At 34.7% G+C, this 72089-nt stretch overlaps 7 protein-coding genes across 10 annotated transcripts in view; 2 read left to right on the plus strand and 5 right to left on the minus strand.

Annotated features, from left to right (window-relative positions):
- Positions 1–99, minus strand: part of NAC025 (NAC domain containing protein 25) — a 1866-nt gene extending 1767 nt beyond the window's left edge. Inside the window, exon 1 of the mRNA XM_022046385.2 lies at positions 1–99. This exon is cut by the window's left edge and continues 235 nt beyond it. The gene's annotated coding sequence lies outside the window, so the exon portion shown is untranslated.
- Positions 100–3320: 3221 nt separating this feature from the next.
- On the minus strand, positions 3321–7326 carry LOC110817942 (alpha-galactosidase-like). Of its 3 annotated transcripts, none has more exons than XM_022046666.2 (13): positions 6898–7326; positions 6755–6813; positions 5756–5812; positions 5499–5637; positions 5318–5393; positions 5174–5232; positions 4973–5038; positions 4722–4805; positions 4556–4620; positions 4343–4425; positions 4120–4260; positions 3866–4006; positions 3321–3703 (listed from the first exon to the last, which is right to left on the minus strand). In XM_022046666.2, the coding sequence occupies exons 1-13, from the start codon at positions 7080–7082 to the stop codon at positions 3614–3616; spliced, it is 1245 nt and encodes a 414-aa protein (XP_021902358.1). In that variant the 5' UTR covers positions 7083–7326; the 3' UTR covers positions 3321–3613. The 3 variants fall into 3 exon arrangements, with proteins under 3 accessions (XP_021902358.1, XP_021902360.1, XP_088063678.1); XM_022046668.2 differs by having other exon boundaries at positions 5756–5817; positions 6898–7038; XM_088207552.1 differs by having other exon boundaries at positions 5756–6283; positions 6898–6980.
- Positions 7327–10323: 2997 nt separating this feature from the next.
- Positions 10324–11741, minus strand: LOC110817860 (putative 2' cyclic ADP-D-ribose synthase BdTIR). Its single transcript, XM_022046577.2, has 2 exons — positions 11002–11741; positions 10324–10732 (listed from the first exon to the last, which is right to left on the minus strand). Exons 1-2 carry the CDS (start codon positions 11454–11456, stop codon positions 10594–10596), a joined length of 594 nt encoding a protein of 197 aa, XP_021902269.2. The 5' UTR covers positions 11457–11741; the 3' UTR covers positions 10324–10593.
- A 29763-nt stretch (positions 11742–41504) lies between these two features.
- LOC110820941 (disease resistance protein (TIR class)) lies at positions 41505–47180 on the plus strand. Of its 2 annotated transcripts, none has more exons than XM_088207756.1 (9): positions 41505–41768; positions 41896–42072; positions 42427–42560; positions 42653–42705; positions 42821–42861; positions 42958–43110; positions 43763–44034; positions 44856–46627; positions 46723–47180. In XM_088207756.1, the coding sequence occupies exons 1-9, from the start codon at positions 41710–41712 to the stop codon at positions 46921–46923; spliced, it is 2862 nt and encodes a 953-aa protein (XP_088063882.1). In that variant the 5' UTR covers positions 41505–41709; the 3' UTR covers positions 46924–47180. The 2 variants fall into 2 exon arrangements, with proteins under 2 accessions (XP_088063882.1, XP_088063883.1); XM_088207757.1 differs by having other exon boundaries at positions 42830–42861.
- Positions 47181–48110: 930 nt separating this feature from the next.
- On the plus strand, positions 48111–53614 carry LOC110820933 (Hydroxyproline-rich glycoprotein family protein). Its single transcript, XM_088208082.1, has 9 exons — positions 48111–48626; positions 49045–49320; positions 49422–49520; positions 49630–49753; positions 49834–51310; positions 51409–51574; positions 51810–51974; positions 52205–52357; positions 53054–53614. Exons 1-9 carry the CDS (start codon positions 48561–48563, stop codon positions 53261–53263), a joined length of 2736 nt encoding a protein of 911 aa, XP_088064208.1. The 5' UTR covers positions 48111–48560; the 3' UTR covers positions 53264–53614.
- A 4670-nt stretch (positions 53615–58284) lies between these two features.
- Positions 58285–60156, minus strand: LOC110820923 (polyphenol oxidase, chloroplastic-like). Its single transcript, XM_022050561.2, has one exon. It carries the CDS (start codon positions 60131–60133, stop codon positions 58340–58342), a length of 1794 nt encoding a protein of 597 aa, XP_021906253.2. The 5' UTR covers positions 60134–60156; the 3' UTR covers positions 58285–58339.
- A 10742-nt stretch (positions 60157–70898) lies between these two features.
- The window catches only part of LOC110817859 (polyphenol oxidase, chloroplastic-like), a 1624-nt gene continuing 433 nt past the window's right edge, over positions 70899–72089 (minus strand). The window contains exon 1 of the mRNA XM_022046576.2: positions 70899–72089. This exon is cut by the window's right edge and continues 433 nt beyond it. Within this exon, the coding sequence (XP_021902268.2) occupies positions 70899–72089 (1191 nt within the window).

Consider the following 72089-nt stretch of genomic DNA (forward strand, 5'->3'; position numbering starts at 1 on the left):
CCAGAAAAGGAGGATGAAAAATAATGGGTGTGTGTAAAGGTGTATGGGAACGGAGACTATTGAGGTTGTAATGTTAATTGGTGAGTAATTCGGGGCGGGTTATGGGTTTGCGGGTAGTGGGTTTTGTGTTAGGTGCGGGGCATAAAATGCCAAACGGGTCCTCCTTTGATAAAGCGACACGTGGAGATTTCTGGGGTGGAGATGGTGACACGTGGTGGAATCGAGTTGGTGGGAACCCACATGCGGGCAAAATGCAATAAATTGGGGGAAGGCAGGTTTTGGGGGTCGGAGGATGAGTGGAAATTCCCGGACGCTTTCCTTGTCATGCTTTTCTTATGCCTTCATAGAACTAATTTTAGATACATATACACACACATATATATATATATATACACACATGTATGTCCACCGCACGCATACATGTATTCCCCAAACCATACGTTACATATATATGTTACATATTTTCATTAATTATCATGAACTTCATGGTTCCCAAAGCAACTCTCCATGAAAGAAAGTCAAGGGAACATGGGATCGTGATTTTATTCGAAAGATATGTGATAAAAATAAAACAATTTCATAATAACAACACATAATTCGTTTGGAATTTACATATATATATATGTATTTTTTTTGAAGGGATGAAGAAATCCTTCTAGTTGATTTTGTGGATGTCAAATTAATTGAGGTAGCAAATTATAATATATTAATTATGGATGAAGTAATTATTATTTTTTTTTTATGGGTTATGAGTAATTAAATTAATATTTATCCAAAGTCAAACAAATTTTATTCTTAAATTAGAGTTTTGAGGGTCATCAAGGCAAATAAAACCATAATGTAGAGAGATCTTAAATTTGAAGTTTAATTAGGAACCCTTTGGTTAATTTCAAGTTCAAATTTGTTTGACTTAATTAGTATTTTAAAATATTTAATGTTTTTTCTTCATGTTTAATGCATAAGAACACAAATTTATGATTGTATAAAAATTTTATATATGCTTTTATCTTTTTTTTTTTTTTTTTTTTGTTTTGAGAATGGTAGCTTGTGAGATGTCATAGTAATCTTCTCCAATAAATAAAACATTGATTAGAGTTAAAAAAAATTATTTACTTTGATCACTTGAAATTACCCACAAAAAATAAATTATAATATTTTAAAATAGAATTTTAATTATAATTAGAACATAATATGATTTTTTTTTTTTTGACTTTTTGACTTTTTATTTTTCTGAGTAGATATAAACATTAATAAATTAAATAAATATTAAATAAAATATGTGGTGCATGTGAGTTAATGAATGATGTATTGCCCTGTCAAAAGATTTTAATAATTTGTCTTGGCTTATATGAGAGAAATGGTTCTTGGGTTTGTTTACTTTCCATGATAGCTCTTCTTCTTTTGGAGTTTATCACTACTCTTTCATATATATATATATATACATATACATATATACATATATACATATATATATATGTATGTGTGTGTGGGTGCATAAACCCACATACATATATGAAAAATTATGATTTTATTATATATATATATATGTATATTAATTGCGAGTCTATCAGTTGGATGTAGTTTTCTGCAGGTGACATGTAATATAATCACAGATTGGGCAAATTGAACTCAAAATTGCATGTGTTTAAACTAATAAGTTGATTAATTAAAGTTTAATCACATGTGTTTTCTATCATTAGTCCCTTCAAGTCCACTGATGAACTGTACGTGATATGTAGGTGTGGGTCCCAGTGGTGTGTCAATTATTTTAAATCTAATTTGCATGCTATAGGGGTTTCTACCTCAATTACAGTGCAAGAGTGCATGTGTCACACATCTATAGATACACATATATATAATTAAATACATTGTGCTTAAATAAATAATAATAATAAAGTCAAAGAAAGGAGGTGTTTAACCACGTTAAAGGAGTGAAACATGGTTTCAATAACGGAGTAGATATGGAAATGATGTATAAGTAACTTTAATTATACAATAAATTTTTACTAAATAACTTGAAGTTGATTTCGATATTAGTATTAATAGGTACTTAGTACTATGTATTAAAATTAAAACAAGATTAATTTATATTTTTCGAATTGAACGTGTTGATTTCGATGACTCGAGAATTAAAAGAGAGAATAAAACGTTCATTTAAGATCTTATGTATATATTCTTGAAGTTAGGTCTTGAGTTATTATCTCGTTTTTTTCTATTATTGAACGACAATATATAAACATGACCATAATTAGGGTTTAAGAATTGCATCAATATATCTATTACCAAGTATCTTTATTTATAGAATATGAATCCTTTTGAATATATAATTTATATAATATCATTTGATATTGACATTTTTTTAGTTCTTTCTTCCTTCTAATTGTTTATAGTTTGTCTTTTTTGTTCTATAAAAAAAATGTACTAATATTTTAAATCTAAAAATAATTGTAAAATGTAATTTTATAATAATTTTGAAGTCTAAGTTTCAAGTTATGTACATTATGCAATTTAGTTTTTCATAATTTTAAAATTTAATATTTATATACAAATAAATCCAAAAGAAAATTTTAAAATTGGTAAATTATATATAACTGGGCAGAAGCTTGAAGGTACAGAGGGAAGATATTTAATTAATTGTTCTGGTTCAAATTGTTTTCAGGACCAAATATTAGGCAATTCATTAATTCCATAATTAATTTTGAAGCTAAAATATTTTAAACAAATGATTTCTATATATGCATGTATATATACACATATATATATATATATATTGAGGGGTTAGAAGTAAATGTCCATTATTATATACGGATATGAGCATGTGTTTGTGTGTGTGTGTGTGTGTATATGTATATGTATGTGTATGCAGAATATGTATGTGCAATTGGTGATGGGAGTGTAAAGGATGATACTATTAGGAATTTTATATGCATATATATATATATATGTGTGTGCAGGATTGACATAGGCTGTCCCCTGAAAATCTTTGACCTTTAAGATTTGTCCAGATTGTGGCATGCACACACGTCTCCTTGCTCTGTCCGTTGTTTTCAATTAGTTCAGCATTTGCCAACTCGCTTGTTTTTCCTCACAACAACTGGGTTGGGATGCCCGTCAACCTTGCATTACATTCACTTGTTCTACATAATATAATTATGTATATGTATATGTATATGTCTATGTATATACAAATGTATGTGTAATTACATCTGCGCGTGCGTGTAGGGGGGGAGGGGTGTATATATATATATATATATATATATATATCATTTCAGTTGTACTAGCACAATATGCATTGCTCCTTGGATTATGGAGACAATTCATTAAACAATTCCCATTTGTTATATCAAAAGAAACAAAATATATATCATACAATCACACTTATAAAGCAGTTTTCATCATCTGCAGAAACATGCAGGTTTCTTTCTACTTCACTAATGAAGATAAAGGTGCAATATCAATTATATCTCCTCTTTTTTCTTAAGCAAACAGGGCATTCAAGAGCCAAAATTATACTGTTGATATTCGAAATATTACAAATAATCTTCCATCTTTCATTTACCTTAACTCGAAAAGCAGCTTCAGAAACAAGAAAGCTGTTTCTATAACATATCGTCTAGGCCGGGATTAAGATATACATCTTGCATCCATGAGGAGCAACATAGGCTGTCATCCGATACTGCTTACTCATATAAACAAATGAATGCTGCAAAATAATCCCAAATTACATGTTTTCATTACAAAATTTTGTACGAAAAAATAAGATGATTCAGTATTTATATTCTATTTATGATTAAATCCGGTGAAAACAGATTTAACAGCTGTTTGCTCAACTTAATACAACTTCGACAAACAATATTTAACGTACCGCCCAAAGGTCTCTGACAATAACTGGTTTTAATGGAGGGATTCCAACTTCTCTCCATGCTACTGATATTGCAGCCCTGGCATTGCTTCTGTTCCACATTACGACTACTAATCTTCCCCTCGACAATGGTCCTGCCCAAACCTGCAGCATTTTCAACCCAATAATAATGCTTTTTAAGTTGCCATTTGTTAGAATATAGATAATAAAGCAATGTGCATTTATATTAGTTTCAACTTTCCAGATGACAATTGTACCTCCAAGTCGCCTTTTGATCTTATTTTTCTTCCTTGAATTCCTTGTGGATCTTGATTAACTTCTATCACCTCCTTGTTTCCAATGATACTAAGCGTTTCTCTGCTCACTGATCGTAGATCACACCCAATCAGTAAAGGAGCCTGCCATATTACCACCTTGTTAGCTTATTAGCCATAGCTGCATGAATGACTCTGAGAAAGGTCAAGAAATAGGGAGACAGACTTTCATTAGAGCCCAGATGCTAAAATGAGAACGATATTCATCCAAGCTCATTCCTCCATTTCCCACTTCCAGCATATCAGGATCTATTACATCAGTTTACAGTTTTAACTTTCACATCAGATCAGCTTCATTTTTTGTATCAAAAGACAAAAGAAAAGAGAAAACTATTTTGATCATGTCTAGTGAGAAAACGACTCAATTTTTAGTTCCCACCATTCCATCTTCCGGGTCCTGCATATCTTCCCCAGTTGTTATTTTGATCTGCAATTGAGGTGATACTGAAACAACAGAAAACGAAATTCAGTGAAACCAACCAATTTATGATCTGGATCTTATCATGAACTAGGATCGGATAGTGAAAATATAAAGAACATATGACCTGGCCCAAGTGTCATTGATGTCTCCTGTAGTTCTCCAGGAATTTCCATACTGACCAGCCCATCTTGCAGGATCTTCTTGTCCCCTACAAGCAAATATCTCTCTATGAATTCGTTAGACAAGTTAAGCCACTCGCATAGGGAAAGATGATATGGAGACATATAAAAAAATGCCAAGCAATTCGTTGTCCACAATGAATAAAAAAAAAAACATGAGCACTAAAAAAGGTATCAGAAAATTCAGGTAACTTACCATTCACAAAGAGAATAAAGGATTGGTCGGCCAACTTTACGCAAAGCATAACTCATCTTAATGTACCTGCCACGAGTGTTGAAAGAGAATCCATCAGGTCTGGTAAATAATGACCCACATGCTCATTTTCTAAAGAGTGTACTGATAGTAGTCATTTGGAGATCAGCAAGTCGAAACTGAACTTTGGAGCTGGAACTATACCTTTCTTGAGGTTTAGAGCCACCATTATAGCAGTTGTCATATTTCAAGTAATCAACCCCCTGCAATAAATACCCTTAAAAGCCTGAATTGAAGTTTTTTAGCATCACAAAGCAATCTGTTTTGCAGCAGAAAAGAAACACCGACCCATTCAGCAAAGGTGGCTGCATCTTGATCTTCATGCCCAAGAGAGCCAGGCATTGTGTTGCTGCAGGTTCTATAACTGTAAATCAATCATAACTACAGAAATTAAAGAGCTGTTTATAGTCTGCAATGGATTTCAACTCGTGATGATCGCAGTTAATCCTAACTATCTCCAAGTGTTTACCCGGCATCGGAGTAAATCCCAAGTTTTAGGCCTCTGGCATGAACATAATCTGCGAGGCCCTTAATTCCAGAAGGAAATGTGGAAGCTTTTGGCCTTAGGTTACCCCTCCAGTCTCTGCTGTCTTCTCCCCAGCAATCATCTGCTCTTTCACAATAATTTAGGAAATGCTATAAATTGGTCATCAAATGGAGACTTTTAACGATTCTTTCCGGAGATGAAGGTGAAGGAAAAGGGGAAAGCTTATTCTTGGTGCATACCAATATTTACATATTTGTATCCAAGTGCTGCCAAACCAGTTGAAACCAGTGCATCTGCTGTTCTTTGAAATTAAAGAGAAGTGAAGAGGTTTAATGGCGGAACATAATATATTTAAGACCAAAGATTCTGAATCATGTGATTCCGATACTACCCATATAACATAATTCTTTTTAGGCTTATTGGATCATGTGATTCTGACAATACCAATGTAAAGAGAAAGATATAACTAAAAAACTGTTATGTAATAATCTCAAATTAAGAACATTTTGGTGATGACCAAGACCCTTCAGTACTTGAATTCCTAGAATACGACTTGTCCGGCTAATTGGAAGCAGAAAATTGGATCTGGGAATTCCTAACTCAGTTTCTGAGTCTTAAAAGCAGGTCTGACTCATTCAAGTTTCAAATTCAATCAGAAAATCAACAAGGCAGTCTTCAAGCTTGAATTCTATAGTTCAAAGACAACCCATGAAATAGGATATATAGGCATCATACATGCATCTAAGTAAACGGTTTCAGATTTGGACCTGTTCAAAACAAAAGAATTTAATTAATTTTCTCTCATCTCCTACATAAGAGTGACAGAGGTATATATGTAGTCTTTTTTTCTTTTTGGTGTTAGAAACTTATTAATTTTACTAATTAAATTAACAAGAATCCATATATCATATTGAGAAAAAACAAGTCAAACAGAGCTAGAAGAAATCAAGATTGATTCTTTTAATTATCAATTCACTACAAGAAAATAAAATATTCCAGTAAGACTTTTAAACTTAACTTATAAGAGTTCCATTGCCAATAATTCAACCACATGAATTAAAAAAGAATAAATAACAGAATTCCTCATCACATTTTAAGTAGCAAGTAAGGTAACACCCAATTCAGATAATAAGAGAAATTCTTTAATAACCCAGCTTGTAGATACATATATATTAACACTTGTATACATATATACAGACAGTATATGCACGTGTAACAAGCCATGGAGAAGGGGATACCTGTACTCTTCACAGTCTCCTCGTTTATATTGCACTGAAAGTGATTCCAGCTGTTCCATCTGCAAGAAAAATCAATCAGACAAATGATCGAACACCTCTTGATCATTGACATATGAACCCTAAGGACAGAAGGAGAACAATACCCCATCGGAGGAGTACGAGCCACGCCATTGGCGAGGAGGAATTGAGTGTAATCTTCATTGGTGTTGCCGTTGCTAATGTTCCCAGCAGTTACCTTTTTAATCCAGAGAACATCATCGAGAGGAAGAAGAAGAGAAAGAAGATCAAGAACAAAGAAAAAGCTTGTAACTTTAATAATAATTGTCATTGTCCTGTAAGTATGATACACAAATTAAGCTATACCCAGAAAGATATATATCAATATATACATATATATCAAATAGTACGAAGGCACAGCCTGCTGGTCATGTGTCCCAGCACCATTAATCAGTGCTTGGTTTCAAATCTTACATGGAAGATTTCACTTTCATCATTAAAAAAATAATAATAATAAAAAAGGAGGAGTACCGCGTATCTAAATATACATACATACATACATATATATATATATATATATAGAGAGATATTAAATTGAAGATGTGGGTGTTGGTAAATAATAAGATGTGATTCTATCTCAACCTTGCAATTTTTATTTACAGGACAGGCAGATCATGGGCATGGCTGTCGGTGACGAGACAAATTAAGCTTGTTAGGTATGAAAAAAGATTCTGCTTTTGCCTCCCGCCCGAATTATCTCGTGGGAAAATCACATTTTTTTTTATACTTCTAACAGTAAGAAGATATATATACATACTGTGGTAAATTTGATTTTGACTGCCAGAGAATGGTTTACCTCTTTTTTTTTTTTAATCTCAATATTGAAGTGTTAGACTTACAACTATATAGAACTTTAGAAGTCCACGTAAAATTCAAATATGTATACTTATGCATGTTATATAACTTTAATTATACCAATTACATATGGGTACTCAGTATAATAACTCCACAAATTAAAAATTGGAGGCTTGAATTTACCTAGAAAGTTTATGTTCTTGCTTGAATCCAAACAACTTCAATTGTAAGTTATGTAAAGATTTGAAAGGGATATCTTACATATTTTATATATATATATATTACTTTTTGTAGGGTGTTTTTAAATAAAATATTAGAGATTATACATTTAAGTAGATGCACCTTTGACTCGTGCTGGTGGTACGTTTTCGGTTTTAATACGCCAATGTTTTATTAAATTTGATTTTGTAATAAAAAGTTCATACTAATTACTTAATTAATTAATTAAGATTATATATTTAATGTAAGTTAAATCCCCATGAAAATTACGGCCACTTTCTTTTTAAGGGTGACCACACGTCGAGGAAATTAAAGTTGCAATTCGTTAATTAATTAAATATAATTACATACATGTATATATACATATATCTATATCTATATCTATATCTAGATGGTGACACGGCGTACTTGTTACCGACAAGTAAATGCGTCTCTCTATGAAAAGTGAACCGTCCGACATTTATCACTGAAATTTCATGGATTCATCCTCAAGCCTTCTGTGAATTCTACATCAACTAAAACATATAATATTTTATTATAATTATATAATTATAGTCGGTGTTAATTATATTTATTATAACTATATATTTATTTATTTTGGTGTTTTTTTTTTTGGTATATTTTTATTCAATATTGTATTATTTTTCGTATTTATATATATAAACACACGTGTGTATGTGTGTGTAATTTAATTAATAAAATATATAAATTTTTACTTAAAAAATAAACTAAAATATGTCTGCCGTATAACATGCATGAATTACTATCAACTTTAGAAATGTATAACTCAATGAATTTTCATATCTCCTTATTCTATAATATATTTGACTTTTAATATATTTTTATATTTAATTTATTGTTTTATGTAAATATATAAATAATTGTTTTAAAAATTTTGTGATGTATGGTGAAGAATTTGAAGAAAACTTCTTGTCATTTTCTTATGTTCTTCACTTAATTGTTTTGTATTTCGTTCTAATGCTTTAAAAAAATTTCATTTTCCTTTGTTAGCATTTCCATAATGAATTAAAAATTGAGTGTCTAATAATAAAATATTCTTTTGAAGCTTGAATAAATTTGAGAGAGCATTATAATCATAAAAGAGTAGTAATTCTTTCAACAACACAAAAAAAATATATATATATATATATATGTATTTGATTGCTATATTTTGAAATATAAGAGAATATAACTCTAAAATATTTCACACAAGCTTTAAATTAAAATTATGAGGAGAAAGTATTACTTTGGTGAACATACGTACACATTATCTACTTTCTGTGTCTCAAATGTGTTTGTAGCATCAACATCAAGAAAAATATTTTCTTTTCACAAAGATTTGAATCTTCTTATAGGTAAATGAAACGCTGAAGTGTTAATAAAAAAATCACGAAGTTTATTCAATTTGATTCTACCTCATTCCCTGAAGTAAATGCGATAATATTCGATAATTTTAGGAGCGAATGAGATTATAATTGCGGATATGATTATAGATATTGACGTGGTGAAAATGGGGTAAATACAATTATGGTGGTTATAATAATAATTTTTTAATACTTGTTTTTATCCGCTTGAGAGCCACCGAGAAAATAAAAAAACACTTAAGTTGTTGGCTTAAGAAAGAGGATATAAGCACAATGGTGTAGACAAATCTTTATAAAAGAGTTTACACTCTCTTATTGTATATCATTATATAATATCACACTATTACTCACACCGTACATGCATATATAGAATTGATCATAAACATTTTTGGTTGTTCTCATTTATGCATATCATCTTTGCTTTTCATAAATACTTAATTAACTTAAACGAACTTCACTAAATCTTAGACATTTTCTATACAATCATACAACGAAGACTAATATATTTTATATAGCTAGTCCAAAAGTTGAGAAAGAATTGGGAAGTGTGCTTAAAATCTTGAAAATTTTATAACCCAATTCATCCCTCTCCCTTTTGAATGGTCCTCGATTCACCTACTAAAACAAATGAATCAATGATACATTAAAAAAGGTAGATTAATAAAATACATTTCACTAAAAGTATTTTCAAGCATGATTTTCAAAACCTTACTACTATATTTGACAAACGATTACATAATATTGGAACCTTGAATAATTAAAGTGATATTTTTTATAAGGAATATCTTATTATATTATGTACTATTTTCTTTTGACTAAAATTTTATTCTACTAAAGTTGTCTTGACAAAATTTAAAATTGTATCTTTTTTGAAAAGTAATTTATTATTTTTGCTAATAAGTGAACATCCAATTGAAAGTATTATAACTTATCTACGATAACATATATTAAGAGCAAATTACAAAATTTAATATACAAATTTGTATTAAGTAATTTAAAATTTTGGTAAATCATTAATAGAAACATAATACCATGTTTACAAAAGATTAAAAATTAATTGACATGTATAGAAATTGATTCACTGAAAATAAATATAACAAATAAAACAAAGTGAATTTATTATTGAAGCTTGAAGTTGTTACATGCAAATTTCATGGCAAAGATACATAGTCTTACAAATTAAAGGCTTCTATATGTGCAATATTCTTATTGAACATATACAATTTGATTTGTATAATCAAAAGTAATCCAAAAATAGAATTATACAGACAACATAAATAAACTCTGGGGATCCCTAATTTTGCTTCCTTTACAAAAGAAATAAAGAATAATTGAATGAATTAACTGGGTTATTAAGTAAAACAAAAAATAATTAAAGAAATTTAAGAATTATAATCTTCAATTTCATTTCCTTGATGAATGCAGGAAATGATCTAATTTCCGAATAAGAAAAATCTTGTTCCTTTCGGCTTTCATTCCGTGAAGCTCCAAGAAATTTCTTGTCACTGCATCCGTAGTTGTAGCCAAGAAATTCGCCCAATCCCTGCATTGAATATATATGATTGAGTTAAAAACTAATTGGTAGGAGCAGAATAATTAGTTCAAACATCAAAGAATCATTGTTCAATGCATGAATATATATACTTATCGTGATCAACATGATACCAAATCTATATATGTATGTTATATATAGAGAGAGAGAGAGATCAGGGATCAGGGATCAGACCCTTTTGCCTGACCAAAAAGGAAATTTAATGAAGGTGCATATATACAAAAACACACACACACAAATATACGTAGATATATACTTACCCTTGAGAAGTATCAAATGTGACTCCGACGGTGTATTTAGCCTGTTCCAGAGCCCAGGTAAACCTCCGGAGGTCATCCGCACTGCAAGTTCCGTCGTCCCGGACGGACAATTCCGACGGCTTGACATCGCAGAAGATCGGAATAACTTTCTTCTTGGATTCCATGAGAAGCGCGAGCTCATGGAGACAGAAGTAAGAATCACAATAGTTAGGCGAAAACACAGAGATTCCAAGCTTGCAGTTGATAATGGCGGAATCAATTTCGTTAAAGAGCTTATCTCCAGGCTTCATGGTCTTGGTATCCAGAAAAGGGTTTAGACCCAGACGATGCAAATGATCATACAGCAATCCTGAAATGGTTCTTCTTGTATCTACGCATCGATGGTTGATGAACACATCACACGACCTTCTCTTCAAGCTGTTTGCAGATAACTGAAGAAAACGCTGCATGGACATGAATTAATTAGGTTTTAATGACGGGATCGGAATTGGTTTGTTGTGGTTTGATTTGGTAATTATAAGATGATAAGATTATGGAACTATGAGAAAAGGGTGTCTACATACATATATATATATATATGTATGTCTTGTAGCGAAATATGATGTGTTCTGGTTTTGATTTATTGGGGTCGGGTTGAATGTTGGACCTTTGAGAAAATACGTGGTATTTTGTTTTGACAGGAGAAAGGTTTATATTGAAAATAACATTAAACGTAATACGAGTAAAAGGCTAAACTACTAAGGCTTACAAATTAATTTTGACTACACATGTGATTATTTAGAATCAGAAATTCGGAAAGTTAGCCGAAAACCTTCAAACACGTACAGTTTTTTTTTTTTAAAATTATTTTACTTCTTTTAATTTATTGCTTGACATGGTCACTAAACATATACATATATATGTATATGTATATGTATATTTCTTAATTCTTATATATATATATATTCTATTATCAAACATCTCCTAATTTTGAAGATCTTTTCTAACAATAGATTAATAAGAATGTGCTCCTTACAAAAAGTAAAAAATAAAAATAAAAATAAAAATTGATGTATATCTTTGATAATAAATCTCATCAATTGGCTAGTTTATGACTTGATCCATTAGCTTAAAAATTTCTTAGTTAAAAGTAGAATAGAATATGTACTTACCCATAAATGATCTTTAGAGTTCTGATTCTTTTTATCTTTTATAAAAGTTATACTCTTTTTCTGACCTAGTTGGTTTTGTCCTTTTATGAAATATTATAAATTTAATTTTTATGGTTCTTTAATTGAAAAGCTCAGTCCATGGCGTTCTCTGTGTTAATTGTTGGCCTCATGTAAAACTTGTTGCTTCTAAATGAATAAAAGATGAGTTAGAAGAAGTGGTAAAATTGACTTGGTGTATTTATTTCTCTATTCAATGAGTTTAGCTTGTGTTAATATTGAAGTCCTTGACTTTATATGCCTTAACATTAATTTATCACTTGGCTTTCTGATACTAAGAGGAATGATAAAGATCTACTCAAATTTAAATAGAAGGAAAAATCCTCTTTAGGTGAGATGAACTCCAAAATAAGAGATCAACATTGGTTAATTATGCCATCACTTCATCTTTGTAAAGGTGATTTTGAGGAGTTCATAGTTTTTGTATGTGTTGTAAAAGGTTATTTATCATGTCAAGTCTTTTTTTTGTTTCCATCATCCACCTTTCTCAAGCCTTGAGCAAGGGAGTTACGTTTATTTAATAAACATCTATGAGCTGAAACTCAACTATATCTTTTAAGAGGTACAATATAACATCCACCCAAAGAAAAAAAAAGAAATATAAAATAAATCAATAAAATTAGAATTAGAATTTAAATGAAAGAATGTGAGAAAAAGAGGAGCAAAAATATAAATAAGGAGAACTGAAAGGGGGCAAAGAAAATAAGAAAAATGGACAGCACAGATCAGACCGCTGGAGGAGATTTAAAAGAAAATTGACGATCTAGATCAAGTTAGAAAGATCCAACGGTTGGGACAAATGAGTATAAAAAGGGAAAAATTAGAGTTTTCTCTTCATTTTGAAAAATAGCCAAAAGAGAGAGAGAGAGAGAGAAAAAAAAAGAGGAGTGATCGGAGAGAGAAGGAAAAAGAGTGTTGTCGTGCGGGAAAGCTGAGAGACAGAAAATAGAGTGGAAAGGAGGAGAGAAGCTAAAAAGGAATAAGGGAAAGGAAAAAAAAAAGAAAGGGAAGAAAAAGGCGTGGTTGAGCGGGAAAGGTAGAGAGAGTCGAGAACAGCCATTGCAGAAGAGAAGAGAGAGAATTGAGGAGGTGGTGATTGGTGGAGTTTAAAGCCGAAAAGAAGAAGAAGGGAAGGAAAATTACTGAGACGTCGTGCGAAGGCGGAGACCGACACGAGCAAAGGTAAGTTTTGTCTTTTTTTTTCGTTCTTCTCTTTCTATTTCATTAGATTCTTTTAATTTGCTTACTAATCGGTTTATAGGTTTGAGAAATCACCATCCGAACCTCAAGCAAGCTAGGGAGCTATGAGGTGGCTGAGAGGAGACGATCGGGAGCCAACCGAGGCCGAATCGCTCGCACCGAAGGTAAAATTATTCTGTTTTCGTGTTTTGGTGGTGGTTTGAGCAGTGGTGGAGCGGGACTGGTGTCGAGCTGGCCGCGCGGGCTCAGTCAGGCCACCCACTCGTGCGGGAACCGAAGAGGTTCCCTCGATAATAGGGAAACCCACTCACTGTAAAAGCCAAAGAGTCTTTCGTGGGAATAGAGCCAGAATTGCCTTTTGGGATTTCAATTTGCTGCTTGAAAAGCTGAAAAGTCTTTTTCGAAAATGAGAATCTGATTCGCTGAATGGAAAGCTGACAAGTTTTCTAGGTACGGATCCTAATAATTTTAGATATTCCATTGGGTGGTTGTTGAAACTCATAATTCAATTAAATAATTTTTAGTATTTCAAAGTATTTTAATTAATTTATGTTATGTGTACAGGAAAATTAGGATGTTCAGGCAAATTCGGAAAGATACGTAGCAGTGTAAGTATTTTTAAATCTCAACCGTGTTTGAATTTCGAAAAGTGTATTCATTTTATTAAATTATGAATATTGAAATTTGAACGGACACTAACTCAATTTTTAATAAAAAATAGAATCTAAATTTATAACTAGTGAACTTAAGCAATTGAAAATTTATGAGGAGACGAAATCAGACAACAAATCCAGAAGACTGAGAATTTATTTGGACTATGATGAGATACGAAATTAAAAATTAATGAAAATTTCTAATTAAGTGAAAAATTAAAAAAGAAAAAGAAATAAAACAAAAATGTAAAAATAGAAAGGAAAAAAAATAATTGAGGTTGTGAAATGATCAATTAAATAAAATTAAGAGAAAAGCACAATAAGAGGTAAGTAGATAAGAATTTTAGAATGAAAGGGTATGAATGAATAAAGTAGGGACCCTGAATACCTTTTCGTTTAGTCTGAATCGAGGAGAGAAATGTGTATGTGTGGCTGAAGTTCAGCGGGCATGGTGAACATCCACATGGATAGAGTCTGAAACCTAATCCAGACGTGGATAGGTATTTATGAGTGTGGGTCACCTAATAAACATACCTACTGTGGCTATTGTAAGATTTGTATGTGTGTGTTATCCATGTGATGGGGGGATCCATTTCACATTTCCTCGATGACGACATAAACGACATCGCTCGATAAAACTATAGAAATGATCTTTCAAGTGTATCTATGATCTTTTGTGTGTGTGTGATTATGTCTTGAAACGATGATTGATATTCAGGTGCATTTATGACTTTCAAGAGTATGAGGATATACATTCGAGGTTTGCATATGATATTCAAGAGAATTCAGAAGATTGATCAAAAACATGTGAAATAGTGAAGATAAGAAAATAAATTTTGCACTAAAACATTTTTATTGTTTTTGTTTCTTATCATATGTTTTATATGAAATTTTATCTGGGTTGAAAGAACAGTAATACTTATTAAAGTTAGTGAAACTCATTAAATTTTACCATAATATTTTTCAAAGGAGAATGAGGAGGCAGTACTGCTGCCAAACGAATAGAACCTATAAAAAGGCCTTATTTTTGTACATTTTGTGCATATTCAAGAATTTTTATTTTGTTCTGTTAGATTTTAAATTTAGATATCATGTTTTGTATATATAATTAATGTACATATTGCTTGGGATGCTAGGCTACATTATAAATTTTTGTATATGTGTATATGTATATTTTGTGGGTCCACTACATGAAAATGGTATAAGTAAAAATTGCGCATCATATTGAGTATCGGAGCGTGACAGGTAGTATCAAAGCCCACATTCATAAAATCATCCCTTGTGCATGAGATTTTAGAGTTTAAATATGATATTTTTTTGGATTATTGGGGTGTTGAGAAGCAGGAAACATTATTTAAAATGTTCTAATTCATTCTTTTTTGAATGAAGGGTTGTAAGATGAGACATGAACAGATTCCACTGGAGTAACCTCCCGATTACATGTCCTTACAAGAGCATATTAACCAATTATACCACATGGTAGAGAAGCTTGTTAACCAACTTGGAGAAGGGATACTTGGCCCTCTTCCAGTACAGGCTCCATACAATCTAGAACCAGTCGTTATGGATCCAGACTGTCATAGAAAGTTCTTAAAACTCCATCCTCTTACATTTACTGATACCAAGAATTGTATTGAAGCTGAAGGATAGTTGAAAGAAATTGAAAAGGCATTCTGAATTTTGGGGGTGACTTTTGAATAGAAAGTGATCTTGGCTACGTACCTGCTTATGGGTGAAGCTGACTGTTAGTAGAAATTCAGACAGACTACTTACCTGTTCCCATCGCCTAGGAGAGATTTCTAGGGGCGTTCAACGCTGAGTACTTTCCAACACGACTCCAACATCAGAAAATATTAGAGTTCGTATAACTCACTTAGGAAAACCTGTTAGTGGTTGAATATGCTTGAAGATTAACTAAATTGACCCGTTTTGCTTTAACTATTCTGACTGATGAAGGGCAGAGGGTGAGAAAATTTCAGTGGGGGCTACGCCTAGAGATTCAGGATGCTCTTGCAGTTCTAGAATTGAATACTTATGATGAAGTTTTGGCGAAAGCAAAAATAGTAAAAAGTAGACTTAGGGGTTCATCCTCCAAAATAGGTAGTTCTAGACTCACGGTACCTCTGAGAAGAAAGATTTTAGGGTTTAGGTCAAAAGATAAGAGACCCAGAATGGTAACAGAGATATCTCTTAGACCACCATCAACTCTTGGTAAGGCACCGGTCTGTTGTACTTGTGGAAAGAATCATGATAATTAACAGTGCCATCGTGTCACTCGATCCTGTTTTAAGTGTGGTAGCCAACAACATCTGATCCGTAACTGCCTATTTATAAAAGAACAGCTAAAAACTCAAAGACGAGGATGAGTATACACCTTTACTGCATTAGATGTTGAAGCAAACCCAGACATCGTTCTAGGTATGTATCATGTCTCAAAGAACCTAGCTAAGGTATTAGTAGATCCTAGTTCTACACACTCATTTGTGTCACACATTTTTGCACAACGATTAGGTGTTACACTTATTTTTTTGGGGTATATCTTGATGATATCCACACCAAGCACGGAGGTATTACTTTCTGATGTTATCTATAAAAATTGTACATTAGAGATAACTAGTATGGAATTAAAGATAGACCTAGTACTTTTAGATGTGGAAAATTTTGATGTAATTATAGGAATAGATTGACTAGCAGCTCATTACGTGACTTTAGATTGCTGTAACAAGAATGTTGTATTTAATATCCCTAATGAAGAAACTTTTACTTCATAATTGAACAGTATTATTTACCATGTAGTATAGTTATTTAAATTATATAATTTATTGACCCTAACATGTAAAAGTTGGCGTGGTATGTGATAAAGATAAGAAGATTGATTTTTATGATGTGTTGATGGTTTATGAGTATCCATATATATTTTCTGACGAATTTGGAGGGTTACCTCTAGACCGTGAAGTAGAATTTTCTATTGATTTACAACTAGATACCCAACCAATCTCCATTGCTCCTTACAGATTGTTAGAGCTTAAATGAATTAATTAAAAAAGTAATTAACAGAACTTCAAGATAAGTGATTCATTCACCATAGTGTTTCTCCTTGGGTGCTCCTATAACATTTGTCAATAAGAAAGATGGAACCAAGCGAATGTGTATTAGTTACAGAGAACTAAACGGGGACACCATCAAGAACAAATACCCTTTACCCAAAATTGATGACCTATTTGGCCAATTGCAAAGGGTCTAAATCTTTTCCAAGATTGATTTACGATCCGGTTACCATCAAGTAAAGATTAAATTCGAAGATATTTCAAAGACCGCCTTTAAAACAAGTATGACCATTACGAATTCTTGGTCTTACCTTTTGGATAGACGAATGCCCCGACAGTATTTGTGGACATGATAAATCGGATATTTGAGCCTTGGTTAGATCAATTTGTTATTGTATTCATTGATAATATATTGATTTACTCCAAGAGTCGAGAAGAACATGTTGAATATTTAAGGCAAGTTCTGGAAACTTTTAGAAAAGAAAAGTTGTATGCAAAATTGAGTAAGTGTGCATTCTGGCTCGAACAGATTACTTTCTTGGGTCATGTGATTTCTAAAGATGGAGTATCTGTGGATCTAGCAAAAGTTGAGTCTATCATGGGATTGGAACGTCCCACTACGGTAAAGGGTGTCCATAAATTTTTGGGTATGGCTGGGTATTATCACCGATTTGTGAAGGAATTTTCTAAAATGACAACCCCTCTTACCTGACTTATTAAGAAGGATATTAAGTTTGAATGGATCTCAGACTGTGAAAATAGTTTAGAGAACTCAAAGACCGACTTGTAACGGCTCTAATACTAATACTACTTAGTGGATCAGGGGGTTATACAGTATATACTGATGCGTCATGTCAGGGTTTAGGATGTGTGTTAATGTAAAATCACAGAGTCATCGCCTACAGGTCAAGACAATTGAAGAATCATGAACGAAATTACCTAACCCATGACTTGAAATTAGTTGCAATTATACATGCCCTTAAGATCTGACGTTATTATATGTATGGAGAGATGTTTGAGATCTATACTGATCACAGGAGTATAAAATATCTCTTCACGCAGAGGAAACTGAACATGCGCCAACGTTGATGAATGGATCTTCTTAACGACTATGATTGCAAGATATCCTACCACTCAAGGAAAGGAAATGTGGTGGCTGATACATTGAGTCGCAGCACCTCCGGCATGATTATGAAATTAGCAGTTTTTGAATGCAACACTCTAGAGACCTTACAAGAATTACAATGGGGTGTTCACAACGGGGAATGTATATAGCCAGCTTGAGAATCGAGCCAGTATTAATTTAAAAAATTAAAGATGCTCAAGAAACTGACACTGTTATAGGGACCTTGAAGAAAGAAACTGAACAGGGTTTAAGACCTAATTTTAGAGTTCACAATGATGGGTTGCTTCAATTTAGAGAAATTTTGTGCATTCCTGATGACCCTAACCTAAAGAAACTCACCCTAGAAGAAGCGCACAATTCCAGGTTTTTCATATACCAAAACATCACCAAAACATATCAGAGTTTACGACCTCGGTATTGGTAGATTGAGATGAAGAAAGATGTCTTTAAATTTGTTAATAAATGTCTCACATATCAAAGGATTAAGGCCAAATACCAAAAGACTAGAGGATTACTCCAACCGCTACCAATTCTAGAGTAGAAGTGGGAACACATCACTATACACTTTGTGATGGGTTTGCTTAGAACCAAACTGAACCATGATACTATTTGGGTGATAATGGACCGATTAACAAAGTCAACCCATTTTCTATCAATGAAAGTTATAAATTCTCTGGATAAACTTGCTAGATTATATATTAAGAAAATTATTAAACTTCATAGAATCTCGGTATTAGTAACCTCGGATCGAGATGCTCGTTTCACCTCTAGGTTTTGGATCAGTCTTCAACAAGCCTTATGCACCACCTTATTATTCAACACAATATTCCACCCACAAATGGATGGTCAAATGGAAAGAACTATCCATATATTAGAAGATATATTTAGGGCTTGTGCACTAGAGATAGAAGGAAGTTGGGACGACCATCTACCCTTGATTAAATTTGCCTATAACACTAGCTATCAGTCCAATATTAGTGCAACTCCATATGATGCACTTTATGACAGACCTTGCAGATCTCTTGTGTGTTGGGAAGAGATTGGGGACAGAAAATTACTTGGACCCAAATTAGTTGAAGAAACTACATCCAAGATTGTCCTAATTAAGAAAAACCTTCAAACTGCCCAAAGTAGGCAGAAAAGTTATGCAGATAACCGTAGAAGGAGTTTGGAATTTGAAACAGGAGATCATGTGTTTTTAAAAGTGTTACCAATGAAGGGCCTTATGAGATTTGAAAATGAAGGAAAATTGAGCTCTCGCTTCATTGGATCGTTTGAAATACTAGAGAGAATTGGATTTACTACTTATTGATTGACACTGCCACAAGAGTTGGCTAGGGTTCATGATGTATTTCATGTGTTCATATTACGTAAATACACCATGATCCATCGCGTATAATTCAATACAAAAAGGTTCTTATTAAAGAAGATATGTCCTATCAGGAAATGCCCATAGATATATTGGGCAAACGGTAGCGGGTATTGAGGAATAAGACTATTCTAATAATTAAGGTACTCTGGCGACATCATTCGCCAGCGAAAGCTACTTGGGAGACTGAAGATTCGATACAAGCTCGATTTCCTCACCTCCTTTAGAGACATATTAAATTTGGAGCACCAAATTTTTATAGTGATGAGAGAACTGTAACATCTACCCAAAGAAAACAAAAGAAATGTAAAATAAATCAATAAATTTAGAATTATGATTTAAATAAAAACATGTGAGAAAAAGGGGGGAAACATAAATAAGTGGAAGGTGGCAAAGGAAATTAGGAAAATGGGCAACGCAGATCGAACCGTTGGAAGAGATCAGATGGAAGAGATTTAAAAGAAAACGAACGATTTATATCAAGTTAGGAAGATCCAATAGTTGGGATGAATGAGTATAAAAAAGAAAAAATTAGGATTTTCTCTTCTTTTTAAAGAATAACCAAAAAAGAGATAGGAGCGATCAGGGAAAGAAGGAAGAACAGGGTTGTCACGCGGGGAAGCCAAGAGAGAGAAAAGAGAGAGGAAAGGAAGAGAGAGGTTGAAAAGGAAAAAGGGAAAGGAAAAAAAAAGAGAAAGCGAAGAAAAAAGCATGAATGAGTGCGAAAGGTAGAGAGAGTCGAGAACGGCCGCTGCAAGGGGAAGAAGAGAAGAGAGAGAGTGGCGAAGGTGGTGAGTGGTGGAGTTTGAAGCCGAAAGGAAGAATAAGAGAAGGAAAATGACTGAGACGTCATGCCAAGGCGGAGACTGACGCGAGGAAAGGTAAATTTCATCCTTTTTTTGTTCTTCTCTTCCTATTTCATTATATTCTTTCATTTTTCTTACTAATCGGTTTATAGGTTTGAGAAATCACCATCTGAACCTCAAGCAAGCTAGGGAGTCGCGGGGTGGGCAAGAGGAGACGACCAGAAGTCAGTCGATGTCGAATCACTCACACCGAAGGTAAAACCATTCTGTTTTCATATTTTAGTGGTGGTTTGAGCGGCAGTGGAGCGGGATCGGGTTGGTTGCGCGGGCTCGGCCGAGCCACCCACCCACATGGGAACTGAGGAGGGTCCCTTATGAATGGGGAAACCCACCCACCCACTGTGGAAGCCGAAGGGTCTTATGAAGGAATAGATGCCAAAATTGACTTTTGGAATTCTGATTCGCCATTCAGGAAGCTGAAAAGTCTTTCTCGAAAATAAAAATCTGATTCGTCGAACGGGGAGCTAAAAAGTTTTATGGGTACGGATCCCGATAATTTTGAATATTCTGTTGGGTGGTCGTTAAAACTCGTAATTCAATTAAATTAATATTCAGTATTTTAAAATATTTTAATTAATTTATGTCTTGTGTACAAGAAATTTAAGACATTCAAGCGAATCTGGGAAGACATATAGTAGTGTAAGTATTTTTAAATCTCAACCGTGTTTAAATTTCGAAAAGTGCACTCATTTAATTAAATTATGAATTTTAAAATTTGAACTGATACTGACCCAATTTTTTATGAAAAATAGAACCCAAATTTATTATTAGTGAACCTAAGCAATTGAAAATTTATGTGGAGACGAAACTAGACAACAAACCCAGAAGACTAAGAATTTATTTGAACTGTGATGAGATACGAAACTAAAAATTAAAAAAATTCTTAATTAAGTGAAAAATTTTAAAAGTAAAATAAAATAAAATTGTAAAAATAAAAACTAGAAATAAGAACTAATAATAAATTATATGACATGCATAAGCACAAAATAATATTATGACACTCTTATTTATTTTTATGTTTAAAAGATTAAGTTGATAATTTTTACACATTATTATAATAGATATGTTTATAACTATTATCTATAAAATTCTCATATTAATTTCACTTTAATAAAAAATACTTTAAAATTATTTTTATATTTAAAATTTTTAAATAAATATATTATATTAAATATAAAATAATTTTAATATGTGCGAATTCCCCATTTTATTAATATATATATATATATAAGAAACTCGATATATCAAATGTCATATGGGTAAACTAACTAGGAACATAATTATATATATATATATATATTTAATTATCTATTATTTTTTTCATACATATGATGAATATACGTGTAATGTGGTGCACTTATATCGATGTACATTACAGTCAATATATACGAATTTTGGTCAAATGTGTGACAAAAAATTAATACAGACCAAGCCAGCCACTAAGTGAAAGAATATCATAATTATACCTGCATTTATTAACATATGCATAAGCATTAAAAAATTAATTAAGAAAATAATTAAACTATGGTATTATTTAATTATTTATGCATATATTGCTTTGTTATATGTATACATATACATATATGTATATATATATATTCTATATAATTATGGGGTTAAAATAGTATATATATATATATATATATATATATATATTTTTATAGAAAACATTGAACTGTTCTTGTTTTGATTTAGTCATAATTCTGTTTTCAGCTGCTAGGAATGCTTTCTTAAGTGCGTAAGTTCCAGACTTGTCTAGTAAGATTAATTTCTCACTGCTATAAAAATCAAATCATTTTCTTCTTCTTGAAGGTTTCCATTGAATTTCTTCATCAATATTATTAGAATTGAAAACCCATGAAGTATGATATATATATATATACACACATATAATTTGATATTATATTGTCATATAATATATTCTATTTTCAACGTTGATTTACCCTACAATTAATTAGTTATATTATATATATATATATATATATATCATTTGACGCATTCCTTAATTTATACAGAATAGAAGTTTTATTGTTCAATAATTTTTTAAAGTAGGTTGAAATTTTCATATAACATATATTTTACTTTAAAATTAGAAAAAAAAAAAAATGTTTGAATTTCGAGCCATGCATTATATTCTTATTTTATGTAATCATGATTAATTGAATTGTTATTAATGCTTATATGTTTATATAATTGATGAAATTTATCAAAGTTTTTACGATAGATATTAAAATTATAATGTAATTGTGTGTGTGTGTGTGTGTGTGTGTGTGTGTGTGTGTACATATATATATATGTGTATATATATATATATATATATTAATTTGGAAATTGATGGGTTTGACATATGTACGTTTGAGTAGTCTTGAATAACATTTGAAGTCACTTGTGGTTTTGTTTGGGTATGATTTTAGAAGCACGTGTTGTGGGTTTGATTGGGGCAAAAGAAAACTTCATTGACAAGTTTTAGAAATTCAAAAGCGACTTCTCTCTAATTTCTCTGATTCTTGACGGCCAGAAAAAGAAAACTACATCATTCCCATTCATGCTCTGGAATAATTTTCAGAAAGTATTTTTGTAAAATTTGTCAAAGGAAGCACACCAAGCTCAAGTGTGACAAATGAAGGAGAAGAAATTACGGGAGATAATATAATTCGATATTTCTTGCTCTTAAGTTGGCGTGCAAAGATTCACAAGTCTAGTTTTAACACTGTTTAACGATTTAAGATAAGAGTGGTTTTACACTAGGTTTACACTGGCTTCAATCCAAATCGAAAAAGTAAAGATTGGTTTCAAATTGTATGAAATGTGTTATTCTTATTTTTTTTTTTAATTTTTTAATATTTATATTAAATTTTTCTATATTTAGATAGCTCATAGTGTTTTTCTTATCTCTGTATGTCGAGTGAAAAAGAAGAGGAAAAATGACTATTCTCCCTCCATCACTCCTCACTTTTATCTTCCCCATTATATATCTTTTTATGTTATTGATCTATATTCTTTAAATCTAGCTGAACTCTCTATTTCTTCATTTAATAATGCGAATAATCTTTATTAAATCAAATATTTTGCTCATGTTTTAAACCTAAAAAAGATCTTGGTCTAATTATATACTCTTAGAAAGGAAAAAAGAGATTTGAAGAGACGAGATGAAGTAACTAGTTGTGTTAGAAGTAGAAGACCACGAGAAGAAGCAAAAGACAGTGGCTAAAGGGAAATGAAGGGAAGGGAAGATTGATTTTAGATTTTAGGATTTAGATTTACTCATCTAGATATTTGATTTTAGAACTAAAAATAGAAGATAATTGATAATAAAAGGTCGATTTTGGAATTGAAAAATGGATTAGTGGCAACATTTTACCTTATTGTCACAAAGAAATTAGGAGTATGTAATGAGCTATTGAAATAACATAACACTATTAGAGCAACATTGTTTCATGACTAGTTAAGGTTATTATTCTGTACCTAACTTTACCAGATGATGAAGATAGTTTTAGTTATTTTGTACTTCGTCGTGATATAAAACTATTTAAAAAGATGATAAAATAAAATGCTGTAATCGTTAGTTAATTAGGTTATCTCTAGATCATTTTATACTGCTAAGATGGGAGTGCTAGAAGAAGATAATAAGAGACATTAACTAAGTGTTCTTTTTAAATAACATATATGTTCTTTAGTTGCGTAAATATGAGGTTGGTGTTAGCAACTCATGAATCGGCTTTATAAATTAATATTAAGTTTCATCACCATCAAGTAAAATAACCTCCCAACAAAACAACAATGAAGGAATAAGAAGTACAATTTTTATTATTGAATTTGAGGTAGCGACATGTTGGCTAATTATTATAATTTCATTAACAAATATAAGCAGTGTTCAAATTAAAGTTAACCAATTCAACGTTAAGATAGTGAGATGGTGTTGAACTCCACCACTGTTATTTAGTTAGGATTTACAGATGTTGTACTGGTAAAATTGATCGAATCAGTAAAAAATCACATATAATAGAATAGTAATGCAACATTATTTGACAATGTGCCTCAGGGTATCACATAGAAATTTAAAAATTTTCCCTCATCGTATTCTTTAAACGAATTCTAGTAACATTATTGCTACAATATTTGGTCATATTTTTATTCTGTTAACCATTACTATATGGTCGGGATTTGTAAATGTTGTAATGACAAAATTGATTGAATAAGTAGAAGATCACATATAATAAATCATATATGCAATATTATTTGACCACGTGCCCCAGAATATCATATAGAAATTTAAAATTTTCTCTCATTATATTCTTCAAACGAATTTTAGTAACATTATTACTTTAATATTTGGTCCCATTTTTGTTCTGTTAACTATATCAAGTTAGTGCAACTATAAAAATATTCACGTGATGAAGTTGATGATACCAACCCTCATTACATATTTTAAAGTTATATTACTTACAAAGCATAATTTTCAATTAGTATACTATAAAGTTAAATTATTATTATTTTTTTTCAAATAATTTTAGTGAAAATCTTAGAACAAACTTATACCATTATTCATTAGGGCATGCATGCATATCCATTAATGAGATATATAAGTACATTAAATTAAGATATGGATGTATCCAATCATATCCAAACCACAAAAACACACATTCCAAATTGGTAAAATCACTTGTATATATACATTATATATATATATATATATGTATGTACACACACTAGTTGTTTCAGGAAAATTAATGTGTGAATACATTAAATTGAAGTCTCATGTGAGATTATTACAAGTGTATAAAATATATTAATTAATATTTCAGGAAAATTAATATGAGGAGTGCATTAAATAACGTAAAATTAAATGTATCTTGTGCCTAAGGCTTCTTATTGGACACGTGCTCTAAGGAAGTCAACGCAGGATGTCAGTTCATTTCCAACTGTACGCTATGAATTTCCGGGTATATGATCATGGCTTCACGTGCCCCCTTACACATTGACTTTTAATTTTCATATTCAAATTATATTGAAAATTAATCCCTCCAAAATAAAAATAAAAATTCTCATTTAATTATAAAATTAGTTCTCAAATTTTGATATTTAATATAATTTAATTTCTAATTTTTGGGTTACAATTTTGTTTATTTTTTTATATTTCCTAAACGCCATAAAAATAATTTTGATTAATAAATTAATTAATAACAATATCGAGTTAATTTTTAGTTACTAAAATTATTTATTTGGGTTCATTAGATATGAATTAAGAAAAGGACTTGTAATTAAAAAATAAATTACCAAAATTTATTTTGTGATTATTAAATGTACTTCCTATTCCACTCCTCCAAGAAATTGTGTGTAATTTGTTTTAAAGTTTACTGGAAATTAATTTATTAATTATTCATGTGAAATTACAATTAAAATTGAAAATAGTTAGCAATTAATGGCATTTTGGAAGGTAAATTCGGTTTAATATCTTAATTAATTATGTTATGTTCGGTAACCTCGTGAGATAATCACAAATATCATGGTAATTATAGAATTTTGTGAATAACATAAACTATTCATGATAAAATTGTAGAATTTTCTTATCTTGGATTGAGAATTGTTCCTAAACTTTTCATTTAGTGGCATATTCGAATAGAGTTATTCGGTGTCCGATTTGGAGATGTTTTAAACGAAGTATGTCAAATAAAAATACAACATTGTAGATAGATAATCGGGATAAAGTGGATTTTTCTTCAAAAAATTGGTTAATTTTTATACATTTAATTCATAAAAAAGTTTCTTTTAGTATATTATCCGTTTTATCTAAATAAAAATTGATACATATATAATTATTAAAGTTGTGATTTTAAGATTCATATATATTTAGTCTAACACATCTCATTTTTATAATCAGAGAATGCGACATGTTATTATGAATATATGGAATGAGTTTTTATGGGTAATATTTGTGCGACCCTTAGAGAGAATTAGTGAATTAACATAAAATGGTATATTCATGAAAATTTTATATAATTTTCTCGAGAATTTCGGATAAAGATTATCTATAGATCTTACATTATATTACTTGTCTAAGGAGAGTTAGAATGTTTGGTTTAGTGATACGTAAGATAAGCTTAAATATTGAGTAAGTTCCAATTGAAGAGAATATAATAGTTTCAATAGATTTTCTTAAGTAAAATTTTTTTTAATAATTATATTTAATAGTCTACTCAAAGAGAGTTATGGAATGTTTTAATATTTAGATGAAGCATGTGATATACTAATCTAGCATCTTAAAATTCACTTTTCAATAATTTCCATGTATATGCTTTATAAAAGCAGTTATGCAAATTTTATGTGATTTATGCTAACAAATCCGATGTGGATATAAACATATAAGATTTATAACTACGTTTTTCTTATTGTCATGCTTCGAACATATCGCACTTGTAATTATTTCGTTTTATGTTCATCATTGTACTCATAATAATTTTACATTGTGCTTATAGATATTTCTCAATCCTCATCAAAATTTTGCAATCTTAGTGTCTATGAAAGTTTATGCAATATGGAATGTAAATAAAATATTTAGCGGCTGGAAGTTAGTAGAAGAAGATTGAAAAAGGGTTGGGAATTCATTGCCCAACATGAACTCTTTTGTACTCTATTTTTGTTTTTCTTTAACTGTTATATCTGTATGTGATAATATATTATAAATAGTTTGAGAGTTTTAGTTTCATCGTTACAAATTATTTCTTTCTTTATTTTTTTCGTTTCTTCTCTTTTTTTTTTCCTCTTCTCTTCTTTCTCTTCATTAGGGTTCTTTATACTCTTTTAGTTAAACATTAATAATTAATACATCTGTAAGTTGATTATTTTTATAAATATAAAAAATTTTAATAACTTCTACAAAATTTTAAAATGATTTTGTAATTTATAAGATATAATACGACTTCTTTTGTGTTCATAATTATTAATAATTAATTTATTTTACCGGCTTATGTATTATACATAGGATTTTAGAACACTACACAACATTTAATGATATCTTAAATCACTAGTAACTAGTATTTTATAACGAGAAATTATGTTATGAACTAACAATTATAATGACTTATTAAGGCAACATTTAAGTATTTCTTATTACACTACCATATATGAAATCCATGTGTATTGTTGTCAACAACACGCGAGCATGGTTGTTTCCATATCATTAGAGAATATGTTCACCATTATTTGTTGCTGATCGACTTTATTAGACTTGATTGATTCGATATATGTATCTAAAATTATTTATTATATATGAAGTGATTATATAAAAGTTTTAATTTTTTAGCTTGTAAAATAATCTTAATTGGTATGTTTATATATATATTTTATTTTTACTGAAAACTCATCTAAATATTGTATAAGTAGGAGATCGTAAGAACTTATATACTATCATTTAATTGTGAATTTGTAATTTATTAAAAATAGGCTAAATTTTGATTTTGGATGCAATAAGTTGAGACGATTATGTGATCTAGATTTCTCAAAACTCACATACATATAATGACATTAATATATGAATTGATGACTTAGTATAAATCTATGTGAATATTAATAAAAAGCCCATATGTAGAAAATAATGTAACAGTCCCAGAAATTCAAAAGGAAATGCATATAATAATTTGAGTGCGGAAGCGAAATAAAAGTTAAGGTTAACATTCCTTATACGATAACTCAAAAGTACTAATAAATATTACAGAACAAATTCTCTAAAAAAATACGAAAAATGAAAAAAATAAAGGAAACTATAAAGTATCCAGCATCTACTTGTAGCCTTCTTGTGGATCGAGCTCGGGAACCGGATCCTCCTGATATGAAATTGTTAAATAAGGGGTGAACTACACTAGTTCAATAAGGACATCACACTATATCGTTGTCACAGAAACAAAGGTTGGTAGAAAATCAAAACAACCAATAGAGCAGTAGATTTAAACCAATACATTTATTTAAAATAAAACTATTTACTTTTTTTCTTACAATTGTGGAATTTATAGAAATAAATTATAGAAATAATAATATCATACAGATAATAATTTCATGCATAATCAGCAACATAGAACATATCATAAATTCGTATTCATTAACAATAACTAATCATCACTGTTTCTCGTTTCACCAGCCTACTAGTATCCATGGGGATCCATAGGGGTGTTCCCGCTACACGTGAACCATTTTCCTTAAAAATCTTAATTATAGGATCGTCCCCATACCCTGTTCGGTATGAGTGCCAAGACATTAAACATCAATAACCCGTCCGATATGAGGGTGAAGCGGGTCATCCTCATACCTCATCCGATATGAGCGCCAAATGACCAAGTCTCTATATCTCATCCGATATGAGACAACGTTCACGGTAGGGTTCCCTATGAAGCCGGTCCGTCTACCATCTCCCATGATATCTAGTGAGGCTGTCATCTTATGCATTTATCAGATCATATCCCATTTTTGTTTGTCCTTAATCTCCATCGCCAAATCAAACAGTAGTCATCATGTTTTTAGACTGTACAATAAATAAACAGTAATCGACATAAAACAATGTCCAATTTGGGCTCCATTAGCAATCTGTAATTAATCAAGCATATCTATTCAATTTGTACAAAGGACCGTATTATTATTTATCTGAACTTTAATTCCATGATAGGAAATAGGGTGAAGGGTCCTTACTTGATTCGACGTGGAAAACTAGATGGTTACTGCGCCTACGGGCGGCCCCTAGATTTCTTGAATTTTCCTTCGGTAATTGAAACACGTTTACGATACCTACACATATCCTAAATAACCTAAAAATAAGACATAGGGCCTACTTGGCGAATTTCAGGATTCCGGCACGGCGGTTCTGCCATGCTCTGGCGACGGGACTGCCGCTCGCAGTGGTGATTTGCATCGGGTTGGCTGTTTTCGACCGAATTTAGCCAAACTTGCACCAGTTCTTGCGAGAAAAGCTAATAGGCAATTTGGTCATGGGTGGGTTTAAAATTGAATTTCGTGCAAGAGGAGAAAGTTTTACCTCGTTTGACGGTCGAAAATTGCTCCGATGCGACTGCGGGTGGCGGTGGTCAGCTCCCCGACGGCTGGGTTGTCTTCTCTGGCGAGGGGCTCTGGCGGCTATGGTTAGGGTTGGGTGTGGATGGGGTTATTTATACTCGTCCACTTTTAATCTGGACCGTCCATCGCTTTTGATCTGGACCGTCCATCATTTTTGATCTGAACCTTCCGATCGCGATTAAATAGTAAGTGAATTCGGACCGTTCATCGCGATTCAATCTGGGCCGTCCGTGCGTTATTTAATATGGACCGTCCATACGCAATACAATCTAGACCATCCGTGTGCAATGCAATCTGGACCGTCTGTGCATGATTTCGATCTGAACCGTCTGTGCGTGCGAGAACGGATCTCAACCGTTCGATTGCGCGCACGCAAATCGTGTAACACCCAAGAGTTTTTTTTTGTGATTATTAGAATTTCCTTTGAATTTTAATTAACTTAATTTGGTGCAATTTAATTTAATTTTAAGAAAATAAAAATAATAAAAATGATAAAATTGAGTAAGAATATTATTGGGATTTGATCGAAATTGATTTTGGAAAAAAGGGGTGAAAATTTTGATTATGGGGGTGTTTTTGAAAAGAAAATTGGAAACCGGGGGTCAAAACGCAATTTAAAAAAGTTGTGCCCCGTCAGCACCACGTCAGCAGCCACGTCAGTAGCCCAGTCAGCGGCCCCGGCCAACTAGGATCCGCCGCGTGGTAAGGCAACGCTGACCAGGGAACGGGCCACGTGGACGATCCGCGTGCATGCGATCGGACGGCCCAAATCCGTTCCTGCGCGCACGGACGGTCCAGATTCAATCAGGCACGGACGACCCAGATTTAATTGCGATGGACAGTCCAGATTTAATCCCAATTAAATCGCAATCGAACGGCCTAGATTAAATCTTGATGGACGACTGTGATTAAAAGGCAAAGGGTATAAATAAACCACCCACACCTGACCACAAAAACCCTAGCCGCCAGTGCCTCGCTGGAGAAGAAGAACCAGACGCCGGAGGAGCCGGCCGCCGCCACCCGCCGCTGCACCGGGGAAGTTTCCGACCCGATCGAGGTAAATTTTCTCCTCCTTGCTCGTTTTTCGATGCTGAGTCCCCCCATGGCCAAATCGGAGCCAAACTCCTGGCCAAACGGCCGGAAAACCCAGCCGAAGCCTAGCAGCGCCGCCACGCCCCTCCTCGGTTTTTGCCTCCGATGAGGCCCTTCCCAGCCTCCGTTCGATGCAAATTTTATACCACTGTGATCACCGTTCTTTTCTCTACAGGTTGATCGGAGCCAAATCACCAAAACACGATTCACGCCAGAGAGCCACCGCACCCAAGAGCACCGCTACTGGTAAGCTTCGGTTTTTCATGATTTTTTGGCCCACCAAGGGCCCTAAGGTTGTTTTATCGCAGGGACCGATGCAAGTGTGGCCGAATTCGGTCGAAAACGACCAAAAACGGCTAACCCGAGGCGAATCGCCGCCGCTTGTGGCGGTGCCGTCGCCAGAGCACGGCAGAGCCGCCGTGCTGGAATTGCGATATTGGCCGAAATGGGCCCTAGGTCTGATTTGAGATTTTTTTGGGACACGTGCAGGTACCGGTAGCGTGTTTCAGTTTCCCGAAAAATATTCAGGGAATTTACGGATAGCCCGCAGGCGCACGGTAGAGCCTATTTTAGGTTCCGAAATAGGTAAGGATTCCTCACCCTGTTTCCTATCACGGTATTAAAGTTTAATAAATGATAAAATGGTATTTCATGAATCAATAGATGTGTGAAATTGTTTAAGGTAGCTAATGGAGCCCGAGTCTGGTGTATTTGTCGGTCAGTTATTGTTGTTCTATTTTATAGTTTTAAATGCAGTATGATGTCTGATGTTTTCATTTCATAGTTTCGTGTGCATGTATCACTATTTCATTGATTATGGACTGAATAATTGAGAACCCGATGTTGTGTGTTGTCTTGTTGGCATGAACTACTGGTTTGCATGTTTATGTGTGATTTGATGATGGTGACTAAAGAAAAAGGGATAAAAGGTTATGTGAATTGGCAAACGGATAATGTGGACAGCCTGACTAGGTATCCTGGGAGATGGTGGATGGACCGAGTCCGTAGGGAACTCTACCGGGAACGTGGTCTCTCATACCGGACATGGTATGGAGACCTTATGTGTTTTGGCGCCCATACCGGACGGGGTATGGGGACGGCCCTGGAATCAGGTTATAAATGTTAAGGGTTCACGGGTAGCAGGACCTCTATGGATCCCTATGGATACTAGTAGGCTGGTAAAAGAGGGAATTATGTTGTTAATGATTGAAATACAAGGACATGATAAGTATTATGTTATAAAGTCTATGTGATTACATGATGTTGGTAATGTGTGCTTTCATATGTTGTTTTATGGATCTCACCGAGGTAAGTAGATAATAAAAGTTTTTATGATAATAAATGAGTTTATTATAAATTATGCTCCATTAGTCGTTTTTGTTTTCTACCCACCTTTATTCCTGTGGCAGTGAGGTAGTGTGATGTCTTTACTGGGCTAGTGTACCTCATCCCTTACTTAACCATTTTAGATCAGGAAAACGTTGTTCCCGAGCCTGTTCCGCAGGAAGATGGCGAAGGGGACGCCTAAAGACTCCATAACTATACTTATAGTTCTTATTTAGAGTACTTGTTTTAATTAGTTTATTACTTCATATGTTGAACACATTTTTGGTATTGTGTAAGGGATGTTAATTGCAATATTTATTACGCTTCTGCAATTCAGATTAATTATCTATATGCTTTTCCTATTAAAATTTTTGGGGTCGTTACAGTTGGTATCAGAGCCGCGTTCCTCGGACCAATCCCTTACACAATAATGCTTAGAGAAATACTCACCGATAGATCGTTACTCAATCTTTCCTTGTGAATACAGGTACAAGGAAATGAGGAGAGAAAGACCCCAACTAAACCGAGCGGCCCGAGATAATTTACTTTGGGAGGATGTAGACAGACTATTTGAGATGATGGAAGCTTTCATCGTTGCCCAGCAAGGGCGAGAGGAGAGAAGGGAGTTACCTGAACCGCCCCCGCTCTCGCAGGTTGAGCCCCCGCTACAGCAGGCTAACCCCGAGCCACCCCGACAGGAGCCTGGTCCTCCACAGTGCCACCCGGCACCACATCCGTGGTACGACCCGGTACCACAGTCACAGTATTACCAGGCACCGCCACAGCACACTCCAGTACCCCCATCACATCAGCAGGTGCCACCACAGGGCCCCCCAGTTCATTCCCAGCCGGCCCCAGTCCCTCTACCCCAGGACCCCGCTCATTCCTTGATCGACCCCGGCTTCATAGAGAGGTACAGAAGACTGAACCCTTCCACTTTTGCATGGGGATCCTCTTTTGAAGAGGCCCAATACTGGCTGGCAGAGACTGAGAGAGCTTTCGAGACCTTGGGAGTAGTTCCTGAGCAGAGGGCTGCCATTGCCTCCTACATGCTGGTAGGGTAAGCAGTACGTTAGTGGGAGCTCAAGCGGACCACCCTGCCTACACCAGCTACTTGGGAGCAGTTTCTAGTGGTCTTCCATGCGGAGTATCTCCCTAACCACATCCGACACCTAAAGGAGATAGAGTTTGCTCAATTGGTCTAGGGAAACATGACAGTATCGGAGTATGCTCGTAAGTTCCTAGAGCTGGGCCGATATGCCCCGGAGACATTGATGGATGAGGGCCGAAAAGCCAGTAGATTCCAGTGGGGTCTCCGCCCAGAGATCAGACAACGCTTACTGGTAATAGAGCTCGAGACATATTCAGCAGTCCTAGCAAGGCGCATATCATAGAAAGGAGCTTCGACACCCACCCTCAGCTGGCGGGGAGTTCCCGACCCTCAGCCCCGCTCCGTAGGCCAGCACTTACCGCGCCTGTCCAACCCAATAAGAGGCCCAGACCCGCCATCCAGGCCCCTCCTCAGGCTACGGGGGCAGCACGTGGGAAGATCTGCCAACACTGCGGCAGAGATCACGGGGACCGACCCTGCTACCGCTTCAACAACATCTGTCGCATATGTGGCAGTGCCCAGCACTATGCAAGGGAATGCCCGAGGAACCAGAATCAAAGAAGGCCTCCGATCTAGGGTAGAGTTTACAACCTTACCCAGCAGGATGCCGATGCAGACCCGGACGTGGTACATGGTATGTATACTATCTGTGACCATATTGCTCATGTTTTATTTGACACTGGTGCATCACATTTTTTTGTTTCACATGTTTTTACTTCCAAAATTTGTGTATCGCCTGATAGACTTGATTCATTATTGTTTGTATCTACTGCTGGGGGTGAGACATTACTAGGAGAAGTTATCTATAGGGTATGTGCCGTGGAGATAGCAGATAGAAAACTGAGGGTAGACCTGATAGGGTTAGACACGGGGGATTTTGATGTAATCCTAGGAATGGATTGGCTAGCGGCGTATCACGCCACCATAGACTGCTTTAACAAAAAGGTTGTATTTAATCCTCCCAACGAGGAGCCATTTACAAATTAATAAAATCATTTAGTACTTATTCCTTGATGGCAAGTTTTCTTAACTTCTAGTGCCTTAATCTTGTATTTTCTCTAACTAGGCAAGCCCAAGAAAGAAGTTGTATCCGAGAGATTCCGGTAGTCCGAGACTTTCCAGATGTATTCCTAAACGAACTGCCCGGTCTACCAGTGGACAGGGAGGTCGAGTTCACCATAGACTTATAGCCAGGTACCCAGCCCATCTCGGTTGCTCCTTACCGAATGAGCCGCATTGAGATGGAAGAACTAAGGAAATAGATCATTGAGTTACAAGACAGTGGTTTCATTAGACATAGTGTGTCCCCTTGGGGTGCCGGAGTCACTTTTGCAAGGAAGGGAGATGGAACATTGAGACTGTGTATTGATTACAGAGGATTAAACAAGGTAACAATTAAGAACAAATATCCCCTTCCCCGAATTGATGACCTTTTCGATCAGCTGCAGGGTGCACAGGTCTTCTCTAAAATAGACCTACGATCAGGTTACCATCAGGTAAAGATAAGAACAGAAGACATCTCCAAGACTGCCTTCCGAACCAGATACGGACACTATGAGTTCCTGGTCATGCCGTTTGGGCTAACCAATGCCCCAGTCATCTTTATAGATCTAATGAACAGGGTCTTCAGAGAGTTCTTGGATCAATTTGTCATCGTGTTCATCGATGATATCTTAGTCTACTCAAAAAGTAGAGAAGAACATGCTCACCATCTTGCCCAAGTTCTACAGGTCCTCAGAGAAAAGAAGTTATATGCAAAGTTGAGCAAGTGTGGATTCTGGCTTGAGCAAACCGCATTCTTGAGACATGTTATATCGAAGGAAGGGGTATCAGTGAACCCTAAAAAGGTTAAAGCGGTACTTGGTTGGGAAAAGCTGACATCAGTTAAAGAAATTCACAGCTTTCTGGGGATGACAGGTTATTACCGCCGGTTCGTCGAAGGGTTCTCCAGCCTAGCAGCTCCTCTAACCCGACTCACGAAGAAGAATGCAAAGTTTGAATGGAATGAGGACTGCGAAAGAAGTTTTTCAGAAGTGAAGAAGCGGCTGACCACTGCACCCGTGCTGGCTTTACCGAGTGGATCGGGAGGATATACAGTTTATAGTGATGCCTCCTATCTGGGCCTGGGTTGTGTCCTGATGCAGCATGGAAATGTTATAGCATATGGGTCCAGACAGCTAAAGAATCATGAGAAGAACTATCCCACCCATGACTTGGAGCTTGCCGCAATCATACACGCCTTGAAAACCTGACGCCATTATTTGTATGGAGAGACCTTTCAGATCTATACTGATCATAAGAGTTTGAAACACATATTCACTCAGAAGGATCTCAACATGCGTCAGAGAAGTTGGATGGAACTCCTCAAAAACTATGATTGTGATATCTAATACCATCCGGGTAAGGGCAACGTGGTGGCCGATGCTCTCAGCAGGAAAAGTGCAGGCATCCTAGCCCATTTGATGGTTTCAGAATGCAGGTCAATTGGGGCCACGCAACAGGTTTGACTGCAAGATCTGAAGAGGACCACATGTTTGGACCATCTAGTAGTCCAACCCGAGTTAATCCAGAGGATAAAGGAAGCCCAGTCAGTCGACCCCGCCCTAGTAGCCCGCAAGAAGGATGCAGAACATGGAGTGAGTTCAGAATTCCAGATCTCTGCCGATGGATTGATTCGTTTCAAGGACAGAGTGTGTGTCTCAGACGACAGTGAGTTAAAAAGAGACATCATGACGGAGTCCTATAGTTCAAAGTTTGTCATACATCCAGGAAGCACCAAAATGTACCAAACTATGCGACCTCGATTCTGGTGGAATGGGATGAAGAGAGACATAGCCGACTTTGTATCTAGGTTCTTGGTATGTCAACAGGTCAAGACAGAGCATCAGCGCCCAAGTGGGTTACTCCAGCATTTACCGATCCCAGAGTGGAAGTGGGAACATATCACCATGGACTTCGTATCGGGACTACCCAAGGCACGATCAGGACATGATGCCATATGGGTAATTGTTGACCGACTCACTAAGTCTTCCCACTTCCTAGCCATCAGAATAACCGATTCTTTGGACAAGTTGACAAGAATGTATATCCGGGAGATAGTCAGATTGCATGGAGTCCCAGTGACAGTGGTATCTGACAGGGACCCCAGATTCACTTCTCGGTTTTGGAGTAGCTTCCAGTAAGCCATGGGAACAATGTTGTCCCTTAGTATTGCTTTCCATCCTCAGACCGATGGACAATCAGAAAGAACAATTTGTACACTGGAAGATATGCTCCGAGCATGTGTCCTTGACTCCGGGGGCCATTGGGACGACCATCTACCCCTGATAGAGTTTGCCTACAACAACAGCTACCAAGCGAGCATTGGCATGGCTCCGTACGAGGCGTTATATGGACGCCCATGCAGATCACCGATTTGTTGGGAAGAAGTGGGCGACAGAAGATTGTTCGGTCCAGAGTTGGTGGAGGAGACCACGTCGAAAATAGATAAAATCAGAAAGAACATTCAGACAGCTCAAAGTAGACAGAAGAGTTATGCAGACACCTAGAGGAGAGATCTAGCGTTTGAAAAAGACAACCGAGTATTTCTTAAGGTCACTCCTTTCAAGGAAATCAGTAGGTTCAGCAGGAGGGGAAAACTGAACCCTCGATTTATTGGGCCATTTGAAATCTTAGACAGGATTGGTATTGCTGCCTACAGACTAGCACTGCCCCCAGAGTTCTCCAGAGTCCACAACGTGTTCCACGTATCCATGCTACGTAAGTACAACCCGGACCCTTCTCATGTCTTGGCTCATGAACCGCTTCCACTCCAAGAGGACTTGTCTTATGAAGAAGTACCCGTCGGTATCACGGACCGACAGAGCATGATACTCCGCAACAGGAAAATATCATTTGTAAAGGTCGTGTGGCAGAATCACACGCCCAGAGAGGCTACCTGGGAGCTAGAATCAGATTTTAGAGCCCAATATCCCCATTTGTTCGACATAGAGTAAGATGCAAATTTGGGGGACCAAATTTCTTAAGGGGGGGAGAGTTGTAACACCAAAGAGTTTTTTTTTTGTGATTATTGGAATTTCCTTTGAATTTTAATTAATTTAATTTGGTGTAATTTAATTTAATTTTATGAAAATAAAAATAATAAAAATTATAAAATTGGGTAAGAATATTATTGGGATTTAATTGAAATTGATTTTGGGAAAAAGGGGTGAAAAATTTGATTCTGGGGGTATTTTTGAAAAGAAAATCAGAAATTGGGGGTCAAAACGTAATTTAAAAAAGTTGTGCCTCATCAGCACCACGTCAGCAGCCACGTTAGCGGCCCAGTCAGCAGCCCCGGCCAACCAGGATCCGCCGCGTGGCAAGGCAACGCTGACCAGGGAACGAGCCACGTGGGCGATCCGCGTGCGCGCGATCGGACGACCCAGATCCGTTTTCGCGCGCACGGACGGCCTAGATCAAACGTGCGCACGGTCGGCCCAGATGCACGCGCACGGACGGCCCAGATTCAATCAGGCACGGACGGCCCAGATTTAATCACGATGGACGGCCCAGATTTAATCCCAATTAAATCGCGATCAAACGGCCCAGATTAAATCTTGATGGACGACTGTGATTAAAAGGAAAAGGGTATAAATAAACCACCCACACCTGACCACAAAAGCCCTAGCCGTCAGTGCCTTGCCGGAGAAGAAGAACCAGGCGTCGGAGGAGTCGGCCGCCGCCACCTGCCGCCGCACCGGGGAGGTTTCCGACCTCTGATCGAGGTAAATTTTCTCATCCTTGTTCGTTTTTCGATGCTGAGTCCCCCCATGGCCAAATCAGAGCCAAACTCCCGGCCAAATGGCCAGAAAACTCAGTCGAAGCCCAGCGGCACCGCCGCGTCCCTCCTCGATTTTTGCCTCCGATGAGGCCCTTCCCAGCCTCCGTTCGATGCAAAATTTATACCACTGTGATCACCGTTCTTTTCTCTATAGGTTGATCGGAGCGAAATCACCAAAACACGATTCACGCCGGAGAGCCACAACACCCGAGAGCACCGCCTCCGGTAAGCTTCGATTTTGTATGATTTTTTGGCCCACCGAGGGCCCTAAGGTTGTTTTATCGCAGGGACCGATGCAAGTGTGGCCGAATTCGGCCAAAAACGGCAAAAAACGGCCAACCTGAGGCGAATCGCCGGAGCACGGCGGAGTCGCCGTGCCGGAATTGCGATATTGGCCAAAAGGGGCCCTAGGTCTGATTTGAGATTTTTTGGGACACGTACAGGTTCCGGTAACGTGTTTCAGTTTCCCGGAAAAAATTCAGAGAATTTAGGGATAGCCAGCAGGCGCACGGTAGAGCCCATTTCAGGTTCCGAAACAGGTAAGGATTCCTCACCCTGTTTCCTATCACGGTATTAAAGTTCAATAAATGATAAAATGGTATTTCATGAATCAATAGATGTGTGAAATTGTTTAAGGTAGCTAATGGAGCCCGAGTCTGGTGTATTTATCGGTCAGTTATTGTTGTTCTATTTTACAGTTTTAAATGCAGTATGATGTCTGATGTTTTCATTTCATAGTTTCGTGTGCATGTATCACTGTTTCATTGATTATGGACTGAATAATTGAGAACCCGATGTTGTGTGTTGTCTTGTTGGCATGAACTACTGGTTTGCATGTTTGTGTGTGATTTGATGATGGTGACTAAAGAAAAAGGGATAAAATGTTATGTGAATTGGCAAACGGATAATGTGGACAGCCTGACTAGGTATCCTGGGAGATGGTGGATGGACCGGGATCGTAAGGAACCCTACCGAGAACGTGGTCTCTCATACCGGACGGGGTATCGAAACCTTATGTGTTTTGGCGCCCATACCGGACGGGGTATGGGGACGGCCCTGGAATCAGGTTATAAATGTTAAGGGTTCACGGATAGCGGGACCCCTATGGATCCCTATGGATAATAGTAGGCTGGTAAAAGAGGGAATTATGTTGTTAATGATTGAAATACAAGGACATGATAAGTATTATGTTATAAAGTCTATGTGATTACATGATGTTGATAATGTGTGCTTTCATATGTTGTTTTATGGATCTCACCGAGATAAGTAGATAATAAAGATTTTTATGATAATAAATGAGTTTATTATAAATTATGCTCCATTGGTCGTTTTTGTTTTCTACTCACCTTTATTCCTGTGGCAGTGAGGTAGTGTGATGTCTTTATTGGGCTAGTGTAGCTTATCCCTTACTTAACCATTTCAGATTAGGAAGACATTGTTCCCGAGCCCGTTCCGCAGGAAGACGGCGAAGGGGACGCCTAAAGACTCTATAGCTATACTTATAGTTCTTATTTAGAGTACTTGTTTTAATTAGTTTATTACTTCATATGTTGAACACATTTTTGGCATTGTGTAAGGGATGTTAATTGCAATATTTATTACGCTTCCGCAATTCAGATTAATTATCTATATGCTTTTCTTATTAAAATTTCCGGGGTCGTTACAAATCGTCCACGTCAACGCCTCTGCCACCTGGCGCATTCTGATTGGTCGGGACTGCTGATCGGGTACCTGACGCGGTGTAACTTTTCTAAATTGCGTTTTAACCATCGGTTTCTGATTTTTCTTTTAAAAATACTTAAGAATTCAAATTTTCACTAATTTTTCTCCAAAATTATTTTCAATTAAATCCTTAATTATTTTTTTATCATTTTTATTATTATTTTCATTAATTTAAATTAAAATAAATTTAATTTAATTAAATAATAATTATAATTATATAAAAAAATAAAAATAAAAATAAATAAAATATTGGGTGTTACAAATAATCTCGAATTAAATCCTCTCCTCCACCCCTGTAAATATCATTATAAATATTACTTCTATTATTAATCGTTATAATTTCTAAAAATAAAAAAAAGTGAAAAAAAATCTAAAACTAGTCGTGATTTTATAAGTTTTATAAAAAGTATATATTTTTAAATATGTTACATATCATAAGACCTCAATCAGATATATAAATTATAGATATTTATTTGTATTCTAAATTTATATAATCAATTTGGCTAAAATATAGCACTAGATTTCGTATAATTAATAAATATTCAAAGAGGGCCATCTTAAATTTTTTTTTTTTTTTGCCCGTTCAACTGCACTTTTATATTTTCAAAAATATTTTAAATTAGTCCTTAACGGTTGGAAAAATTTAACGTTGTTAATCTCTGGAGTACACATGGTGTCTAATGTGCCTTTTTTTGGGTCCACGCGGGAACCATGTGGATGCCATGTAAACATCCACGTGGAACCCGTTGAAAACAAATGTGCTTCCTCATCGTCATCTTCTTCGGCCTTTTCCATCTCTAAATCTTAAACCAGATTCTTCATAATCTTTCAAGTCTCCACTACATCTCGTCTGCTCATCCTCACTATATAACCCATCAATATATAGACATATGTATGTATTATATAATCCATCAATATATGCGCGAGATGTATCTATGTAACATATATATATATAGAGAGAGAGAGAGATTGAATGACGTATGTAATATATATATATAGAATAGTAGAAAACTATTCTTTTAAGCTACTCTATTTTACAGTAGAAAACATAAAAGGAAAAAAATAATTAAATTAAGAAAAGAAGAAGAATATGGATAGCAGAAGAGAGAGGCAAAAGTAGCAAAGTGTCAGGAATAAGGAAAAAGAAGCTGCAAAAGACCCAAGAAATTTTAAAAAATAAGGCAATCAGAAAACCTATTTTAGCCGAGATCAAGAAATTTGAGAAATTAGAAGCCTGTTCAAACCAAAGAAAATGCAAGCAATAGCTTAATGAAGTGATAAAAGCTAATAGGCTTTTGCTAATAGAATCAGCCTATGAAAAAAAAATATATGTATATGTATGTATGCATGTACCTATATATATATATATCTGAAGAGCGACCGACTGAGTGCTGAAAGAAAGTGGGTAATAATGAGTGAGGAAGGAAGAAAAGAAAGGAAAGAATCAAGTTAGAACATAAAGAGTGATACAGCTAACAAATTAAAGAAATACTTAATATTAATTATGATTTATAGATTATGCATCTGCTCTGTGTATATATATATATATATATGTATAAAAACTAGTATGGGGCATGAAGACGAAGGTGAAGCCATGGCCGGGGAAACAGTTCCTGAAAGGGGCAATTGAGAGGATGAAGAGAAGGGGAGGAGGGAAGATGAGTTGGGCTGTCTTTGGTGGGATCCACGTAGATGCCACGTGGATGTTCACATGGTTCCAGCGTGGACAAAAAAGACACATCGGATAAATACTAACGGCGTTAACTTTGTTAACGGTTAAGGACTTATTTGAAACATTTATTAATAACATAGGCGATTATTATAATTTAGGTTAATCAATTTAACGGGCTAGATAACAAAAAGAGTGGCGCTCGAATTATTAGTGGGCTCCATTGAAATCTTGAGCATTGCTCAATCAAACTCTGCATGTGCAGTGCTTCATCATCTCTAGCTGGCTTCTCTCTCTCTCTCTCTCTCTCTAGTTCCTCTACAGTTCAGCTTCTGCTAATTGGACCTGGATAAAGTATTCATGATATAGATGATACAGACACGTTAAAGAATTGCTTCAGTTTAGCTCCGGCAATTCTCTGTCTATTGTCTCTTTCAATGGATTCAACAAAGCCCCTTGATTATGCTCTGTTTCAGCTCACGCCAACTCGAACCAGGTGGGTCTCTCTTTTCTTTTCTTCACTTCTTATTAATGTGCATTACTTTGCTCTTTTACTTTCTGGGTGTCATTAATTAATTTTTGTTTATTTGTTTTTTGTGTTCAATTTTCATTTGGATGTGAAGATTTGATCTGGTTCTCTTCTACAAGGGGAAAACTGAGAAAATAGCATCTGGGCTTTTCGATTCTTTCATTGCTCACCTCCAATTCGCAAAAGATGAGATTTCAAGAGGTGGGTACTCGGTTTCCCTTCGACCACCAAATCAAGATGCTCCCTGGTTCACCAAGGCCACATTTGAGAGGTAAACCGACTTTTCTTTTCATAAAGATTTGTTATTAGTTTATGGATTGCACCAATTAATCTTAACTCACAATTGGGTATGATTCCTTGGATTTGTAAAATTCGGATGTAATTGAATAATATAGATGGTTTTTGGATCATAAAATTCTTGTGAATTTTGAAGTTGATATGTTCTTGGAGCTAGTTAATATTTGGTTTGATCTCAAGTGCTAGTTTTATCAGAACTTGCTTAAATAAACTTGTGTTGTCAAAATTTGTTCATTCTTGTAGCTTCTTAAATGCCAAATGTTAATCAATGTTTACCATTGACGCTGGAGTGACTTCTATTCAGGCCTAATATATATTTTTTTCTCAGATTTGTTCGATTTGTTAGCACACCAGCAGTTCTTGAAAGGTTTGTCAGTCTTGAGAGTGAAATCTTGCAGATCGAGCATTCAGTTCAAGCTAATGAATTGTCTAATTCGCATGTCTCCATGTCACTGGAGGAAGGTATATCTTTGAGCAAGCATTAGGATGCTTAAATTGCCCTTTGTGTTCAAAGTAGACACTTATATCATTCATGATTCACATTACATTCTCAGGAAGCAAGTTGGCTGCCAATGGTAATACAAGGAAATCAAATGATTCGTTTAAGGTATTCTATTTTTGCTGCAAAATTTGTATATCTCGATAAAGATTATTACCTTTCTATATTAATGTTCTTTATTCCAATCTGGACTTTTTTTCTGTTTCCTCTGCTACAATTTGAGCTGGAGAAGAATAATGATGCTGTAGTAGAAGAGAACTCAAAGTAACTCTTCTTATCTTTGAAATGGATATATTTGCTAAATGTATACTACTTTTGCTTGCGATTACCTTCTATTCATTTGGTTGTTTTAATGATAAGGATTCAACTCCATCGTCTTTTGGAAACTCGGAAAGCCTTGCTAAGGAGAGAGCAAGCAATGGCTTATGCTCGTGGATTTGTTGCTGGGTTTGAACTGGACAATATGGATAATCTGATTTCATTTGCGGATGCTTTTGGTGCTTCACGATTAAGGTACAAATTGCTAAGACCTCAAATGATTCTAATGCACGAGTAAGCCATAAAATGGTCTTGTAGTAAACGAAATTACTAATCATAAAGTCAATATTATTTAAAAAAAAATCAACAGTTACATTGTCTTAAATGCTTAATTTCATTTTCCTAATTTTCTATTTTTTCCTTGTTTGTTTTATTTTTTTTAATGGTAAAGCTTTGACAGTATGTTGACTAGCTATACATTTGGTAGTATCAAAAGAAATCGTTTTCGCTTCTGAAGTTGTTTTCTTCCATGAACTTGATGCTGTTTTAAATCATTAACTTCGCGAGAAAAATGAAAATTGTCATAATCTGTACATATAAATTTCTATTCGATTGCATGCCCTCACATTCCCTGATAAATTTGAGACCCTCTGGGTCACATTAATCATTGATGAGCTAGTGTCTCTGCTGAGTGCTGACTTCCCTTTGAATTACCTTTCATTTTCTTCCTTTTCTCTTCTTGCGAAGTTCTTGTGATTGTTTGAGCCTTATTCTCTCACATAGAGGGGCCAGGATATGATCAATGGCTCAAGCCTGTTCAACTCATTTTGAGTGATCAATTGCAATGTTTTTTCTGATGATATAAGCTGCTTAGTCTCAGAATCTGGTGGTATTGGTCAATATTCAGGAAAGCTTGCAGTGATTTCAAGGATCTATGCAAGAGAAAACATGGAGATGGTCTTTGGATGAAGGAATTAGCGGCAGTAGAAGCATGTAATGCATCAGAACTAGCATTATCAGAAACATCTGGCATTCTCCTTTCTAATGAGATTACTGGTCCTAGTCAGAACATAACGTTAAATTTTGCCAAATCTGCTGCTAATCTTCCATCGGATGACTCTCTGGATGCATCGAAGTCTGACACAACTACAAGTAATGCAAGTTCAGATCACAAAAAAGGTACTAATCCCATCCTTCGTGGTTTTCCTTCACAGATGCATATTATCTCTGTTTGAGTAGCAAAATTGCCCAGAGAAAATAAATTTCTACCAACATCTGAGATATGTACAAGGGTTGGATTCAGGCTCGTAGAGATGAAAATATGTCATCAACGAAGACTAAGATTCCACTAAATGGACTGTTTTCATATAAACATGTATTTATTTATTAGAAAGAAATAAGATAAGAACATAACTATAGATAGAGCAAAAATTATGCTACGACAGTAGGTAATATGCAGAATACAAAATAAACGTAGTTCTTCAGGCCCCCATTTTGAGCAAAAGACTAAAGATAGTTTTCAATCCTCTGAGTTTTGCAACAATATAATACCTCCAAAAATGACTGTAATGGTCTGTATTTATGAAAGGAAAGAAAGAAAAGGAAAGTGGTTATTTAGTTGCATAGTAGTTTGTGCTAAATTAGACAAGTGGATCCATGATATCTTTTCAAAACCATCGTTACTATTTAATCTGTTTTTGTCGTTCACTTTGTTTAAATTTGAAGGATTTCTTATATTATAACTTATTGAGCAGTTCTATTTTGATTCTTTCTTGTCTTTCCAACTTTTTCTCTTCTAAAAACCTTTTCCTTGAGTAGAATTTCTTTATTTGTTAAAAATTTCCCAGAGTAGACTCCAGGAAGCTAACCCTGATAAAAATAGAAGGAAAAATGTTTTCATGTTTGAGCATGCACCTGTTCCTATTTAATGATAATAGCAGTACCCGTTTGCTGGCGATGGAAACCGGCTGTTGTCTGATCTCAGCAAAATTTTATTGCAGATGATAATTCTGCTCTGTCAGACCAGGCACCGTTAACTAATGCAAAATTTCAAGTGCCAATGCCATTGATGAACCAGATACCTCAGTTTATGTATAATCCCCAAGGCCCCATTCAACAGCTTCCTTCATATCAAGGATACCCTTTCACTGCTATGCAGCCTGTTCCACTTCACTATCCAGGTAATATGCAGTGGCCTCCTGGCATGAAAGAATCTAATCAAAATGTCCTGAGGCACCCCGATCGTGAAAAGAATCACAAGTCATCTCTGGGAAAGAAGAAATCACTAAATAAGAAAGAACTTGAATATTCTGGAGAAGAAAGATCTACAGAGTCCAGTGATTCCCATTCAGCAAGTGATTCTGACTCGGGAAGTGATTCAGAGTCATATTTGCAGCAGCAAGATGCAAAGCATTCCTCAACCGAAAGAAAAAAACAGAGGAAGAAATCATCAAGAACAGTCATCATACGAAATATTAACTACATTACTCCCAAAACAAGAAATGGAGAAAAGGGTCAAATTTCTGAAGGAATGTCAGGTGAGGATAACTTAATTGATGATATTTCCATCAAACAAGAGGTGGAAGATGCAGTTGAATCATTAAGGAAGTCCCACGAGTCCCATAAGCTAAAATTAAGTTCTAAGGGAAAGAAGTCCAACAATCTTACAAATGGATCAGATGCTGCTGATGATTACCTTGTAAATGCATCTAAGGAGGGAAAAAATAATGGAAACTGGGATGCTTTTCAGAACCTTCTGATGCGAGATGATGAGGAACCATGTAATGGAGACGAAAGACGAAACCACATGGATGTTCAGGCTGACCTTTTTTCGGACCGAAGCCCTGAAGGGGGAACGTTTGCCACAAGCCCAATTGTGAGCCCGGAATCAGAAAATTTTCTAAGACGGGAGAGAGTTTCTGCTGATTCCTTTCTTGCGACCAGAACAGATGGAGAAAATGAAGCAATCACTCCTTTTGATGATTTTGAAAATGAAAAGAATTTCCATTCGGTTGTGAAGAGAAGGGATGATACCGATGAAAATTTACTATTTCTTAAGAGAGTACCTGAATCAGGTACTGGAAGTATTCTCTCTTCTTCTGGAGCTGAGGCATCCTTAATCAAAGTTGGGAGAGAAGAAGACTGGTTTCTTACGAATCAGACTGGAGAACCAGAAAACCATAATGCAACCAAGGAGCACACAACCTTAGATGCAGATTACATTTTGTCATCAGAGGGTAAATGCTCTAGCACAGAGAAGAATAGGAAAGACATACTTGTTGATGATTCTTTTATGATACAGGCTCGACCAGATGATCTATATGCGTCTCAAAGGAAGCCTGACATAAGCATGGTTGCAGATCTTACTTTAGCTTCCCACCTGGAAAATGACACTTCATATATTCCAAAGGATAAGTTTGCAGTTACTAATTCCTCTGAACCAAATGACCTCTTCATGATTCTTGAACGGGATCCCGGATTTCAAACTAGTAAAGATTCATGGTCAATGGATTATGGGATTGACATATCTCTTGTGGAAACTAATAGCAGGAGCACAGGTGTCGAGAGCAACATTGGAGATGAGAAGGTTACTTCAAACGACCAAAGCACCATTCTCAAGAACAATGAGGATCCAATGAAAAGGGATCCAGGTAGAGGAACAAACCCAAAAGTTTCAAATGGATCCACTGTAAAAACCAAATCCGAGACAATATTTAAAAGCAGGAAGCCTCTTGTGAGTAGAACCATAGTTCAGAAAAGCAAGTTAGAAAAGGTAATGATGAATTTAAAATATGATCATATAGGTTGCTATTTCATGATCCCTGGTACTTTTGTCTCCCACTAACAGTTGAAGATACTTATAACCAGGAAGAAGAAATTAGGAAGAAAATGGAAGAATTAGCAATCCAGCGCCAGAAAAGAATTGCAGAGAGGACTGCAGCAACATCCAAGAAAGTTCCAGTAGAAAGCAAAACGGTGAAAGGCACCATTAACTGTAGCAAGAATAAAGCTAATTCAAGTTCTCGAGAGATCAGCAGGATAAGTTCTGCTAGAGTCAAGGCACCTTAGGAAAGAAGCCTGAAGCTGAATGGCTTTATGGATGCATTGCACCAGAGCTCAAGATTTATGTGGTGGTCAGGTGAAATTTGAAAATTGCAAACCACCATCAACAAGCTACATGATGATAGAGAAGAAATTTACTCTAGCAATAGCTCTAATAAGAAAATTTTTTGCCAGAACGAAACGCCTTCTCCATTTTGCAAGATTTATATGCTGGTTTTCTCATAATGAATTTTTAGCTGCTCAAGCCTCGAATTTAGCCTCAACATACTGAATGATTTTTTTTCTTTCCTGATATTTGCGTGCATTTTGGTTCATTGTTTTTGATAGTGTTCTTGATATATAGTCGTCATTTCAGTTTGACATGGATTCTTTATTAATTATTGAATTTATTAAACTCTTCAGATCCCAACAACAGTTACATTTTCCGTGACGTTTCATTTTTGAGAATACAAGCAATGTAATGTCTCTGGCTGAAAATCATTGGACCAATAACTTCTGAACCCGAACAAATCGGTTTTTAGAAGACCAAGCTCAATTTCTATATAGAACTCGACGACCATCTATTTTAAATATGGTAAATTTTTTAAAGTTTTAATATTTTCATCAAGATCATATATCATAATGATAAATTATTATTAGTTGAACAACTTACTAATAATATATTAGAGTTAGTATATATACCCTATACATTCATGTAGGGTTGAATATTTCCAATTTGTTGAAACATTTAGATGAGTTGGCCAAACTCAATTTCTTCCTTCTTCTAATTAATATGATCTTCCACTCCCATTTTAATGACAAGCCCTCCACAATAAGCTGGAGTACTTACCCATTATATATATATAGAATAGTCAATGTCTTAACTTGGAAAATCTTGAAAAAAAGTTTCCAAGATATAAAGAAAAGAATTAAGAAGAGAAAAATATAGAATCTGTTTTTATTTTTAAGATCAGATTAATTAGATAAAAGTAAAACCTGCAACTGAAAGCTTAATATATAGGAGATGACTACAGTTATATTAAATAGGATAACTGAAGACAAATTTAGGAAAAATCCCAGAGCAATTCAAGGGTTTGTTTTTGTTAAAATGAGAAATGGAAATCAAAATACCACCTCATCTTCCATAATTAAGAAGCTATTATAATAATGATTATGAGCTGGTTATCATGGCAGCCAGTATGTAATCCCTGTGATTAAGGGGTTAATTGTTTATCCATTTAGAAAAAATCAACCAAGAAAATTTCCCAAAAATGAAATAAAATAAATTAGCAAAAGTAATTAACTTTCAAGATTGAGGGTTTCCCTTAAAAACCCAGAATCTCAATTCTCTCCTCTTGGCTCTCTCTCTCAAGAGACAGTTCCATATCATGTACAGAAGTATTGGTTATCTCTTTTTTGATACAATCAGTTCTTGTTAATGCAAATTCCTGCGCTTCTTGAATTGTTCTTTTGCTGAAAATTCAAAAAAAAAAAAAAATGAATAAAGGGTCGAACAAGTCTCTTGTTGTAACCTTAAAAAATTATTTTTGAAACAATTTTCTTTCTTTGTGAATACAATAATTTATGTTGATGAGGAAACTTCATCAGCATCAGCTTTGCGGTTGTTGCATTGTAGTTATAAAACTCGGAACTTTTGACTCGATATGAACGTTGGGAGCTGTTGTGGCTTGGCACCATTGTTGTTTGGTCGCAAGCTATCCAAGATGCAGGTATCTTTTCTATATCCTTATTTCTCCCTCTCCTATGTATGTTTATCTCCAGAATTTTAAGAATAGATATTTAAGTTTTTTTCCATTAAATATACATACCAATTATTACACGATCTTCTAATGATAATATAGGAAAAAATATAGTCTTACTTGAACACATAATCTCTTATAAAATAAAGAAAATACTTCCATAAAACTAAGTAATAGTTAATTTAGTGGCTAATTCTTCTCATATTTTTGTGAAAAGAAAATATTTAGACATATAATTTGTAACAAAAATCTAAATGACCCAGTTCATTGACTTGCATGATCTAACTATCTTATACAATGGTTCTGGTGTATGCAACAAGCTCTTGGTTGTATGGTGTATATACCATGGATTTGCAGTATTGACAGAAGGATCATGTGTCATTTGCAGACTATTAAAGGCACGTCTTCTCCTATATTAATCAGGAATAGACCATCTGTTAATAAATATTCAGTATCTAAGTCACCTAAAAACCAACAAACTACAAAAATTTCGGGATCGCCAAGGATACCCAAGAATCCAAAGGATGTGAGGAGTGCGAAGAAGGAACCTTCACCGAAGTGGACGGGAAATTTCATCTTGATGGTGGAGCTCAGGAAGAAGATTCAGACTTTCAGGGACATCATTGATATTCCTCCTTGTGATGCATCTTCATCGATAACCGATGTATTTATCCATCTGTCTCCTCTACTTAATTTTGTACTCTAACAATATTCGAATTAAGAAACATAGTTTGAGATAAGTTTCACTTCATTTTTTTTGAGCAGATGGTGATGCAAACGATGAAGGATCTCCAAAAACTTTGTCCAGAAATCATTCCAAGTACTTGGATATCAGAAGTTAAAGGAGCTGCAGGCATGGATCAGGTTAAACAATTTAGTATTTTACATTGAAAATTAAGACCTGGTCAAACTTGGCATTGAATAATAGAGTTTTGTCATGATCTAATATCTGGAAAAAAATACTTTGAATCAGATGCTAGTGTACTTCCATGACAGTTTAAAATCTATTGGAGATTCTTGGATTATGGACCCTGATTGGACTCGTAAGTCTAAATATAAGTACAGCAGTGTGGGTAAAAACAGGTCTGAGCGAGTTGGTAAGTTTTCAAACATATATTAGATTATAAATAATGAAGTTAATTGGGAAATTTACATTGATATTGGTTTGTTGCTGCAGTTGAAAATGTGTTGGCTATGCTTGATGGTTTGATAAAGATGACCAGAGAAAGATTCGACATAATGGATGAGGAAGATGAAAAGAAAGATTTCAGTAACATGAAAACATTTGGCAGAACCATGGTTGATTCTTATTCAGACAGCAGCACCTCCTTCTGTCCTTCTCCTAGCACCCCAACCTCAGTTCTTCCGGAGCTAATTGTTGGGTCTCCAAAAGGAGGAGAATTTGCGAACATAGCTTCAACATCACCTGTTCTTTGGTCTCTACGGGTTCAAGCACTCGAAAAGTTGAGTCCTGTCGATGTTAAGCGTCTAGCAATCCATATTTTGTCGCAAAAAGGTGCTCAAGATTTTGTGATTCCAAATGGGAATGATGTTATTCTTGAGGAGCCAAAGAAAGAGGAAGCTGCAATTGTTGAGGAAGTATATTGGAAGGAAATAGAAAGCAATTCTGAAGTGATCAAAGCAGTTGTCCTTGAGGAAAGTAGGGAGAAAAAATTGTACAAGTCAAAGGAGGAAACTAATGATGATCAAAGCAATATAATTGTAGAGCAAACAGCTACAATTCATAAATCATCGGTAAATGTTTCTTCTGTTGAGCAAACTGCTACAATTTGTAAATCGTCGGTGAATGTTTCTTCCGTGCCAGAAAAACCTCCACAGCAATTGCAAATGGAGGCACCATTGGGACCAAATGTTGTAACACCAGCACAGCCTCCACCACCGCCACCACTGCCTCCGATTGCCTTGTTCCCAAAAGCTTCTTCGAGATTGGAGATAGTCGAACCACTTCCTCCAACCCCGCCGTCCACGCCATATGCAATTTCTCTACCAGAGATAACAGCATCAGTACCACCACCACCACCACCTCCACTCCCACCATTAGTCTCAATTTTGCAGCAAAATGCATCACCACTGGTACCACCTCCATTGCCACCACCAACACCACCACTACTCCCAATCTCGCAAAATTACTTGGCACCAACTTCGCCATCCCCTCCACTGCCACTAACACAAAAATCTCAATTAACATATGAAAGTGGATTGATGAAACCACCTCCACCCCCTTTTCCATGCCTAGTTTCGAGTCCTGTTGCAGAACCTGATGCAATAGGACGACCAATGCCACCTCCACCACCACCGCCCAATAGAGCAGGAGTTATATCAGTAATACCACCACCTCCACCACCAATGATGTCGTCAAAAGCTGCATTGCCACCACCAGCACCACCAATGCAGTTTATAAGTGGACCTGCACCTCCCCCTCCGCCCGGTGCTGCTAGAGTCTTGCGACCCAAGAAAGCACAAACTAAGTTGAGGCGATCAAGCCACATGGGTAATCTCTATAGGGTTCTGAAGAAAAAGGTTGAAGGTTGTAATGTAGAAAAAAAATCAGGTAATGGAAAAAAATGTGGTGGGAAGGTTGCAATTAATGGACAGCAAGGAATGGCTGATGCACTAGCAGAGATGACAAGAAGGTATATATATTTATATAGCAAAAAATTCTAAAAGCTTTTAACAAATTATTTTTATCCAATATGACAAGATTAATAAGTTGATTTTCTCTCAATTCTAGGTCAGCGTATTTCCAGCAAATTGAAGAAGATGTTCAGAAGTATGCCAATGCAATCAAGGACCTCAAAATTTTGATTACTACCTTCGAAACTAAGGACATGACCAAGCTTCTCGACTTCCACAGTAAAGTAGAATCTGTGCTTGAGAAATTAACAGATGAAACACAGGTCAATATATAAATATATATACACATATACCTATTACCCTCGTTTGGCTTGTGTTCTTCTAACTTGTATTATCGGGTGTGAACGGTTACAGGTTTTTTTTACAGTGCAAACATTTGGCCTTATCAATTAACTTAGCTTTTCATATCTCATTTCTATCTTTGTAATTTTACTAACATCGGAATCGTAATCTATGTTCCATATCATGATCATGCCCTGAAACTCTGTTTAAGCTCAGGTTCTCGCAAGATTTGAAGGATTTCCTCATAAGAAGTTGGAAGCACTGCGAATGGCAGCTGCACTGTTCTCAAAATTAGATACGGTTGTCCATGAACTGCAAAATTTGAAGATAGAACCTCCATTGTGCAAGATCCTTGACAAGGTTGAACGATATTTCAGCAAGGTGAATTCTCTCATCATTGTTTCTGCTATTGATTTTTCCAGGATGCATATTATTATTTAATGTCTATCGATGAAACTTGGTACTAGAGGTCCGTGTATCAGAACTAGTGAATCTGAATTATTCCTTCCACTGCCAGTTAAATTCTCTAATAGATTTTACTTTCCTGCTGGTTAATTTTTTCGTTGTCACATAAGACAATTTCTAATAGTTTTCCGAAATGAAAAAAACAGGTCAAAGGTGACATAGATGCATTGGAAAGAATCAAAGATGAAGAATCAAAGAAATTCCAGAGCCACAATATCCATTTTGACTTTCATATCATTGTTCAAATCAAGGAATCAATGGTGGATGTTTCCTCAAATTGCATGGAGCTGGCACTTAAGGTATATTTTTCAATCAACAATTCATTGCAATAACAAAATTACATTGTTATGCCCCTCCACCCAAGAATCATTAATCTAAATAATTTTTAAGGTACAAACTTATCTTTCGGATGTGAAACTAGGGTATCATAATCTCTATCACTAAACATATCATAATCACAAATCGCAATTTAAAAACTTATAAGATTCAAGATTGAACCAACTAGAATCATAAAGTTTGACAAATAGTTTGTACCATATGAACGAATATTCTATTAACATTTTTGAATTCAAACCATCGGATCTTAAAATTTCAAAGTTAAGTAATTAGTAGTATGTGTTTGAGTCTTTATATGATGCTCAATGATAATCATATATACTTTTTGTATAGAACTGAAGTATCACATACATATATATATTTAATTTGATCATGTTAAATAGTTGACATTTTAATTTCAGCACATAAACTTTTTAAAATTAGATTTTTTTAAAAAAAAAATTAGTTTCATATAAGATATTTTTAAAAAAAAAAAAAGAAAATAATGATTATTTTTGAATTTTTTAAGATGTAATGGTACAGATAATGAACACTAAAAATAAAAAAAAAAATTCTTTCTCTTGTATAAATAATTGGTCTCGAATGAAGGAAAAGAAAATATACTGCAATTTCCTCTCACGTCTTTTTTTATAATCGAAATATATTGAAATTGAAACCAGGAAAGGCGAGAGGGTGCAATGCAATCAGAGGCCACTGACCATCAAACCAAGAACAACAAGCGAAAGAAGGCTTGTGCGAAAATGATGTGGAGAGCTTTCCAATTCGCATTCAAGGTGTATAATTTCGCAGGTGGACACGATGAGCGTGCTGATCATCTAACAAAAGAATTGGCTCATGAAATTCAGAATGAATCCGTTCAGCACCAATAATTAATCAGTTTATCTATATATTTACTTACGAATTATTTAACCATTGATGAACAAACAATTGCTTTTGAGGTTGTGAATTTGAAGAACTACTATATATATATATATATATATATATAGGAACTATAATTATTAGAAATATTTCAAGAGAGATTCCAGTGAGAACGAACTGTTCCTGAGAATTATTAAGGATTGAGAGCTTTTTTTTTTTAAACTCTTTTCTGCACTACAAAAACACATATTTGTAAAAATATATTTTGTATTCTACTTATTCAAACTATTACTAAATGTAAATTTGGCAAATTTTGCCAGTCATGTTTAGAATTGATCACAGAACTTGCTTTTAAATGAGAATCATGATCTTGGAGGCTAATATATTCTTGACGATGGCATGATCTTACCGAGACAAACTTATGCTGATCTTTGCATTCGTTATTCTTGAGGGTTTTATTTGTTATCTCTATTTATATTTTCATACGTCTCGAACTCGTATACGATGAATTCAATCATATCTCTACAAAAATAATTTTCGTTTATCTTTTGTATTTATGCACTACAAAATATTTTATATCAAAAACAAAATATTTTTAGCATATTAAGATTACACATAAGGTTAGGAAATAGAATTGTATTGGACTTATATGTCATGTTTATTAATAAAAAGCATGATTTTTTTTTTTAAAAAATTGTGCAATATAAATTTAAACTCGAACTATTAATTTTATAATAAAAATATTATAAGTAAGAGAAGAGTAATCTAAAAGACAAAAACTTGCTTAAATTGCTAAATTCTAATATGTATTATGTCAATTATAAAAATAAATTACACCGATAAAATAAGAATAAAACAAAACAAATATATATATATATATATATATATATATATTGTAATGATCCTGAAAATTCAAAATGAAATACATATTATAATATAAGTGCGGAAGTAAAATAAAATATTAAGATTAATATTCCTTACACAATAACTTAAAAGTAGTAAACAATATCACGGAATAAGTTCTCTAAAAGAAATACGAGAAATAAGAAAAATAAAAGAAAATATAAGGTATCTAACATCTACTCACCGTTTTCTTGTGGATCGGACTCGGGAACTAGGTCATTCTGATCTGAAATGGTTAAATAAGGAATGAGGTACACTAGTCCAGTAAGGATATCACACTAATCACCGTCACAGAAGTAAAGGTTGGTAGAAAATTAAAACAACCAATGAAGTAGTAGATTTAAACAAATTCATTTATCAATAATCAAACCATCTACCGTATTCTTACCGCAGTGAGATTTATAAAAAAAACATATGGAAACGATAACATTATAAATATCATGAATTCATATATAATCTATAATATAACACATATCATACTTTTATATTCAAATCATCAAACAACAATTGCCCCTTTTTATCAGCCTACTAATATTTATGGGGATCCATAGGGGTCTCCACTACACGTGAACCATTCTCCTTAACAAACTTAATTCCAAGGTCGTCCCCATACCCCGTCTGGTATGAACGCCAAAACAATAAAGTCTCTATACCCTGTCCGGTATGAGACAACGTTCACGGTAGGGTTTCCTATGAACCCAGTCCGTCCACCATCTCTTAGGATATCTAGTGAGGTTGTCATCTTATCCATTTATCAAATCACACCCCTTTCCTATTTTTCCTTAGTCTCCATTACTAACTCAAACATAAATATATAAACAAGTAATGTGCATCCAACAAGGCATGCATATCTTAGATTCCCAAAATCAAACAGTAGTGAAGTAAGCAGTGATTCATGCATTCAAAACCATAAAATAAATAAACCAGATACTATAATACATTTGAACTATAAAATAAATCAAACAAGAATTGACAGAGAAATATGTTCGGTTCGGGCTCCATTAGCAACCGTAATTAATTATGCATATCTATTTAATTTGTACAAAATACAGTATTATCATTTATTCGGACTTCAATTCCATGATAGGAAATAGGGTAAGGGGTCCTTACTTGATTTAACGCCGAAAACTAGATTTTTACTACGCCTACGGGTGGTCCCTAGGTTCCCTAAATTTTTTCTTCAAGAACTGAAACGTGCTTACGGTACCTACACATGTCCTAAATAATCCAAAAATTAGACCCAGGGCCTACTCGGCCAATTTTGAAATTCCGGCACGACGGCTCCACCGCGCTCCGGCGACAGCGCCGCCGTTCGTGACGGTGATTTGCCTCAGGTTGGCTGTTTTTGGCCGAATTCAGCCAAACTTGCATCGGTTCATGTGAGAAAACACACTTAGGGCCATCGATGGGGCGAAAAAATACAAAAAACTGAAACTTACCGGCGGAGGGGCTCTCCGGTGCGGCAGCTCCTCTGGCTCACGTCGCGGTTGGGTGTTTTGCTCCGGTCAACCTATAGAGGAGGAAACGGTGATCACAACGGTGAAAAAATCACATCGAACGGGAATCGGGAAGGGCCTCATCGGAGACAAAAACTGAGACATCCCGCGGCGTCGCTGCTGAGCTTCGGCAGCATTTTTCGGCCAATTGGCCGGTGCTTTCGCTCCGATTTGGCCATAGGTGGGTTTAGAATCAAAATTTGAGTAAAGGGTAGAATTTTTACCTTATTTGGCGGTCGAAAATTGCTCCGGTACGGCGGCGGGTGGCAACTGTCGGCTCCTCGGCGACTGGGCTGTCTTCTCGGGCGAGAGGCTCTGGCGGCTAGGGTTAGGATTTGGGTGCAGATAAAGTTATTTATATCCATCCGCTTTTGATATGAGCCGTCCATTACTTTTAATCTGAACCGTCCGATCGCGATTAAATAGGGAATGAATCTGGACCGTTCATCGCGATTCAATCTGGGCTATCTGTTTGTGATTCAATCTGAACCGTTCGTAAGCGATGCAATCTGCGGCGTCCGTGCACGTTTTTTATCTAGGCCGTCCATGCGCGCGGAAACGGATCTAAGCCGTTCGATCGCATACACACGGATCGCCCACGTGGCTCCCTCCCGTGTGGTCTCCCGCGTCAGCGTCTCTCCAACCTGGCGCGTCCTGGTTGGCCGGGGCTGCTGACCGGACAGCTGACGTGGCACAACTTTTTTAAAATTGTATTTTGACCCCCGGTTTCCGATTTTTCTTTCAAAAATATCATAAGAACCCAAATTTTCATCCGTTTTCTCCAAAATTGTTTTCAATTAAATCCCTAAATAATTTTTACCCCTTTTTATTATTATTATTTCTATTAAAATAAAATAAATTAAATTAAATTTTATTAATACTAAATTATATTTATATAGAATAAATTAAATTAAAATAAGATAAAATAAAATAATAATAATAAAAATTAAAAAGAAATATTTGGGTGTTACAAATATATAGATAGATATCTCAAGTGAATCCATAATTACTTAAACTAATTTATATTACAGAAGTTTTCAAAAATACCCACAAAAGTCAAAAGAATGGTTATCATCCTCATAATTTTCTCCCATGGTCATTCCATCTTCATCACCGTCTTCAACGACGCCATATTGTTTCACCTGATCATCTTCATCATGATCTTCAATCATTTTAACATCAGTCTCTGCAGCTTTTTCAATTATCATCTTCCTTTTGCCATCGCTATCGTCTTGCATATTGATTATGGCTCCTGCGCGTGCATGAATTTTGTTTATTTTCAAAAAACTAATTAACACCAATCTTTGTACTAGCGCATATGTATCTCTATAGCTAGTTACGTAAACATATATATAAACAAATTAAGACATATGTTTAAAGCTTAAACAATGGCTAAACATACCTATCTTTCTCTTCTTACACTTTTCGGCATTTTCAAAGCATTCAATATCCATTTCAACCCTTGAAATATCTTCAGATGCAATAGCAGGATCTTCTTTTATTCCCATGATTATTTCACCCTCGTCTTCCATATCCAAACAAACTTAAGTGTTCAGATGTTCTTCCTTTTTTATATCTATATATATATATATATTCACATACATATATATATATATATCATGCTAATACGTTATTGGAAGTATATATGTATATATATATAACACTGAAACTAAGTCGTTGACATAAAATCTTTGCAAAATAAGTCCTGATCTATATCTTAAGTTATTAATATTTTAGTTTGGTCAAGAAAAGGAAAAAACTCATTGCTTGGACATCCAATATGTTATATGTAGCCATGTATGGACAACTTGAGTTGTTTTTAAGGAAAGTCAACTAATTAAGGAAATTATTTAATCATTAAATTTCGTCATTGCATGTAGTTAATCATATTTTATTAAGTAGACCAGATAATCCTTGATAAATGATGCCCCAGTCATATTATCTATATACATGTATATACATATACATGTATGTATATATATATATATATATGTTTAACGTGTGGACATGGAATGCTACATTAGCCTATTAGATTTTATATATCCGTATTGGGTCACTTTCTGTATGAGATGATCCAAGTACGAGATAGGTTTGGGGTTGGCCCAGCAAGGGTTTTGGATTATATATAATAAACTTATCATTTTATGTTTATCAAATACATACCTAACCTAATGTATACAAATTACAAAGTCATCATGTTAGTTAAATACTTTTCATCAATGATGATTCATTATGTGGTTGAAGATAACTTCTTAATCACATGAGATTATATATACTTTTGAGTGGCCTACAATTAAGTAATTGACATTTCAAGATTTGCTCCTTTGCCGTAATTTTCCATAATTGTTTGGATAATTTTGGTCGTGCAAGTTATTTAAAGAAATAGTTCAGTATAATTTTAAATTAAAATATTTAGACTCGAGAAAAAAATTAAAGTAATTATGGAAAAATTGAAGGTTAGAATTTAAAGAAAAGTATAAAAAAAATTTTGGGTATTGCCTATCAAAGTTATATTTTCTTTACTTTTTCATTTTTCTGGATAAACACTTTTTTTTCCTTTTCTAGGTAAAGATCCAATGACAAGATTATTATATGTAAGTTATAAAAAATTATAATAATTTCAGAAGGAAAAGTAAAAATCAAAAGGATTTTCCTATAAAATTCATGAGCTGATCAATATTATTCTCATCATTCTCTTAAAAATTCTATCTTTATTCCACCAATACGGATCTCATTCCCAGATCTTGGCACCAAACTCACCACCAGGTTATCATCATCTTCTGCTCCTAATTCTTCAAGCAAATCTGTTAACGCTAATGTTAAAGAAGCGCTAGACCTCATTCTTCCACCTCTATGGATATGCGGCACATGTACAAAACTCCCTGCAAACTCTGTGTTTCCAGGTCTGCACTTTAACTCATCTTCATCATCATTCACAAGCACATCAAATTTTACAAACTCATTCATGTTGAATTCAATGTTTTCGATCACTATTACTTCTTCTTCCTCTTCTTTCTCCTCTTTACTCCTTAATTTCTTCGGCCTTGAAACCTTAACTGTCACTATTTCTTTTTCTAAACTCAGAGGAAAAACTCCCTTTTGGGTTTCTTTCTTTCTCTCACTTCTCTTCAACAATGTTCTTCTTCTCGTTTCTGGCTTAACTTTTAGCCATGGAAGATCAACATCTTGGTATACATAACCTAGATTTTTAGTCTCTAAACAATCTTTTACTTTAACTCGGACAAGATTTGAATTTTCATCATAGAAAACAAATGCAGAATTAAGGTAATCTGGGTCGATGAGGTCCTTGCGTTTGCCTCCAAGATTCTTCCAAATCGCCCACATTCGATCAACATTAGAGTGATGAGCAAAGAAAATTGGGTCCCTCCCGGCAGAGTAGAAAGTTCCCATGTTCTCCCCATTTGGCTGGTTCCTATCTCCTGTCCAATTATGTAAATTATTATGAGGTGACCTCTCAATTGTACCCCCTTCTTTTCCTTCATTCGGTTCATCACCAGCTCTGATCGGCTTCCCAAAAAAAAGCCTAGGAAGTTTTGCACCAGATACCATTTGCCTATACATGATCACTAGATTGTCTTTAATCAGCTCGTCTCCTGACATCGTTGGATCAGCCCCGCTATAATCAAGATCAGCCAGCATCGGTGGCTGGTGCTTAGCATCTCTTAATGGATCATAGAGTGGAAACTTCGGATTTGTAAAAATGGCAGGCATTGTCATTCCAAGAGGCGTGTCCCAGTTCCAAAATGGTAAAGCAAAAGTTGGGTCACCAATCAATTTTCCCAAAATTTTTTCGTAGAAGTAAAGATAGTATCTATGGAACGGAAAGAAAAGCCATGAAAAGTGAACTTGAAGCTCTACACCTGGAAACCCTACTTGTTCATAAGCTCCATCACAATAAGCACAATGAACATTGGCTTGTTGCATGAAGTTACGAGGATCATCAGCAGGAAGTGCTTTCATTAGCTTAATGGCTTTTTCATACTTAGCTATATATTCTTTGTCAACCAAATGTGCCGCTGGCCTAACTCGGAGCCGTGCATATGGGGACGGTGGCTTAAAATCTATGATCTTTCTAGAGGGTGGTGGGCGACAATTAAATGGTACTTCATCAGGTGCATTTAGGGGTGGCTTGGAAAGATCGGGTGGTTGAATCGGAGCAGCCAATGCAAAAGGGTCTTTACTGTTGAGAGTAGCTGCTCCATAGAGGCCTCCTAAGCTAATAAGAACATCTCTTCTATCAAACGTTAATCTATTTGTAGAATTTTGTAATTCTCTCTTTTTGGTTTTAGGATCTTTGAGATTATCATCTTCTTGGCTATTTGTGATGTTGCATGATACATAAACACCTAATTTAGGAAAGAATTTAGGGTTTGTTCCCTTTTTAATTGGCATGCAACGTTGAGATGGTTTTTGAGGGAAGAGAGTTGGGAAGAATGGGGAAGAAGATAATTGAGAAGCCATGTTGATGACAAAGGCTTGATTTGTTAGCTTGTTTATATAATGAAATATTTTTGAGACTTTTCAACGTTTAGATTTTTGGCCATGAAAAAAATATATAAATTATACAAGAGAAGTTATATTAAACTTCTCTTTAGTTACGTGCGTGGACTCCCTTTTTTGGCAGCCAATTTCTAAATTTTTAGTTGAAACTTAGTGTTCATTAAACCTCACAAATGGGATTCATAAATAATGATTAAAGACACATAACTAACTCGGTTTAATATAATTAATTTGATTAAATAGCTTATTAGCTTTTTAATTATAATATATATATGAGATAGTAATTTGTTTCTAAAAATTAGAATAAAATTCTATTATATTAAATTTATTTTTATGATAATATCAGGTTACATGTGCTTTAATCTAGTAAGCTTGCTATTTCATATGTGTTATAATATATATAATTGATTAATTTATTTTTTATTTTTTATCAATTTTTTTTTTTTAAATTTGAAATATGTAACTCATCTAACATGATATCTCATTATAAAATTATTTTTTCGAGCTGAAATTCTGAAACCAAAAAAAAAAAAAGTCAAATCTTTTTATGATATAATTTGTTTAATTTCAGAAAAAGTATATTTGGTGGACTAGGTTCATGCATGCAGAAGTAATAAACGTAAATAATTTCAGTACGTAATTAGAAATTATGTCCTTTAAAAATGAGTACGAGTTAGATCACCAGTTCAACCTATTCAATTGGACTGAATTATTTGTGGAAAATCTAGACTTTTCTTGTCAGTACACACACACACACACACACATTGAAGAGTCAAGAAAGAAACTCTATGCAGTGGCAAGATTTACAGCAGACTCCATCCTACTTCAAAGTTGGCAGAAGCTCGTATTTACAGCAGACTCCATCCTACTTCAAAGTTGGCGGAAGCTCGTATTTACAGCAGACTCCATCCTCTCACGGTAACTTAGGGGGATTTTTTTCTTTTCAGTATTACTCAGTTTTAGTATTATCAAAAAGTTATTCTCTACATAATAACTCTTTTTTTAACTTAAAATAAAAACTAAAAATAACATGTATATTTAGTTACATTACTAATTTTTGGTACATCCATTTAATCATATAACTAATACATATGTGTTTTTTATTATTAATATGTAAGCATTTACCAAGACTCATAGTGGGTTGTACATAGAGATCATGTGGGTCATCTTTGTGAGTCAAAAATACTGCATAGAATTAATACAGGAAAGGCACTGTTGCAACATTGAAGACAGTCAATATTTTTTGGTATTTTTAAAGATATCATTTTGAATATAAGGTGAGGAGATATGGTAAACTTTGCTTCTTTTTTTTTTTTTATTGTACCGAGGGCATTACCAATATTTTGTTAATAAATTCTCCTATTTATGTACGTAACTATGAATTAAATAAATAATTCACCTACTCATTTGTCGATTAATTCTCTACCATACGTTTTATCAAAAAGTATTATTTAGATTTCGTAACCCAATTATGGGTCGAAGTTCATTTTAATTAATTGACCTAACCCAATTGTGGGTGTAAAAAGTTCATAGTTTGTTCACTAATTTGGTTGTTTTCTTCTATATTCATGTCATATTGAACATTTATATATACAAAATAAATGGTGTAATTAGTCAATATACCAAAAACAAACGTATATATAGTATATATATCATTAATTATACCCACTATAATACATAGTGAATCTAATAATAATGTACCTCGCTATAATCCAATGTCATTTTTTCACATCAATCACAATATTTTTTACCACTTCATTTAGTCATCATATTAAAGAGTACATTTGACCACTCTTGACATTATATATATTTCAATGATGCTTAATCCATCAAATATTTAGAGAAATTTCCAAGACTAGTGTCATTTTCCAACTTTTGGCTCATCTTTCTAAATTAGTTATTTTTCCATTTATGTTCCATCCAAACACATATTTATGGTTCTATATATATAAAACATATGAAAGTCCCAAACACCTCATAGTCGAAATTGCACATGTATTAAGAATCATGTTTTAGAGTTTTCTCTCTATTCACAAAGAACATATTTTTCCTTCAATAAAATAGGTCAATTCTTGGTAAAACTTTGTAAGAAAATGGTTAGATCTTTGGGATTTGGTTTAGTACTCGCAAAGATATCATTACGGAAATTCATATACTCCAAAACAAAAGCATTTGCTCGACAAATATTAAAAAGAAGACTATTGGTCGTTGATTACTTACATCATCATCACTTTTGATTGGATCTATAGAATGATTATTAATTTTCCAATGATAGTACATAAATTATTAAACACATTCTCATCCTTCGTATGAAAAGAAGTTTGATGGTTTGGTGCTTTTACCTTACCTGGTAGCTTATTATATAGGTGTGCCATGCGAATATAACTGCATTCTTCTCTTTATGGTAGAGTATAGGTACTATAGCACGTACCGAGTTTACTCTAACTATCTTGATCTTAGTATTATGGTCACTTTAGCTAACAATAAATAAAAATATCTCCACAGATAAAAAGGTGCAAAAGAACATTTTTGTGGCCTAATCTTTATCAAGTTTATTTACTGTGCCAAAAATATAATATCCACTTAAAAGAAAAAAATATAAATAAATAAAATTGATGTTTGGATGTAAATAAAAAGAACTTTTAAAATTCGAGACTTTTAATTAATTTCAGGGACCTAAATGAAAGTGGGTAAGAAAAAATATGGCAGAAACATAAATAAGGAGAAGTAGAAGGGGGCAAAGGAAATTAGGAGAATGGACGGTCCAGATCGGACCGTTTGAGGAGATCGAATGGAGGAGATTTTAAAAAAACAGATGGCCCAGATCAAGTCATGAAGATCCAACGGTTGAGTGAACGAGTATAAAAGGGGAAGAGATTAGGGTTTTTATTCATTTTGAAAGGAGAAGCCGAAAAGAGGAAGGGAGAAGGAGAGAGAGACGATTGGGGAGAGGTGGAAGAAGAGGCGCATGGGGAAGCTGAGAGAGAAGAAAGAATGAGAGGAAAAGAATAGGGAGGTTGGAGAAGGAGAAAAGGAACGAGAAAAAAATAGTGGCCAAGTGAAAGAGGGAAGAGAAGAGATTGTCGCGTGGGGAAGCCGAGAGAGAGAAAAGATAGAGGAAAGAAGAGAGAGGCTAGAAGGAAAGAAGGGAAGGGAAAAGAAAGGAGAGAAAAAGAAAGAGAAAGGGAGTGGCTGAGCCAAAAAAAAGAAGGAGGAAGAAGAAACGGCCCGAGACATCGTATGACGGCGGAGACCGAGGCAAGCGAGGTAAAGGTTCGTCCTTTTCGTCTTTTCTTCCCCTATTTTCCTTTCAATCTCTTTCTATTTTGCACTAATCAATTTTTAGGCGTGAAAATCATCATTCCAATCGAAAGCACGCAAGCGAGCTGCGAGATGACCAAGAGAGGACAATCGGGAGCCAAACTGAGGCCAAATCGCCCATGTCAAAAGGTAAAATGATATTTTTTTTCATGTTTTGGTGGTAGTTGAGCGGAGGTGGGGCGAGGCTGGTATCGGGCTGGCCGCGTGGGCTCGGTCGGGCTACCCACCCGCGTAGGAACCGAGATGGTTTTCTCGGGAATGGGAAAAACCCACCCACCGTGGAAGCCGAAGAGTCTTCTGCGGGAATGGAGGTCGGAACCTTTTGGGGTTCTGATTTATCGTTCAGAAAGTTGAAAAGTTTTTCTCGAAAAATAAAAAACTGATTCGCCGAATGGGGAACCGAAAGATTTTTCGGGTATGGATCCCGATAGCTTCAGGTATTCTGTTAGGTGGTCGTGAAAACCCGTAATTTGATTAAATTAATTTTTAGTATTTTGAAGTATTTTAATTAATTATATTGTGTGTACAGAAAAATTTGAACATTCAGGCAGATCCAAAAAGACATGTAGGAGAGTACGTATTTCTAAATCTCAACCGAGTTAAATTTCGAAATGTGTATTAATTTTATAGAAATTATAAATTTTGAAATTGAATGTACATTGGCCTAATTTCGACGAAAAAATAGAACCCAAATTATGATAAGTAAACCGAAGCAATTTGAACCCTATGAGGAGACGAAACCAGAAAACAAACTCAATGAACTGAGAGTTATTTGGACTAATGAAATATGAAATTGAAAAGAAAAATTTCCAATTAAGGAAAAATTGAAAAAGAGAAAGAAATAAAATAAAATTGTAAAAATAGAAAGAAAATAAATAATTGAGGTTAAGAAATGATCATTTAAACAAATTAAGAATTTTGGAATAAGAGGGTAAGAGTGAATCGGGTAAGGACCCTAAATACCTTCTCGTTTAGTCTGAATCGAGGAGGGGAGTGTGTGTGTGTGCTAAAGTTCAACGGACATGGTGAACCTGCACATGGATAGAGTTTGAAACCTAATCCAAACATGGATAGACATTCGTGTGAGTATGGGTCACTTAGTAAACGTAGCTGTTATGGCTATTATGTGATTTGTGTGTGCTCTCCATGTGATGGGGGGATCCATTTCACCTTTTCTTGATGATGACATAAACGACATCGTGCAATGAAACCATAAAAATGATCTTTTGAGTGTATCTGTAATCTTTTGTGTGTATGAATATGTTTCGAAATAACGATTGATATTCGAGGGTATCTATGTTCTTTTGAGAGTATTAGGATATACATTTAAAGTTTGTATGTGATATTCAAGAGAATTCATCAGATCGATCAGGAACATGTGAAATAGTTAAAATAATAACATGAATTTTGCACTAAATTTTTTTTATTGCTTTTGTTTCTTATCGTGTCTTTTACATGAAATTTTATCTGGGTTAAGAGAACGGGAATACATATTGAGTTAGTAAACCTCATTAAATTTCACCCTGATATTTTTCAAATAAGAATGAAGAGTCAGTACCACTGCCAGACGAGTAGAACCTGTAAAAAGAGTTCTTGTTTTTGTATATTTTGTGCATATTCGAAAAGTTTATTTTGTTCTGTTAGACTCTAAATTCTGACATCATGTTTTGTATATACATTTACTGTACATATCACATGGGATGATAGGTTGTATTATATTTTTTATCTATGCATGTATATATCTTATGTGCCCATTGCAAGAAAATGGCATGAGCAGGAATTGCGCCTCATATCGAGTATCGTGGCATGACAGGTGGTATCAGAGCCCGCATTCCTAGAATCATCCTTGTGCATGAGGTTTTAGAGTTTAAATATGATATTTTACAACTATTTGGGTGTTGACAAGTATCAAACATTATTTTGAAATATTCTAATTCATCTTTTTCTGAATGAAGGGTTGTGAGATGAGAAGTGGACGGACTCAACTGGAGAAACCTCCTGATTACGTCCTTACATGAGCATATTGACCGATTATACTACATGGTAGAGGAGCTTATTAATCAACCTAGAGAAAGAGTACCTAGCCCTCCTCTAGTACCATTTCTATACAATCCATAACTAGTTGTTATGGATTCAGACTGTTACAGAAAGTTCCTGAGACTCCATCCTCCTACATTTACTAATACCAAGAATTTCATTGAAGCTGAAGCATGGTTGAAAGAAATTGAAAAAGCATTTCGAGTTTTGGGGGTGACTTCTGAACAGAACGTGATTCTGGCTACATGCCTGCTTGTGGGTTAAGCTGACCGTTGGTGAGAATTCAGAGAGATTATCTTGCTTGTTCCCATTACCTGGGAGAGATTTCTGAGGGCGTTCAATGCCGAGTACTTTCTAGCACGACTCTAACACGAAAAAGAGTTGGAGTTCATGCAGCTCACTCAGGGAAACCTATTAATGGTTGAATATGCTCGAAGATTCACTAAATTGACATGTTTTACTCTAGTCATTTTGACTTATGAAGGACAGAGGGCAAAAAAATTTTAGTGGGGGCTACGCCCAGAGATGAAGAACACTCTTGCAATTCTAGAATTGAAGACCTCTAATGAGGTTTTTGCGAAAGTAAAAATAGTAGAAAGTAAACTGAGGAGTTTATCCTCCAAAAAAAGCAGGTTTAGACTCCTAGTACCTCTAAGAAGACAGATTTCAAGGTTTAGTTCACAAGATAAAAGACCTAGTATGGTAATAGAGGTATCTCCTATACCACCATCAACTCTTGGTAAGGCATTGACCTATCGTACTTGTGGAAAGAATCATGGTAATTAGTCGTGTCATCGTATCGCTCGATCCTATTTCAAGTGTGGTAGCCAACAACATCTGATCCGTAACTGCCCACTTATGAAGGAACAGCCACAAGTTCAAAGACAGGGACGAATGTACACACTTACTGCAACAGATGCTGAAGCAAGCCCAGACGTGTTTCAAGGCGATAAAGATAAGAATATTGATTTATATGATGTGTGGTGGTCTGTGAGTATCTAGATGTATTCCTTGACGAACTTCTAAGATTACCTCTAAACCATGAAATAGAATTTTCCATAGATGTACAACCAGGCACCCAATCAATCTCCATTGCTCCTTACAGACTGTTGAGAGCTGAAACAGAAGAATTAAGGAAGTAACTAATAGAACTCTGAGACAAAGGATTCATTCGCCCTAGTGTTTCTCTTTGGGGTGCTCCTGTAACATTTGCCAATAAAAAAGATGGAACCAAGCGAATGTGTATTGATTATAGACAACTAAATCGGGTCACCATCAAGAATAAATACCATTTGCCCAGAATTGATAACCTATTTGACCAATTACAAGGGGCAGAGATATTTTCTAAGATTGATTTACGATCTGGTTACCATCAAGTGAATATTAAACTCGATGATATTTCAAAGACCACCTTTAGAACTAGGTATGACCATTACGAATGTTTAGTCTTACCTTTTGGATTGACGAATGCCATGGTGGTATTTATGGACATGATGAATCGGATGTTTGACGTTGGTTAGATTAATTTGTTATTGTGTTCATTGATGATATATTGATTTACTCCAAGAGTCGAGAAGAATATGTTAAACGCTAAAGGCAAGTTTTAGAAACTCTTAGAAAAGAAAAGTTGTATGCAAAATGGAGTAAATGTTCATTCTGGCTCGAACATGTCACTTTTTTGGGTCATGTAGTTTCTAAAGACAGAGTATTTGTAGATCCAGCAAAAGTTGAGCGTATCATGGGATTGGAACATCCCACTATGGTAAAGGGTGTCCGAAAATTTTTGGGTATGGCTGGGTACACAAAAATTGAAATCTAATTATAAATAATACGATATTTTGTGTAATTTAAAAAACTTTGATAATTAATTACAGGTTACTAATAGAGCCGAAACTTGTTATTTATTACTGTTTGTCCTGTTTTAACTTGTTGATTTTATAGTTTTAAATGCATAATAATACACTAGAATTGGTAAGATGATTCGGTCGTATTTTCTTAATGCATGTATTGTTTGTCTTACATGATTTACAGTTAAATTGTAAAATTAAAAATTGAATGTAAACGAAAAATTGCTTGATTAAGTAAATGAATGAAACGGTTGTCTTACTGGATATTCTGGGAGATGGTGGACGGATCGAATATATAGAGAACCCTATTGTGAACGTTACCTCATACCGAACAGGTTATCGAGAAATGATATTTTTTGTACTCATACCGGACGGGGTATGGGAACGGCCCGATTCACCCTCATACCAGACAGAGTATTGAGGGATGGTACTTTTAGCACTTATACCGGACGGGGTATGGGGACGATCAGTTAGTTAATAAGTTTTGTTATGAGTTCACGCGTAGCGGGACATCCCTATAGACACTAGGGATACCAGTAAGCAAATAAAAAGAAAAAGTTGTTGTTCTGCCTAATTGAATATGAGATTATGATGTTGTTTGTGTTATTGTCTCTCTAAGTTGGTTTTTGAAAATCTTGCTACGTTAAGTATGCAATAAATGATTTTATTTATGATAAATGAATTTACTCAATTTAAGAACTCCATTAGTTATTTTTATAATTTCTACCGACCTTAATTTATGTATCGGTGAGTAGTGTGATATTCTTATTGGGTTAGTGTATCTCACTCTTTCATTAACCATTTCAGATAAAGAGGACCAAGATGTAGATCAAGAGGGTTGTGAATAGAATGCCTAGTTGTTTACTTTTTATTTATTTTTTTGATTTTTCATTTATTATTTTAGAAGGGTCATTTTCGTAACCCTATTGGATATTCTAAATTATTGTGTAAGAAATATAAAACCTAACTCTATTATTTCGCTTCTGCATTAAATTTATAATTTTATTTTCCTTCAAGTTCCGGGGCGTTACAGTGTCTTCTGCATAAAATTTTATTCGAATTGAGAAAATGGGAATAGTTATTGAGTTGGTGAAGCTTATTAAATTTCACTCTGATATTTTTCATATGAGAATGAAGAGTCAGCACTGCTGCTAGACGTGGATAGGCATTTGTGTGAGTGTCGGTCACCTAGAAAATGTATCTGTTGTGACCATTGTGTGATTTATGTTTGTGCTATCCATGCGATTAGAGGATCTATTTCGCCTTTCCTTAATGATGATATAAACGACATCGCACAATGAAACCATAGAAATAACTTTTGAGTGTATCTGTGATCTTTTGTGTGTATGATTATGTTTCGAAATGACGATTGATATTTGAGTGTATCTATGTTCTTTCGAGAGTATGGAGATGTATATTTGAGGTTTATATGTGATATTCAAGAGAATTCATTAGATTGATATGGAATATGTAAAATAGTAAAAATAAGAATATGAATTTTGCACGGAAAAATTTTATTGCTTTTGTTTCTTATCGTGTCTTTTGCATAAAATTTTATCCGGATTGAGAGAACGAAAATATTTATTAAGTTGGTGAAGTTCATTAAATTTTACCTTGATATTTTTCAGAGGATAATGAAGAGTCAGCACCGCTACCAGACATGGATAAGCATTCGTGTGAGTGTGGGTCACCTAGCAAACGTACCTGCTATGGCCATTGTGTGATTTATGTGTGTGCTATCCATGCGATTGGAGGATCAATTTCGCCTTTCCTCAATGATGATATAAACGACATTGCACGATGAAACCATAGAAATGACTTTTGAGTATATCTGTGATCTTTTGTGTGTATGATTACGTTTCGAAATAATGATTGATGTTTGAGTTTATCTATGTTCTTTTGACAATATGGGGATATATATTTAAGGTTTATATGTGATATTCAAAAGAATTCATCAGATCGATATAGAACATGTGAAATAGTGAAAATAAGAACATGAATTTTGTACTAAAATATTTTATCTGGATTGAGAGAACGGGAATACTTATTGAGTTGGTAAAGCTCATTAAATTTTATACTGATATTTTTCAGAGGAAAATGAAGAGTCAGCACTGCTGACAGATGAGTAGAACCTGTAAAAAGGGTTCTCTTTTTTGTATATGTTGTACATATTCGAAAAGTTTATTTTTTCTGTTATATTCTAAATTCTGAACTCATATTTTATATATACAGTTATTGTACATATCACATAGGATGGTAGGTTGTATTATATTTTTTATCTACGCATGTATATATTTTATGTGTCCACTGCACGAAAATGGCATGAGCAGGAATTGCGTCTCACATCGAGTATCGGAGCGTGACAAAAATACTTTGTAATAAGTACAAGAATAACTCAATCAACTAACTACTAATTTTAGTTCACAGTGTTCGTACATAAAAAGTGAATAGTAATCCTGCGAGACCATCAATATGGCAAACCATAATTAGGTGGTAAATTAAAGTTCAATGTGAATGTCTAAGTATATGGCAAACCAAGTTCAACTAGTATTAGTGGGATCCTTAAAGATGTGAAAAAATGGTTCAAGGTTATATTTATAAAAGGATAATGAAATTAAATAAAGTTAAGTACTCAATAATAAAATAAGCAAATAAAACAGTAACTTCGAGAAAGGATATGATTCAAATAAACTTTATTTAGAGCGTGATTCATCGTTTGATTTCTAACTTTAGTAAAAATATGATGGGAGTATTAAAATTTACTTTCTACTAGCTCTACATACACACACACACACATATATATATACATATAATAAAGATATCATTCTGTGCTTATAGATTATATATTTATCAAATACATACTTAAACTCATATATAAAAAATACAAAGTCATCATGTTAGTTAAATATTTTTCATCCATGATGATTCATTAAGTGGATGATGATAAGTTCTTCATCACATGAGATTAGATGTACATTTGCGTGGAAGTTAATTAAAAAAAAAAAATGGCTGGATATAAGTTTTAAGTTAAATATTTAGACCCAAGAAAAAATTTAGGATTAATGTTATTTAATTTTAAATTTTTCTTATGCTATTAAGATTAATGTTAATACCTGTTTTTCTGAGGGTCTTAGATTTAAATTTTTCTTCAAATTAATTATTAATTATTAATTATTTCAAGATTTAAATTTTTTTTAAATTAATTATTAATTATTTCAAAAAATAAATGAATTGATAGATTTTATAAATATAACAAATTTATTTTAAATTTATGTTAAAAAATTAACAAAATTTAAATATTTCGGTCATATTCATTAAAGTTTTCAATTAATTTGTTCATAATAATAAAATATTTATTAATTTTTTCACAAATTTCTTAATTTCATTTTTTTGGGTAAAGATCCAATAACAATATTCTCATATGCAAGTTCAAGAAATTTAAAATAAAAAAAACATAAGAAAAATTAACAATCGAAAAGTGTCTTCCAATAAAATTCATGCCATGATCAATATTATGATTATCATTCTTTTAAAAACTCTATCTTTATCCCACCAATACGGATATCATGCCCAGATCTTGGCACCAAACTCACCACTACGTTATCGTCATCTTCTGCTCCTAATTCCTCAAGCAAATCTGTGCACGCTAACCTCAAAGAACCCTTGGACATCATTTTCCCACGTCCATGGATATGCGGCAAACGCACAAAACTCCCTGCAAACTCTGTGTGTCGAGGTCTGCACTTTAGGTCATGTTCAACATCATTGACAAGCACATCAAATTTCACAAACTCGTTCATGTTGAACTCAATGTCCTCGATCACTATCACTTCCTCTTCCTCTTCTTTCTCTTCCTTACTCCTTGATTTCTTCGGCCTCGGAACCTCAACTTTCACTGTTTCTTTCTCTAAATTCAAAGGCAAATTTCTCATGCTGATCTTTTGGATTAAATTCAGAGGGGAAGTTCCAACACTTACCTTCACCAATGATTTTTTTGGTTCAGGCTTAAATTCTCGCCATGGAAGATCAACATCTTGGTACACATAACCCAGATTTTTAGTCTCTAAACAATCTTTAACTTTGACTCGGACAAGATTTGAATTCTCGTCATAGAAAACAAACCCAGCTTTAAGAAAATCTGTGTCAGTGAGATCCTTGCGTTTGCCTCCAAGAGTCTTCCATATCTCCCACATTCGATCAATATTAGAGTGATGAGCATAGAAAATTGGGTCCCTCCCGGCAGAGAAGAAAGCTCCCATGTTCTCCCCATTTCGCTGATTTCTATCTCCTGTCCAGCTATGTACGTTATTATGAGGAGTTAACTCAATTGTACCCCCTTCTTTTGCATCATTGGGTTTATCACCAGCTCTAATTGGCTTCCCAAAGAAAAGTCTAGGGATTTTTGCACCAGATATCATTTGCCTATGCATGATCACTAGATTGTCTTTAATCAGTTCCTTTTCTGAGATCGTCGGATCAACCCCGCTGTAATCAAGTTCGGTCAATGTTGGTGGTTGATGCTTAGCATCTCTTAATGGGTCATAGAGCGGAGACTTCAGATTTGTATAAATGGTAGGCATTGACATTCCAAGAGGCGTGTCCCAATTCCAGAATGGTAAAGCAAAAGTTGGATCACCAATTAATTTTCCCAAAATTTTCTCATAGAAGTAAAGATAGTATCTGTGGAATGGAAAGAAAAGCCATGAATAGTG

The sequence above is a fragment of the Carica papaya genome, chromosome 7 (genome assembly GCF_054855325.1).
Source record: "Carica papaya isolate Zhongbai chromosome 7, ASM5485532v1, whole genome shotgun sequence".
Taxonomy (NCBI): Eukaryota; Viridiplantae; Streptophyta; class Magnoliopsida; order Brassicales; family Caricaceae; genus Carica; species Carica papaya.

Coding starts and splice junctions, on each gene's coding strand:
- LOC110817942 (XM_022046666.2), bottom strand. CDS start 7,082: ATGACAATTATTATTAAAGTTACAAGCTTTTTCTTTGTTCTTGATCTT. Junction 4,806..4,972: donor CTTTATTCTCTTTGTGAATG/GTAAGTTACCTG, acceptor ATTTGCTTGTAG/GGGACAAGAAGATCCTGCAA. Junction 4,426..4,555: donor AGGACCCGGAAGATGGAATG/GTGGGAACTAAA, acceptor CTGATGTAATAG/ATCCTGATATGCTGGAAGTG.
- LOC110817860 (XM_022046577.2), bottom strand. CDS start 11,456: ATGTCCATGCAGCGTTTTCTTCAGTTATCTGCAAACAGCTTGAAGAGA. Junction 10,733..11,001: donor ACATTTGATACTTCTCAAGG/GTAAGTATATAT, acceptor TATTCAATGCAG/GGATTGGGCGAATTTCTTGG.
- LOC110820941 (XM_088207756.1), top strand. CDS start 41,710: ATGGATTCAACAAAGCCCCTTGATTATGCTCTGTTTCAGCTCACGCCA. Junction 42,706..42,820: donor AATCAAATGATTCGTTTAAG/GTATTCTATTTT, acceptor CTACAATTTGAG/CTGGAGAAGAATAATGATGC. Junction 42,862..42,957: donor GTAGTAGAAGAGAACTCAAA/GTAACTCTTCTT, acceptor TTTAATGATAAG/GATTCAACTCCATCGTCTTT.
- LOC110820933 (XM_088208082.1), top strand. CDS start 48,561: ATGAACGTTGGGAGCTGTTGTGGCTTGGCACCATTGTTGTTTGGTCGC. Junction 51,311..51,408: donor CTAGCAGAGATGACAAGAAG/GTATATATATTT, acceptor TCTCAATTCTAG/GTCAGCGTATTTCCAGCAAA. Junction 51,975..52,204: donor TTGAACGATATTTCAGCAAG/GTGAATTCTCTC, acceptor TGAAAAAAACAG/GTCAAAGGTGACATAGATGC.
- LOC110820923 (XM_022050561.2), bottom strand. CDS start 60,133: ATGGCTTCTCAATTATCTTCTTCCCCATTCTTCCCAACTCTCTTCCCT.